Source organism: Etheostoma cragini, chromosome 5 (genome assembly GCF_013103735.1).
Source record: "Etheostoma cragini isolate CJK2018 chromosome 5, CSU_Ecrag_1.0, whole genome shotgun sequence".
Classification (NCBI taxonomy): Eukaryota; Metazoa; Chordata; class Actinopteri; order Perciformes; family Percidae; genus Etheostoma; species Etheostoma cragini.
Window position 1 is genome coordinate 20673727 of NC_048411.1, and position 70390 is coordinate 20744116.

A 70390-nucleotide genomic window follows, 5' to 3' on the forward strand; every position below is an offset into this window, starting at 1 on the left:
GTTCTTTATGATGAAGCTTGTGCAATAAACTCTGTTCCTCGATTTGTGCCAAGTATTTTGTTGTGGGGGAATTTCAGATCTCATTAAAACAAGCATTAGAAAACTTGAAAGCACGCAGACTGGTTGTTTTATTAATCCATACTCTTTCGTTCGTCTGTTCTGCCCTTTTGGTGGTTGGGACAAACCATGGTGGGTCCGGGGTGGGGGGGGGGCAGGTAGGGGAGGAATCGAACAGGGAAACCATTGTTCCAGTTTTGGCTGATGCTCATGTAGAGTAGTACAACTATTCATCTTTCCCTCTTTAGTGTCTTACACACACACACACACACACACACACACACACAGACACATAAAAAATCCCTAGTGTTTGTTGTGAGAAGGAATGCACAGCTCTCTGCAGAAGATGTGAGCAAAGACCGCATGTAGTGGACATTTGGCCTAAATGAGGAAGTGAGGAAAAGTACAGTATAATGAAGTACTCATGTAAAACGTACTGTACTTAATAAAAAGTAGTTATACCACAGCGTAAAAATACTCTCTTAAGTAAAAATTACGTTTTCACAATATAGTCGGAAAAGTAAAAGGTTTTAGCATCAACATCTACAGTACCAAAAGTGAAAACTCATAATGCAGAATGGCCCATTTCAGGGGCTCATACACATGTTTTTTTTTTTATAATTATCAATGTTGGGTGTCACTTTAATGTTTAATGTTGCAGCTGGTAACTGTGCTAAATTGTAATGCATCATTTATTTGTTGATTATTTTTTGTATAAATAATGTGAATCTGCGGAATAACTGGCAACTAAAGACTTAAAGTAAATGTGTTGTAAAAGGTTCAATGTAACAGAGTAGAAATATAAAAGAACATGTTTAATAAAAAGTTAGGTACTGAGTTACTTTCCACCGCTGGTGTGTGTGTGTGTGAAGGTTTAGGACAGTGGACAGCCAGTCGCAGTGTACCATGCAGCACATAATATAGGGGTCTGTAACAAGTTAACACATATCAGTTAAACAGGAGAGTTCCTTGGACGGCGGCATGAAGTGTAAACTCAGTGACAAGAACAAAGTACTTCTCAAAAGGTTCTTCTTAAACAGTAGGTGGAGCTGTTGCCAGGGCCTCAAACCCTAAATAATTAAGGCGTACAGTACCAGCCTCTCTCTCGCTCTCTCTCTCTCCCTCTCTCTCTCTCCCTCTCTCTCTCACACACACACACACACACACACACACACACACACACCAGTGATGAGAGAGGCCTTCTCTCGCATCATAACTGTACAATAGGGCTTTATGAGAAGGGTCAAATAATCACACAATCTGCCAACCTCCCTTCATCCTAAGATCATCACTCCCTCTTCCTCTTATCCCTTTTCTCGGGTGCTGGAGAGAGGATTGGGCCAAAATTGTCTAAACATCACTCATCATCTACACAGACATTAGTAGATCACAGATCAGGCCTTGAGATCTTTGAGCTCCAGAGATGAAAAGTTATCCTCCTTTTTCTGAGAGAAGTTGCTTTATAGTTCCAATTCTTTATTTTGCCCACCACTACAAATACTCAGAGAAAGTCGTAGAAAAACACAATTACTTTTTTCCTTTTTCATACCTGTAATTTGTTTAGGACCCCTTAGATTTAGTTTGGGACCCTATGTGGGGTCCGGACCCCCACTTTGGGAACCACAGCTTTATATTTTATCTCATTATCTCGTGGCTGTTGTATAAAATTCAACCTCCTACAACAAGCTCATATGTTATAAACAGTATGTGCTCAATTTAAAAATAACCTACAAACATCAGAACGGCAATTATGATATAATGCATCAAACGCAACATGGAAGTTTAATAGTAATAATTACTGTACTTATTCAATACAATGTGAATCCGAACATTTACAGAACTTTTTCTTGTTTACTGACGTGGTATTGCTTCTTAAACTTAAGTAAGGGATTTGACTAATTCCCCAAACTCTAACACTAATGACGAATGTTTCGTGTCTTTCTCGTCCCGATGCGCTCTTACAGTTTCCCCTATCGCTCAGTTTCTGCCCGAGAGCGTCCATTCACTCAAAACCAGTGAAGGATAAGTAATGGCATTGTTCTCCAGTCTTTCTCTCTAAAGGGTGGATGCTCTTAGGTCTACGGGATGAGTGGAGGATCATTTTGTTGCTGCAGCTCAAAAAGGACTTCGTCTCTTTCCGCAGCAGTTGACTGAATCTTATTTTAATGTATAAAATTCATATTTATATAAAGTGGGTGCACCGCTGTCCGTGGTGCTGAATGCGATTTTCTGTTTGGAAGTTTAGCTGATTTCGACGGATTTAGGCACTTTTCCCAGTTATCGTTTACCTCGCTTGAAGCAATTTTTTTTTTATTCCTTGTAATGTTTTTGGTTCAAATTTTGGGTGCAACGGTGCAAGTCACCATAAATGGCTCAATTGAGGCTTAATTTGAGTGTTTTTTTTCTCTAAAATTAACGTCTTCTTGATTTGCATCTAACTGTGGGAAGTGGGCCAACACACTTTGGGGAAATAATAAGACATTTTGAAATACCACTTGTTTGTTGAGTAACACATTGCGCAATCAAGTGTGTGTGTGCGTGTGTGTGAGAGAGAGGGAGAGAGAGAGAGCGAGAGAGAGGCTGGTACTGTACGCCTTAATAACCAACGGTAGCTGTAAGGGGCGGTGTCCAATAGAGAATAGAGGAGAGCTGCACAGGCTCCACTTTTATGCATCAGTTGTTCGTGTTAAGGTGTCAATGCCGAACTTACCTTGGATTTGCATTTCATATGAAAAAACACCACCTTTGTCTTTATAGGAACACTCAGTTTTAAGCATCATAGAGAGTGAAGCCTACACCAGCGCAGTGTGTGTAAGTGTGGACCAGTGGACCCAGAAAAGTCTCCGTCATGGGAGCGCATAGATGGAGCTCAGCGCGTCTTGGGTTTGTCGTTTGTGGATATTTCGCGTTTTTTTTCGGGGAAATTGTTCCACGGGCTGAAGCAGGCTGCAGGGAGAGAGAGAGCCCAAACTGCTGCACCGGCCGGAACAACGAATGCTTTGAGTACAGCAAGAGAAAAACAGTGTGCTACTGTGACACATACTGTCAGAAAACCGGAGACTGCTGCGAGGACTACCAGCGTGTGTGTCAAATATCTGGTGAGTAGCTCACTCTATCCTGCTCACTTAATAACAAATATTTAAAAAAAACTGTTAAAGCCTTTGAGGTCTGAAAGCTAAATGTTTGGCAGAAATGAACACCTGCACTGTACAGATCCTGTGTGGATTCAAACTGTGTCCTGTCTAGTAAGCCTGTTGTTTATTGTTCTTTGAGCCAGAGATGACTGGCATTGAGGTGACATGCAGACAGTGAGAGATACTACACATAGCTGTCTGCAGTGCGCCCATTATGGCTGTTTGTTTTAAGTGACAAGCCAGAGGTGTATTGTAGGGGGGTAACCTCCTGTCTTCATGGTGTATATTCCAACAGCAGGTTGTGAGTATACGTTTTTAAGTTTGTAGGGTTGAAACCTGTCCATAAAGTGGTTGGAAACTGGAGTGAATGATGATAACAAAGTCACAGATCAGCATGGCGGTTTTCCCCTCAAGAAAAACAAAAAACTGCACTTTGAATCACTAGTACAAAGATAATTGTTCACAGAAGCCGTAAAATGTGAGTGTGTTATGGTTTCCCTCATCATCCTTGCTGGTGCTACTATATATGGACAAATGAGGGAATGGACACCATGGGAACAGACTGCCAAAGATGGTCAGGATTACAGTAGAGTTGTGTCTGAGATATGACAGAGGAAACACTGTAACAGAGGCAGCTCTTATACCATGTTAAAACAGCTCAAGTTTACGCAGAGTGTGTTACGAGGAGCGTCTGTGTGTAGATACACTCAGAGTGTGACCCTCATCTTATGTGCACACTAACAAGCACCTGCAGGGTCAGGCCTGCAAGTCAAAGAGCACTTAACTGCTGCGTAATCCCTCTATTTAGAAAGGTTTAGTGATACATAGTGGACCTTTGAGTGTTGTATCTGTACTGTGATGTAAACAAGCTGTCTTGTCCAGACTTGGGTCAATTACTTAAAAGTGTGTACAACAGTACAGTGAAGGAAACTGTTTATTATTATTTTGGGTCAATCTTGCACCGACCCAGTACCCATGAGCATAAAAACCACTGAGTCACCAATGTCAAACATTATTTTGTTCCACTTTTACTTATTTATGTTATTTTTATCAAGTTATTTAGCCACGCAAATATGTGGTTATTGTGACCCAGTAACAATGTCATATTTTCATTTCTGTTGGGTCATCAATTAAGCCAAAAAGTGTATGTTTTTATAATCATGTTTAGTGTTCTGTTCAGACAACAACTTTTTTCAAGTTTTACTACAAAACTTAAATATAGTCCATCTACAATTTTCACTGAATTATAATAAATGGTGGACATATTTGGCTGTTATGTAAAACATTAAAACACCAGTACAGCATGAATGCATGATAACACTCTTCATTGTTGCTAACAGCAGAGACGTAGTTAGTAGCGACCACAAATTACTACACATAGGAGGAAATATTGCAGACTCCAATCTCAATTTGTGTTTTGGATCCACCAATTAGTCATAGGCATGTGTAGACAACCTGTATCATCCGGCAGCCAGCTGAGTCTAGTCCAGGCATGACTTGATCCATCCCATGTGTCTGCCAAGCTGAAACTTAACAGAATAAGCAGAGGAAAGCACCTCAGGTCAGCGTTGAGTCATCACTGTACTGTGTAACAGCAGCTGGTCCCTCACAGGTCAGCTAACGGCCGCCATGTGCATCAGTTCACTCACATGTCACTGTGGATCTTGTCTGTGGCTCAGACAGGTCAATCCAGATGTGACACTGTGCGGCAAAAAAAAAAAATCACACAGTGGTGTGATGCAGGTGTTACAAGTTGGAGGACTTTTCCCAAAATAATTTAGTCACTGAACAGTATATCTGTAAATCAAGACATGTGACAAGCCTCACAAACATCTACAACCTGGAGAGATTCATTTTGTAAATAAAAAAATTTGCTTTGTGTTGCTAATGGTTTTACAGTATTTGACTTGTTTGAATCTGAATGTGAAAATGATGTCAACTTGGCCATGGCCTCTAAAGGCTGAATGGATCAGTGAGCATTGATTGATGCAAGCACCTTGACTTCCTCCTTCTGCAACCTGAGCATCTTACCCGTATATACACAACATGCATCATGTGGCTTGGCTCAGTTCCCTCAAAGCGCCCTCACCCACAATACACTCAGACTTTATCTGATCTTACAGCTCTGCAGCCCATCAAGGAGTCTGTGTACTGTCTGTCACAGTCTGTAATTTAGTCGGGTCAGCTGTGACAAGCAAAGAGCTCGGAGTGGGTGACATCTGAGGAGAGACAGAAAAAAACTGGCAGATGGTTTGCACCACTTGGACACAAACACTCAAAGCTCTTTTTGAGTTGGTTCTTTCCAGAGATGTCGTTCAAATTAAGTATTTGGCAGGAATTTGTGTTAGTTGTAAACAGTGTGTAGAATGTTGCTGTGAACGTAGGCGCTGGAAGGTATTATTTTAAAACAAGTGAGTCGTGGAATGTATTAAGGAAAAACAAAATCCTCCCCACAACACGTGGTGTAAAACCACTCAAAGTGATGTGCCATGCATTTCTGGGCCCATTTTGATTTACTCATGTCTGGCAAGTTTAAAGTCTTTCTGCACCAGACTGACAGAAGGAGAAATTACTTAGATGTGAAGTTACAGAGTCCTGCTTAGTTTTAGATCCACAAGTTAGTATAAGAAGTTATTGAGGTTAGGGTAGTTGATACACAGCAAGTTGGTCACAGATTGTGATCTAAATCAGTCAGCATCATTTAGTCATTAGCTTCGAGGTGCAGGTCGTTTCAGTACCATGCTTATAATTATTTTTGGCTGACTTGGCTATGCTTGCTGTTTGTGCACTTTTCTCTCTTTTTGCAAATAAATTGACAAAAGTAAAAATTTAAACATCACATAAGCAATAATCAGCATCCACCAGTGTTGTTATGGGAAAACACAGAGAGAGAGAAATGCATCATGAAAGAGGCAGAGATGCGTATTTCTGCACTGACCGAGGATTCAATACATCATAGTTCAATACAGGTCCAATTGTTGCCTCTTCAGTAAGTCATAATATGACATATTTTCTGGTGTGATAGGCTTTAGCTTTCTTCCTCTTGCTATGTCATTACTACAGGGATGATATTACAGTATATAGCAGCAGAGGCAACTTAAATTGAATTGGATAAAATTGGATTGGAAATCCATGGGGAAATTGTCTCCTGTTGCAGTATTATCTTTAGGTTATTTCACTTGTATGTCAGCCCTACAATTACGGCTCATTCCTCTTCAAAGACTGATGAAACTGGCCCACAGGAGGATGGAAGAGGCAGCTCCTGCCCTCTCTTCTCCTGCTGTGGCGTCTGGTAGTTCTCACTTCAGCCGTAAGACATATTGTTGCCTCTACCTCAGATACACCAGAGGTTTGCTCATCCATCATCTGTCTCTCCTGCAGGCACTTCTGCTTCTCTTCCTTTCCTTTAGGGAACAGTATCCCGTCATGCCATGATGTTTGCTTCTTTCCACCTACTGTACGTTCACTCCCTCTTTTTCTTCCTTACCACCCCCATGTTCTTTCTTTAACCTCTGAGTAGTAAATGTTTTTCCTCCACTTGGCTGAAACGGGCCAGCTGTTGTAGTTGTTGTGGCCAACAGTTTCTCCTGGTACTCACATACTGCACACACTATCAGAGATTCTCCCGGCTGCTAATTTGATGCCTTTCATCTGGCCTCTTCATGACCACAGAACTCCAATATTGTCCACTTCCACTGTACAGTACCCAAAGTTGTTGTTGCTTTCAACAGCTCTGTGCATTACTCCAAAGTAAAGTTAACTTTTTCTTTAAATAATGTTTTTGAAGAAAAGCAGAGGAACCTTCCTCGACAAGAGATTCCTTGTTTTGGTTGTTTTATTGTTGTTAGGAGTCAGTATGCAGAACAGCTTTTTCTTATGTGTTTGTGTATCATGAATTTATTTATTATCATTATGCTATAATATAGTGTTGGGAGGCCATGCGATAATATACTTTTTAGATTGTGCAATTATAACAGAAATCTGTGTCAGCTGTGTTTGTATTTAATCCTTTTAATTAGTTGGCTTGCTTGGCTCCACTTTTCAAGGTGTCTACAGGAAACATTTATGTGCTAACATGTTATTAGGGCTCAGTCCCGTGTCCTTCACCCCTTTTATCAGGCTTCTTTGTTGTGTGGCCGAACATTATAAGGCTTGTCTGATGGGACCAAGGCCCAGCTCTCTACATGGGATGAAGGTTGGCTATGGAGGTTTTGAGGTTGAGTTGTCCTTTAGAGGAGCTGGACATCTGGGTCCCATCAGAGAGGAGATGGATGGAAAAGAGAGGGGGTGGGAGGGAATAGAGGACCAAAAACAAGGAGACAGATGGGGAGAAAGAACAAGGGAGAGTGTGGGACAAAGTGATAAAGGGAGAAGAAGACAAAGCAAATTGGGCGGGCAGGTCTGATAAGTCTTTTGTTATGAACCACTAAAATGGAAGTAGAATTAAGGGAGAGGGAAAGAGAAAGTAAAGGAATGCAAATACGCCATTATCTCACTGTAACCAGTGTGACTGGAGATTGGCTGACAAGTGAGGAGATAAGAGTGCGGATGTTGGATACACATTCAGTGGTTTGAGTCATTTAATGGCATTTATCTGAACTTATCTGAACCAACTGTCGGTAAAATTACTACATGCTACACACCCCGTTTAAATAAACGATCAGATTTAATTGGCCGTGATCTAATTCAAATGTTGCTAAACCCTGATCAATGTACAGTATTCAACAATGCCCTATTCAAACTGAGACCAAAAAGTAAAAACAGCGATAAGAATCTCCTCTAAAAAATATTTTAATTTGGTGGTTAAGTTTAGCAGATTCTGTAGCTAGTATGTTTTTTTTTTTAGTGTTTATAAAAATGACCTTGCTCCAAAATATTAGAGAATACAGATCTAAAGTCAGTGTCACTGTCTTTGATTAATTACAGAAATCTTCTTTGAGGAAAATCTAAGCTTTATAGTACTTGAAAACAGCTGATGGAAAAGACAAAAACTGAACATGCTGACAACGAGTACCATTTGTTTCCTGTATTGGGGTCAGAGGTCAGAGGTGGTGGCGTGCTTTCCAACTGGGGACTTTCTCGTCAACAATGGGGACAGGAGACAACAGTGGCTGTAAGCTTTGTGGGTAAGCAGGTTTACCATGTGGGTGGTGGGACTGTTGCACTGGTGGTACCAGAAACAGAGTGGGGGACCACCACAGTTTGATAATTGCCTTCTGACCTCTGGTGGCTTGGGGCCAATAGGCTGAGACTTTCAGACAGGGCCTTAGACCTGTGAGTGTGTGTGTGGGTGTCGATCATCACAAGGGTAATAGCCCTGTTTCCCCTCGGGTGCGGGAACTCGCTGACCCTATAGGTTTCACTGCACACCCTCTTCAGTAAAGACCTCAACTGCCCTGCTTGCTCGTATTTTTCCCACTAGGAGAAAAAACAACAGCAACATCAGAACTGCCCCTGTGAACGTCAGAGGATGTAGAAGAGGGAAGGAAAGGCAAGGAGTAAGGATAAGAAGAGGTGGAGGAGGAAAGAGTAGGAAGTTGATATGGTTGTGGTGTCTGATTCAATCACGCCCCTCAGTATTCTTTCAAGTTCATGTCACTTTACAAGTCTACATGTGTGTCTGTGTGTTTTAGGGTGATGAAGGTAGAACAAGCCCTAGTGGGTGGGTTCATCTGACAGAAATTGTTTTCGATGTATGTGTGTATGTATGTGTGATGAGCTGGGAAAGATGAGTGTCAGGTGGGCAGCACTAATGTGCAGAGGAATGCAGAGATTCCACAGTGGCTTTGTGGATCGGCTGTGACACTGAGACAGCCGTACCCCCCCTCCAAAACCCTAACAGGACCATGGGAATGAACCGAACAGGCGGCACCTTGAAAGCTCTCTCTCTCTCTCTCTCTCTCTCTCTCTCTCTCTTTCTCTTGTTCACACACACACACACATACACACACACACACTTCACTTCAGCATTGTACTGTGGCGTGAATGTGTATTATAAAGACAGGGTGAGGTAGATTATATGGCGAGATAGGATTATATTCAGTTATGGTATATTTATCCTCTTCAGACCTATAATTTCCCCAATAACATCTAACAGCTTCAAGCTCTGTGCACCTGCTCTCATTGTATTACACTTTTTGTATCTTCAATTTTAAAAGAAACACACACCTGCATCTATCTTTTTGAATAAAAGTGTACTGGTGTATGTTTGCATTTATTTTTTTTGTGTTTGTTTGTGTGCCTCTCTACTTGCTTGTCTATGGGTTTATGGAGTGGGCACTTCCTCCCTAAAACAAGGCTGTTAAATGTCTGCCGCTATTAAATCTCTGTGTTGGACAAAGCTTGATTATGGCTGGAGACTCTTGGCTTTGATCAGAGCAGCCATCTAACTAATACAGCTTCCTCAAAGCTTCATATAATTGGCTAAAACAGGCTACCAAACAAGGAGCCTGATTGCTTCTGCTGCTGTGTTTATGTGGTGTGCTATATTTGTGTATGTTCAAGTGTGTGCTAGGGGGAAACCAGAGAGAACAGGATGCAAAATTAGCCCCTTATTTAACTGGTCCCACATATATGACCTGGGTCCCAGACTTCCTGAGTCTGGGGTTTGGCTGATCTGACATTAGCAGATGGTAATGACCCAGTCATTCGTTTCCCGCCCATCTATCCAGTGTAATATTATGCAACTCTGTATCAGGGTGTGTGCTGCAGCTCACACTTTTAGCCATGCAATGAGGGATGACAGCAAAGATTATGGGAAAGTTTAAAACTACCTTTGGGGTAAAGATACATTTATTTTTCAAAATTAGAACCTTTGTAAAAGCTGAAAAAAGCTTGTCTGGGTCTCAAAAATATATTTTTTTCTTTCTCTTCTGTCCTGCATCCCTTTAAATCTTCCCGAACTGAAACTCATCTCACCTTTACAAAATGTACTTGACCTTATCTGTATGTAGCTCTGAAAAAAAGCAACATTAAACACATGGAGGCTTCAAATTCTCTTCCTTTTGTATTTTTCCTCTCATATTTTATGACTGTTTTCCCATCTTTGGGATTTTTTCTCCTAAAGTTTATTTAAAACCCTCAGCTGATCTCTCTGTCTCCCTGCTTCCCTAGCAGCCATTGACTGTGTGGTGGGATCATGGGGTCCCTGGTCATCATGTACATCTCCCTGTGGAGTTGGCAGCACAGAAAGGAGTCGCCAAGTGTCTGTTCCGCCTAGAAATGGTGGCACGCCCTGTCCTGACCTGAAACAGCGCCGGGGATGCTTTGGAAACAACGCCATATGCAGCGCTGCGAAAGGTGAGAATGTGACCTTTTCTACGTGCCCCCACATGCATGTGTTTATGCACTGCTCTGAACTCAATTACATATTCCTTTGGTGTTTTAGTATTCTCTAGGGTAACACTTATTATCACTTTTACTGTAAGTAGCAAGCCTTTTCTTTAGCACAATTTTAACGCCTCAGTTATGCTCTTCACTGTTGAATCACTTTCCTAGTAATAAAACATGGAACACAGAACACCACTTTGAGTCATTTGATACATTGAGTCATTTTGAGTCATGGGATGAAATGCTACAGATGAAATGTGAAATGTGTTTGTCCTTTGCCTTTTCTATAATTATAATTAAAAAAAGAAGATGCTCTTCAGTGGAAACAAGAGCTTATCTGACGTGAGTGTTGCCATTTACATTTTTACCTTTTCATCCCCACCTGACTTGCAGAGGTGGCAAAGATCCTGCCTGATTCTTTCAAGAGGAACTTCAAGGACCCTTGGAGGCGACCACACATGCTGATGAAGGAGGAGAAGGCCAGGTAAGGCCTCCATTATCAGAATGCAAACGAACACAGAGACTGGTCCCTACTGACCCAACCAGCCCACTTTTTTTTTTTTACCAGTACTGGCTTTCTTGTACAATTGATGTGGAGAGGGGCTCATTTGCACACAACATTTAATTGTGACTATAATTATAACCAACAATATACTTTGCTTATGTGCCAGCAATCATTTCATATAAAAAAATTATTTTGGCATTAACCTCTTTTGTTCCAGTTTTAAGCTTCAAGACTGCGTTTCAACTTCTCTGATATAGCTGGACTTTTACTTTTTTTTTTCTACAGGTTCATATCAGTTTTTCCTTAGTTTTGACTTAGTTTCAAAGGTCACTCTAAGAACTTTGTGCTCCAAGAGATTAGCGATTACAGACCAAGTCCAAGGTTGCCATAGCACGCAGAACCTTGATATTGCTTTGACTGTGCAACATGCACTCTGTTATTGAATATTTGCATCATCAGATGACCTTTACTGAAAAGGCAATCATTGTCCATGTAAAAGGTAAACCCTCTCTGCATAGACGTCATCCCAGAGCTGATTGCAGATGGTCTCAGAGCTGGAAAAATCAGAAACTGGGGAATACAATCACTGCTGGTTTTACTGCTGGACAGCCCACAGCTTTTCTCACTGATTAAAATGGACATTGGATTCCTTTGTTTTGACAAAGCATCAGGGGATGGAAAGCACATTACTCATAAATGTGAGCTAGGGTGATTTCACAGAGCCATCTGGTGCCCTAAAAGGTCCTTGTTGTCATGGTAATTGACCTAGGAAGCATGGGATAAAACAACATGAAATAATGAGGGTAGCTGTCTTTAGATGTCTAGTTATAGCTGGGAAATTAGCTGAATGATCAATATTTAATGATGTTGACGTTAAGAATTGCTGGGGGGGGGACACATACATGTGTCTTTTCTGAATAAAGACATAAAGGTAGAGAGTGTGTGTGTGTGTGTGTGTGTGTGTGTGTGTGTGTGTGTTTAAGGAAAGCATTTTTAGTGGTATAAGGAATTTGCATTATTTAAAGTTATTCTCCAGCATGAACAAATTCAAGTCTAATTAGGGGAGGGGAAAAAATGAATTAATCACCCTTCAGCAGCTGGTGCACATGTACTGAATATGCTAGAACATCATTACACTTGTTATTTCAGCATTTATACAATTTATTTATTTATACAAATCAGAGCTGAATAATGATATTGCATAAGCTTAAAAAATAAGAAGATATTTTCTGATGTTACTGTTGGACAAAGTCGTCACACTGAGAAAAAAGCTGCAGCTTCATGTTTTCTTTGATAAACCACCCCACTGGGGATGATGTTTTGTCACAGCTGACTAAATCAGAGACAGTACAAAAGTGCAGAAGTTTAAAGTGCCTGCCAGAGAACACAGTGTCCAAAAAAACAAGCCTTTATTATTTTTTCAGTGCACAGACTGAGCTTTAGTGATAAAAGGATACAGCAGGTGACCGTGACACTGCTGGATCACCTTCAAATGGAACAAATCTCTTATCGGGAAGTTGGATTTTTCTTTTGTCTGGGCATGGCTGTGATTAAGCTCAGCTTGCTGGGTTGGATCGTCACCTGGCTTCCTTTAATCAAGCCAAGTTAGATTGATTTATTATTTTGAACTATGTGATGGATAGGAAAGAGGAGAGATTATATTTTTTTAAAGTGTTTAAACAGCTTGTGTCTCTGTGTTTTCATCTGAACGTTTTCACGTTTTGTTGAATGATGATTGGAGTAAATGTTAATGTAAATGTAAATGTGCTGTATTTATATAGCACTTTTCTAGTCTTAACAACTACTCAAAGCGCTTTTACATCACACAGGAAACATTCCCCATTCACACACATTCATACACTGTGCCCGAGGCTGCCGTACAAGGTGCCACATGCTCATCAGATGCACACTCACACACATTTACACTCCGATGCGTGAATGATAACAGTTCAATGCTCAGTCCAAAGAACAAAAACATTAGATGTTGCACTCTTGTTGCAGAGCTGTGTGAGCTGCATGCTCTTTTGTTCTTACAGGATTATGTGTTTCACAGCCCAGAAATGTGTGATTTCACTTTTGACCCCAGTGTTTTTGCCAGACATAAAAATAAAATATAAGCAAAATTTGGTCATTTATGTTTGACACGTTTCTTTTCTCTCCCTCTGTCTTCTCTTTACTCTGTGCTTGCAGTTACTGTGTCTATTTGCGGGTGAAACAGGCCGGTGCAGCATGTAAACTTAAACTGTGGAGTGCTCAGCTGGTGAAGGAAAGGCTGGTCTGTGCAGAGTGTCAGAGTGATGCCATGTCAAAGTCAGACCGCTGTGGAGGAGACGGCCTGGAAAGCATCAGGTAAACCTAACAACCAAAACTAAATTTAAGACAAGTTCATCCATTACGCTGCTCACAGTTTCCAGCTTGATCAGATTTTATCCCAGGGTGCCCCCTCTGATAGGATTTTTGCTTTTAGATGTTTTATTAAAGAAAGAGTAGGAAACCCATGACCAAAATAGTCATACATTCTGTTATTGTGCTACTTATGGATGGAATAATAGTGAAAATAAATTATTCAGCTTTTTACTGGGGACCCCTTGGAGACCCCCTCAAGGACCCCTGCGGTTCCATGGACCCCACTTTGAAAACCTCTGAATTAGCCATCTTCAGACTAGCTGAAAAAACTTAAAAAGGGAACAATTTATTTTACGCTTCAGCAACTACTAGGTGAAAAGCCCAGTGCTTCATGTGTTTGTTTGCATTTGAAATGTACAGTGTGTTGAATAATGAGTTTAGTTTAGCACAATTAATGGATCTGGATGGTCTATGGGATCAATTAGCAGTTGCTTCTGAAAGAAACACTTTCCCTAACACAGATAGTGTAATACTTAGTACTCGTTAGCCAAGCATATGCATATTAATTTGCTGCGTAAAATGCAAGTGGAATCTATTTTTTATAAACTCATTTCGTGAGACCAGCCTCTGCAGCCCGGGTCTGGTCCGTCGAGGCCCCGGTCCTTCACCGCCACCCATGTGGCAGCGCATCCGACCCCAGCGGTTTCTCCCACAGATGGTGGGCCCATGGGATGGAGAGAGAGGTGCTAAGTAGCTTTCTTACGGGCTGTGCCCAAGAGGGCTCCGTGGCAAACCCGGCCAACAGGCGCTCGCTGACGAGCCCTCCATCTGGACCTGGCTCCAGACGTGGGCCCCAGGCTTCCTCCGGGCAGGGTCACTCCATCTGTACCTCGTTTTCTCATAGGGTTTAGGCTTAATTTAAAAAATAGTTTTCCCCCAAAATTGAAGAAGCCTTTTAACCCAACCACATCTGTCTGGGTATTAATATAAAAGTAGTTTTGACAACGTTAAAAATCATTATGTGTCGAATTTTGGGCTGAAAGAAACTTTTGCATCAAATTTCACCTAGACTGTAGAATGAAAAATGAAAATGTTAATACTCATAATCTCTTAATTCTTTCCCTGTATTGTAACCAACTGTTTCATGCCTGATACAATCTTTTTCTTCCTAGAACGTTCTGGGCAGCAGCTTCAGTCCCGGGCTGTCATGGTTCCTGGGTGAAAGAGTCGTCCTCTGTGGGCTGTCGCTGTCCTCCCTATTCTGTGCTTTTCGTGTGAGCTGACACGCAAACCCAAGACATCCGCATGCAGGGACAAGATTTCCCTCTGCACCTCCTGCTAACTGGGGAGAGCCCTGCCAGCCAAGCCAGACCCTTCTGATCCAGATTACTGGATGGGTAACTCAAGGACATCAGCAGCATCCTGCCACTTTTTCCTATCACCTCATACTCTGTACTGTATACACTATTACTAAGCACACAGAAATTCTTGCATTAAACTTCAAATCTTACAGACACATTATGTACTTATTCTCCCTCAAAGCCCAGCAACATCTATATGCCTTTTTACCTCTGAATCGTTGCTATCTACCTCCAGGAATGCAAGTTACTTTGTTAATGCATAATGTATAAATATATAAATATATTACTTTGCTTTATACATTTTTTACTTTTGATTGTTTTTTATGTTTTGTATATGTGTCTATATAGCTGCACTTGTGTATTCAACAAATGCCAAACAGCAGTTGCTGCACCCAGTGTAAGCCCTAGTCAGGGTCCCTAAATCGTCTGCAGCTTGGTCACTGCAATTATTTCTTTTCAACAAAACCATTTATACCAGCAAGTCAAAATGAATATCAGGTAATGATTCTCAGGTGCTGAGATTTGCGTCTTTGTCTCAAATCAAGCTTCCTCTTTAATGTCTACCACCTCGGATGATCAGTGACAGATGTTTTTAGGAGTTTAAAGTGACTCATAGCTCATCTGTTTAGACCTTATATTGTTAGAGAGGAAAAAGAGCCATTAAAAAGTATTGTCCTGTGGTTCTCTATGTCCTCTGTGTCCAAGACGGAAAACATTTGCTTTATAACAATGTTTACTCTTACTCCCTGCCCTGCTCAGAAATCCTACTACCGTCACAAGGGAGTTTTTATTAGCAAAGTGTCATCTAATATATCTTTTGCATACAGCCACGCTACTCCCATTTTTATTCATTAACAGAATCTTCTCCCAGCACTCCCCACATATCCTTGTCTACATTTCTGTATCTACATTTCTTTTTTTCTCTGCCCTCTACTGACCTGGTGTGTTCTTAAAAACCAGGAGTCAGTCAACTGGCTCAGTACATCTTTCCGCATCTCTTGTACTTCTGCTTTAAGAAGAGAAGTTTACTCCAAGAACTTTCTCTCTCCTATGTCTGTGTGTTTATTTATTATAAAACAAATGATGTTATTAGTGCAGCACATCATACTCTGTACACTGTCCATTAGTAAAAATAAACAACTATACTGACATTTCTCCCCTCTTGTCATAAATCTATATATTGCATTCAGATGTTACAGACCACCATGAGAATTTCTTTCCTCTCTTCTCTGCAATTACTACTATTAGCCCAGCGATGCTAATTACCTCCCTCAGTTTGACCAGTGTTTAAATGCAGCACTTGGCAGTTGAAAGAAGACGGCAGTTGAACATGTGTAAGTTTAACAGGTACCCGTCAACACATTTTTTTTGCATTCCTGGCATTTTTTTTTTACTGTGGTGTAACCGGGATGACGACAAGCAAGCTAATGTGTATAATCGTGTTTTTGCTCAACATACTTTCCCAATTTGAGGTTTGTTTATGTTATGTAACTGGCAGAGATGATGTGTGGACAGGCTGCACACAAGGTCTTAGACACTGGACAACTTACATCATCCGGAAATACATCTGTTGCTTGCATTTGTTTTCATGTTTTCAGAGCAGCTGTGGACAGAGAATCCCAAGATGCCCAATTTGAAAGCCAGTTTGCCACCTCCTTCAGGCGATATATGGACTACTAAACTGAATATGGAGGAAGAAATGTCCAAACCTTGACTATGACCCTGCAAGTTGTTGATTAAGCAATTCCTCCTTGTCCTTGCTGATTTTGAACATTTGCCAACCACATGTCATGCAAAAACAAAATTAAACCACAATATAAGAGCATGATATTTCTTCCATATTGTCTTGCCCTACAGCCCTTCATCATAAGCAGATAGGTAAGGAAGAAGGCCATTAGATTTAGAGGAGTAAATGTGAGTTAAAACACAATAGATGGATTTGAGTATGTAAATATTACATGTGCCACATATTTAGACTTGAAGTTAAATTATTGTAAAGACTCATTCTTTTTATGGATGAAGATCCTTTTTATCTGGAAAATTAGTATAGAAAGACTTGACCTTTGTGGAAAACAACACTTCCCACATCAGTCCTTTAAGAAAGATTCATACTCCTGGTTACTTTCATGTGAGCCATCTCAGGGACACTTGAACTTTACCTCTTCCATTAATCTCTCCAGCCACACTCCCTCCTCCCTCTGCCCAGATCCCTACCAAACTCCCCACCGTCAGCACAACTCTTTATTTTCTCTTACTACAACAGTGGCAATAGAGTGCTGTCAGCCTGACAGTCCATCCCCTCTGAGGCAGGCTTTACCCCCATGGCTGCCCTGTCTCTGCTGCTAACCCGCTTTCCAAAGGGCAGGAAGGCCCATCTCTGGCCCAGTGCCTGATGGGCTCCGACAGCAGTGTGTTCTGGGATTACACCCGCTGAAAAGGGGGGCATTCCAGCACCGGCAGTCTTTGTCACAGCACGGCCACTGTTTGCTTTTGACAAGACAGCTGTTCAAAGCCCTCCCGGCCCCCACGGATGGCTTTAAGGGAAAGAACCCTGGGGTGACTTCCGTTTATTGGTATGTCGTTGAATGTGCTGTATCACCTCCACCTGAGGTCGCTTCAGTACCAATCCAACTGTAAGCGTTTGTGCATCGGATATAATCCTACTGTTTTTACATGCTTACATTTGAGTGACAAAAGCAATGGGTTTCAGTGATCAAACTTAAGAGTTTTCAATCATTCTACTACAAAAATCCACAACTTATCATTAATTTATTGATCCATTAATGGACGCACATGAAATATGTTTTGGACACTGCTCATAGTGCTAATTGGACCATCCACCCCCGCTAACCAGTAGACTATTTACTAGAGGATTTAGTTAGATGTTCTTCAACATTCATTCTTGCTTCAAATTCAAATAAAGAAATGAAATAATCGACTACAAAAACATTCTAAAGGTGTTTGAGAACTCACAAAAAACGTATCTAGTTCAGTCATGCAGGGGCCTCCTTCAGCTAGTGTCCCTAGGTGGTTGGTACCCCCATATTCCCCTCCGTGTCGCCCCAGTGTTATGTATATATGTGTTTTAGGAAGTGTGTACTGTAATTAGCAAGTCATCCTAATGAGGGCTTGTTGTCACTGTAGGAGCAGCTGGTCCAACACAGAGGAATGATAATGAATAGACGGCTCCACATGGGGACCTGAGCTACACACAGCAACACAGCTGGTATACACACACACACACACACACACTAAAGTACAGAGTTTTGAAATATAAGCTGTTATTTTCTGTATTAAGTGTACTTGGATTATAAAATGGCACGTACAGTATTCAACTTTCATCATAAAATGTAACCCTGTTGCTGTATCACAATGCATCAAACAATTTAAACAGTTTTAAACAAATACTGTGCCAACATATACCATCAAATTAATGATGAACAGTGGTATTTTTCTGCGGAAGCTAATTCAAATTTCGCTCTGGAAATGTGGCGTCACCTTGTGGCGCTTTTGACTTCCTGCTGGACTCTAACAAACAATTTATAGAAACACCTGAGACTCCCCTCATAAGGGTTTTATTGGGTATGTGGTTTTGATTACATTACATGATATACATGGGGAAAAATGAAACAGAAAAAAATTGATAACCATGAATCCTCATTTGTTTGCTTACTTTTGATTGTTTTAATTAGCACAGGGATCACTGCGTCGTGGAGTGAACCTCTATATATCCGGGCACCCACATTGTGTTTACATTTCTAAAAGATCAACTTTAAAGTGGTTCATCTACTCACAAATGTGTCCTAGAGAAGATATTTTCTAATAATAAATGGCCGGGTGTTCCTTCAGTTTTGAGTATATATTTAGAGCTAGTTTGTTCACATTATTTACGCTGTACAGTAATTCGTTCAATCACATGGTGCAAAATTCAATACAATATCTATCAAAATAAACAATGTATATAAAGCTAGGGAAAGCACTGGAGAACATGAATGTACTTAAAAAAATAAAATCATGGTAAGATGTACCAGTCAGTGGAGAAAAAAACATGGCGCAGAACCAAAAGCCTACTGTACAAATAATGGGTAAGGCAAAAGTGACTTGAAAGTGTTTTAGTACAAATGTGGCGGCAGGTCCAAAAGGTTAGCGCTGACATATGAACCATACACACCATACATTCCAGTTTTAGACAGAATTTACCTGGATAGTTACACACATCTGATACACACCTTGAATAGAATATTTCTTGCACAAGCCCACAAGTTAACAAATCAGTTATTTTCAGTTGGAAGAAATCCTATCAACATGTAACGGAGTAGCAGTAGGTATTTATGAACAGATACGAAATAGAAATGAATGGGAAATTTCCTTTCAGCCATACAAGAAGAAAATAATATAGATAAAAATGTCTAAAACCAACAATAAAAGAATAGTTTATACAACTTAAGACAGGATGGAGAGCAAAGTGAGAGGATGCCCTGTTGCAGTCTTTTATATCTGTAAGGTGAGTCCAAAGGTTTGTTTTACTTGAGGTTTTTAATCTGTTGGTTTGTGTTGTGGATCTGAAGATCCATCTTGTCTACTTTATTCATCAGAGAATCAATGGAGTCGTCCTGGTCTTCAATTTCAGACTGGAGACCAAGGCCTAGGTTCTTCAGTCTACTCAAGCCACTGCACATCTCATCTGGATAATTCCAAAGGGACAGAAAATACTTAAAAAGGAATTGATGATGTTGTAAACCAAATTGTGGGAACTTAAATGCATTTCCAATTTCATAATACCTAGCAAAATTAAAAGAATTATAATTCAAACATAAAAAAAAGCTGGTTGTGTCTTTCTTGTGACTTCATAATATAAGATTGTCAAGTAAATTTGTCAATTGATCTTATCAAGTAAAAATACAAGAGAATTAAAGAGGTTTTTTTTACCTAAATTGTTGTCGAGGGTCTGGTGAGCCTCCCTAAGGTGTCTGTTCACAGTGTATCCATTCTGTCCAGATGAGCTGTCACCTATTGATGCAGAAGCTCCAAATCCTGGAACATAGAAATCTGGAATGGTGGCAGCCAGTTTGTTGTATGGTTATACTATGCTAAGGTTATTGTGCAAACTCTTACCTTCTGTATCCAACTTTCTTAGATTGGGGTGGCTGGCTTGGTACTTATCTTCATGTTCTCTGCTGCTGGACATGGCATTCTGTAATCTGAGAAAGTCAGATAAGCATTGTTGAGCCATTTAGTGAGGGACAGTCAATGACGAGAAGCTGGAAATGGCAAGAGCACAAATGTTACAGTAGCATTAGTCAAACGTTCTGAGTCACTTAAGATAGGCTGTGTTGTAAAATGTGGTCTCCAACTTGGCTACAGAAAACTCAAATACATAGAAGTGATCTGTATGTGTTGGGTAGACATTTACCTACTGATGAGGTAATGGATCACATATTAAACATATCATTGTCACAATATATACCAATATCATGGGTATACTAGCAATAAAGACTATAAAGTATCTACCTAATACATGACCGACTGGTAAACAAGGTTTGGGTTGCAACATCCTGCTTCTTCTTCTAAAGTCCTCTAAACTCAGATGGGTGAAGAACTAGTCTACATCTGAGCTTCAAGCCCTTCTGTTGATTCAACATACTGGCTCGTTTCACAATGCAATAGTTATTGCTCAATTAAGATTTATTGCTCAGATCTGGTTTTTCTTGTTCGGCTGTTCACATTATCTTAAATGTGGCCATATCAGATTCCAGTGTGACCGGTCACAGTCTTAAACTGACCCTCACGAGCAAAAGAACAGTAACAAAGACGTAGCAGCCCACCGACGTAATGAAGTAAACACGGAGGCCAATGAACTTAAATTGCTGCTTAGTATACCTTTACCATTTGTCCAACTTGAATTGGTACCATATTGTTCAAAAAATAAAATAAAAAAAGATTTCTGAGAATATAGGACTGCATCTTACGGATTGTTGGCCTGGCGGGGCTTTGGCTCCTCAGGAGGTGGTTTTATCTCTGGCTTGGCCTTGAAGTAATTGACAAGGCCGCCCCACACACTCTTGATACTGTTAATGTGCTTCTGACTGGTCTTCAGGTCCTGATCCATGTTGTCCATCATCTTGTCAGCCCTCTTCAAAACCTCACCCTGTCGTATCAGCTCCTATAGAGACATAGATTGATAAGATTAGATACACACTACAACAATCTTTTGTTGATTGTCACCCTCTCAGAGATAATACAATTCTTTGCCTCTGCCAGGGGGAATCTGATTAGTTTGACACACCTCTGCAGTTTCCACACCCATCTTCTCTGATTCATAGATGAGGCCGAGGGAACGGTGACTGCTGTCCACAGCAGACTTAGCTGTACGCATCACTTCCTGCTGAAGGTACCTCTGTTTCCTCTCTGCTTCACTCATTCCAATGTCACTGGGGTCATCATCAAACCCCCGACTTTTAGGCCTAAAATCTGTCTCATCGTCATCATCTGCAAACGGGTTGTGGGATTTAGGGTAGGCCATCTGTGGAAAAGACAAAAAATAATCTTAACTCAAGGTCTACTTGCATTTTCTAGAGCTTCTAACCAGTTATCATCAACTTTGTCGGGAGGTCAAGAATAAACTTTCACACTCAGAGTTTTGTTACTGTGAAGAGCTGGAACAAAATTAAAGTTTTTATTGGCCAACAGAAGATTAAGTAATAGATTTCAGCTTGATAAATCAATTAACTTTACAAATATGTTGATTAAAACATTCCACATACAACCTTGCAAACGTCAAGAGTTGCTTATCATTATTTCCTATAATAAAAAAAGAAAAAAGAAAAAATGAAATTCGGGTCGCAGATTCATCAGGTAAGAAATTATCCCAATTACTATGTTTTAGGGCTCTGGTAGCTTGCATTTATAAACTTTTGAAATTTCACAAAGTCTGGTTAGCTACTCAATTGATAGATTAAGAATACATGTATCAAATCTGAAATAATGCTTAGCTTAGTTGTATTCCTAATTTTCATAACGTGAGATTCCGTCGACATGTTGATTTGACAAATGCAATCCAAACTTTAAGAGAAATAAATTACCGCTAACGATATCTTTAGCTAGATTAATTTCAACTAGCCACAACTTCAACACAATAAAACAAGTTTTGAGCAATGGAGAGAGAATCTGTCAAACTGTTTAACATTAACAATTTGCTAAAACACGTAATGGGTCATATTAACGAGAAGTAATTCACACTATTGATACATTAACAGTGTCAAGTGTTTAAGCTAACGTTAGCTAAGGGTTGGTTGGCTAACGTTAGTCAACTGGTAACGTTAGCTGAAGTTAATTAACGAGGATTGCAAGCTAACTAAACATACGGGACGGCACGGTGTCAACATGTTGACGTTTTCTTCTCGTAGAAAAGATAGCTAGAATAAAACTGTAAATATCATAGGAATAGTCAACCTAACAGACACACCTTTGACCGATGTTGATGCTTTATCAGCTGACTGCTGCTACAAAACCCTTCCTGTCACGTTTGGTGACGCTCCTGCGTGCTCTCCCAACAGTTAATGCTGCGCAATATAAACGCAACGAAAGTCCTTGAATCCCAAATCTTAACATTTTTCTGGTTGAATTCAATTTGTACATCGATACATTAACCCTGATGACACACTAGAAATGAAATGCACTTTGTTATATTTAAACATTTTTTTTAATTTGTAAAGATACCTTGTTTTATATTTAATTTACTTTTTCATATATCATTTTATTGATGTGTATTTTTTTTACACACTGAATCTTTATTGTAGGACAAGAATGTCCATGACCTGCTGAACGTCTGCATGTTTACAATGTTTAAACTATCTACTAAAGGAAGAAGAAAAACGTAGACACCCAAAATAAAAATCATTAAATATGAAACTAGGCAAAATAGTGTGTTGTTTACCTGTCAGTCTCATTTTAACGTTGTTTGTATGGTCAAATCATAGACTGTATATTATTAACATATTATAATAATTAATAGTATACGGTCAACGGGTCAAATGCAATTCCCCTTATATACCTGCTGCAAGCCCCTCGTCAAGATTGTCCGTGCTGAGTTGCCGTACTGCGGCTCTGGCAGAGCCAGTTGCCACTGCTCGTCTGTTTCCTCTCCTCGCTCAATTTCGCTCGTTGTATGTAGCGTTGGTGGTAAACATGTCTGTAATGGGAGGCGGTACGAGAGGATTTTACTTCAACACAGTCCTGTCGCTGGCCCGCTCTTTAGCTGCCCACAGTCCAGCACCGGTCGAAAAGGTGAGAAATGAGAAAACCGAGTGAGCTCCTCAAAACACATTTGTATTAATAAGCCAACGTTAGGACCTTTGAACAACTGAATTGTTCAGGATGGAGCTCCGCTTCCGCACAGTCGGTGGCTTGTTTTTTATCACTGACGTGACAGCCAAGCTAACATTTGGTGCGTGCGTCTGTATATCACTGCAGCTGGGTCTTTCCAATGTAATAGAAGAAGAGAGCAATGCAGAAGAAAGTGGCGTCGCTGCTTGTGTGGTGCCTAATACTGCATCAGACAGGCAGAGCATCAGGCTTGATCAGCACTGCAGTCAAACAGGTTGATAGAGAACTGCTCACACCGTGCGATCTGTTTAGCATGATAGACCCCACATACCTGTTGCAGGGAGGGTCAGGTCAAAATCAAAACGGGCTCTCAGAGTATTGTGAAAAAGAGCTGTGTTGGGTAAAGTCATATTTAAAGTAGGTGCGATCGAACAAAACATAGGCACTCATGAATACACCGAGTTTGGCTGTTTTATGGAGCATGTGGGTTATCTCATGTTCTATGGGTTAATCTAATTCACTTTTAAGGCATAGTGAGGTTACTGTCTTGAGCATCCTAAATACCTGTATCATAATAATATAGTTACAGTGGGCAGAAACATAGAAGATTATGGTTTCCCTCTTGTTAGCATCAGTAAACGTTATTGAGCCACAGAAAAAAAAAATACAGAGTTAGAAAGATATTTAAATTATGTGAATCCAAGACCAGTGTGGATAAATGTAATCTATGCACAACACTAATTTCTAATTAGTTTTCTGTTATTCCTGGTATAGCTCTAAAAAAATAAAATAAACGCAACACTCGAGCATGCAATCACTCTCACACAGGTCTTTCAATGCATAGCTCTCTATCATAAATTTATTTCAAGATCATACATTTATGGTCTCTTTGTGCTCTTCCAGGTCCAGAAGCTACAATGTATGTGTCCAGTGGAAGTCCGTGGGGTGTTCACTCTAGATGTGCGTCGCAGAGATGCTGTTATTGCGTTGGCTGTGTTTTTGGTGGAATCTGGCTTACAGGTGAGTGGGCGTCAGTAAGAAATCGAGCTGTTGAGCCTTTTTAACACAGGGTGCATTAGGTCATCACTTTAAACATTAGATATTTAGGTTGTCCCGGCAGTTAATGGATAAAATGATCCAAACATTGCTCAAATTACAGTTTATTACAAAGGGATGCAGTAGCATGACATATTCATAAATTATTGGTTTTATTGTATCAGTACTATTAGTCTGCTTTTGCTACCAGCCTCTCAGCAGGACTCAAATATATTACATAGATCACCACGATAAGCTTACTCCCATAATCTGATTAAACTGGCGATTAGACATGCAGCTGGCCATGTAAGCCTCTAATCTCATCACACTGACCCACAGGGTGGAAAGCTTACCTGCTATCTGATTATGTAGAGATGGTAGCTTCACTTTTCAAGTAATGTTTGACATATTTTCTTTGACCCAGATTTAATTGACTGTCAGAATAAATAATTAGTACTTAATATCTTTGATTTCTCAGTTTCTTAGGCAAACAAATGTGTTGCTCTGGGCCAACAAGTGCAGTTGTTTGTGGTATGTAATGTTTTTTTTCACTCTGGCAGCACAAAGACATACTTGTTACTTACTTGCTGAGCCTGTTGAGAGGGCTACCACGGGTTCAATGGATCGAAGAAAGCTCGGGAAAGAAAGGAAAGGGTGAGAACAATCCTCTTACAGTGGACCCCTTTGTTTTACAATGGCCTCTATTTACTTGCTGTAACTGTGCACTTAGTAATATTCTTACTCATTTTCAATACTGTCTTAAGACATATTGAGATAGTGTTAATATCCGTCCATAAATTGCCACATTGTTTGTCATTTTCGGTTTCTCAGAATATCTCCCAGTTGCAGAAAACTTCAGCTACTGTCTAGTGACTATTTTAGCCGATGTGGCTCAGAGGGACCCAGACTCCCGACAAGAGGTCAGTTTAGAAAGTTTAGAAAAAACATATAATTTCTAGGTTAGGCTGCATTGCAGTGAAGTGCTAAGTTATTGTTTCCCCCCCAGATCTTGAACACTATAATGGAGGTCATGCAGTCATTGCAGGAAATGTGCCAAACACCTGATAATCATGACAAAGGTATACACACACACACACACACACACACACACACACACACACACACACACACACACACACACACACGCAAAGGCAAAAAGGTGCATAACATCAGTACTCTCTTTCCTCCAGTTTACTTGTGCAGGTATTCTGTCCCCAGCCTGCTTGGCATGACTCGAGCATTTGGCCGCTACAGCTACACAGACGAAGCCCTGTTGTCCAAGCTCTTCCCCAAAGATTCGCCCCCGGCCCGCTGCGTCACAGAGGAAACTGAGGGAGTGCGGCGCCGATCCTTCAATGACTTTCGTTCTATCATGCCATCGTCGCTGCTTACAGTGTGCCAGAGTGAAACTCTGCGCAGATCCACCGGGACCAACCTGGATGCCTCTGCGCAGGTGTGTATATGTTGGGATGGAGCTGATTGGATTTAGATGTTTTGTGTGTTCAAGACAATAAGTGGAGACTATTTTCAATGACTTTATGTTTAGTTAGTTGATAAATAAATGTTTTTAATGTGGTGTCTCCTAGATCTGTACAGATTCGGGAGGCCACTCTCCCTGCTCTCCTACAGCGCCTGGCCCGCATTACTTTGAAGGTAAAATTCGAGAAACTCAAGCAGCTTTGATTAGGTTTATGTTTGCCGATGTAAACCTGGATTCTGTCAACTCATGCTAGTTCATCATTGTGAGTCATTAGCATTATGTAAAGACTAGTTACTTGCATGTTGCTAATCTGCACTTGTATATCCTAAATGAATGATATTTATTGGGTACACTGCAGACATATCTCACATGCCTACAGTAAAAGTTTTTTTATTTTGGATGAATCCTTTGTTGCTCGAAACCACCTACTATGGATCCGTAGTTTTTTATGTCCTTTGGGCTCTTTTATTTTAGGTGCCTACCTCCCAGACAGCAGCACAGTAGATCCTGCCTACTATTTCTCTACAGTCAGCTCGAGTTTCTCAGTGTCTCCTCTCTTCATGGGGGATGAAAACGAGGTGGAGGTGCCTGTTGAGCTGCTCCGACAGCTCTTGGGCATGGTACAGTAGCCCATTTCCTGTCTACCAAGATACTAGGGCTGCACAGTTAATCACAATTTTATTGAAACCGCAATATGAACTAGTGTATATATAAAAGGTTTGCAGGTGGGCGCAATATTTGTAAGGAAAAATATGAGTAAAACCATTCTAAATTAAAGTAATGTGGTGCTGCAGAGATATCCCGGCCTACAAATTGTATCCTAAGGACCAAAGAAAAAAATCTTTGTTTGGTACAGATCCTCGCAAAAAAAAAAATCAATCATCTTTTTTTTTTTTTTCAATAAAAATGAGAATAATGATTAAAAAAAAAATCACTTCCTCCAATATCGTGAATCTAATTGCAATCGCAATATCGGTCAGAATAATCGTAATTTGATATTTTCCTAATATCGTGCAGCCCTACAAGATACTCTATCTGTTGTTTCCCATCCCGTTTACGTAAATTGCATCTTTACCAGTGGTTGTGCATATTGGCAATTTACAGGTGAAGAAGTTTGTTTCCGACTCCTTTTTGAAATCTCTGGATGCCACTATGATGGAAGTTACAGAGGTAACTATGTAACCACTGACCAATGGTAAATTCAAAGTTAAATTTATGGCATTATCAGTGAAATAATCTTCTCTTTCATTGTCTCTTCTGTTTGTTGTTAAGTCTAATCCTGGAATCAACTTCTATTACAAAACCTTCAGTGACACTCTCTATGTGTGTGTGTTCAAAATGCTGCGGGACACACTATACTACATGAAAGGTAAGGCATCATAGATAGCTTATTTGTAACGCATTAAATCCCCACAGTCCTGCGATTATTGCTGTATATTGTCTTCTAACAAATAGAATATTTTGTCAAATTTTCATACTTTCTTCATCTTTCTCAGCCTTGCAGCCAGCATTTGTACGGCAAGTGCATGACTTTGTACTTGAACAGTTTAGCAGTAGTCAGTCAGAGATGCAGCGGGTACTTTATGACACGGGAGGGTTGCCAGTGGAACAGAGCCCTCTCAAGCTTCGTTGCCAAGCCAACGCTGCCTGCGTGGACCTCATGGTGTGGGCTGTCAAAGATGAACAAGGTAGTCGATTGTAGAAGAGCGTGAGCAGATATTTGTGTTCAGTAGTCATTCACTGGATGTGTTTTATTTTTTCATGGTTTGCATAAAATTTCTTTTCTGTTGTCTTTTTTTTTTCAGGAGCTGAGAATTTGTGCACTAAACTGTCAGAGAAGCTGCAGTCGAAAACCTCCAGTAAAGTCATCATTGCTCATATGCCCCTGCTCATCTGTTGCCTACAGGTATTTGACTGCAAGGTAGCCAGGGTACTAAGTTATGCTCAAATAGAAGAGAAATGTGACAGAAAATGACTTAACTAAAAATAAGTCAGCATCCTGGTAATCCTGGTTTTGAACTTGACCCAAAACTGTGTTGCAGATCATACATTTCTATTATTTATTGCTCAGTTTCTCTTATTGTCTCCCCCTCTGTTTCAGGGCCTTGGTCGTCTATGTGAGAGGTTTCCAGTAGTTGCTCACTCTGCTACTACCTCTCTTAGGGATTTCCTGGTAGTTCCTTCCCCTGTTCTTGTAAAACTCTATAAGTATCACAGCCAGTGCAACACAGGTAATATTCATTCAACCATTTATTTATTAATATTTTATTCAATTAATTATTTAATTAAATTCATAACTAAAGTTAAAAAAAATGGGACAAAAATACTTTAGCTGATGATACAGTGACACATATATATCTATGTTACATTCAGCTCTAATCCACTATTGATCTGAACAGAGTTTTAATTGATTAGCTGCTGCAAATTTAGATTACTGTTTCTTCACAGTGTGCTATTTTTTCATATATTATCTGCCAGTTTGTTAGATTCTAAAAGATAACATGGGCTTTAGATTTAAGACCACAATCAGCCTTTTTTTTCTTTTTATGTGCAAGGCGCAATGTTTTAAATTGTAATAGATTTAAAATTGCTTGTTTTTAATGCTCTTGATGTGTTTGTCTTTGAACTGTGTACTCTTTATTTAAGGCACAGGAGAAATTAGGATAAATGTGACCAATGAGCATTCCCAGTCCACCTTCAACCTCCTGTCCAATAGGAAAGACCAGCCATCTATGTACGAGCAGCTCAGAGACATTTCCATTGACAATATATGCAGGTCAGACACAAACACCTGGCGCAGCCACAGACTTGAAAATAAGATTTTAATTTTAATTTTATTTTTTTTAACTTTAATTGTTCATCTTTTTGTGCATTTCTAATCTCTCAGATGTCTGAAAGCTGGTCTGACCATGGACAATGTGATAGTGGAGGCCTTTCTGGCTAGTCTGTCCAACCGTTTATACATTTCACAGGAGAATGACAAGTATGCAACATTTCCGGTTGAAGAAAAGCAACATTGTGCCTTGTATTCATTTTCAAATCCTTGATGAACAGCTACTCTAAAAATAAAATGTGTCTTTCTTCCAGGGATGCCCATCTGATACCAGATCACACCATTCGAGCACTGGGCCATATTGCAGTGGCTCTGAGAGACACTCCTAAAGTCATGGAGCACATCCTACAAATCCTTCAACAAAAGTTCTGCCAGCCTCCATCACAGCTGGATGTCCTCATCATCGACCAGCTTGGCTGCATGGTCATTACAGGAAATGTGAGTTCAAAGATACAATGAGAACACATTTTTAGGGCATCTTTCTTCCATTATTTTGATACATTTATGGTTGCACCAGGGAATCTTTCAAATGTGTAACCCATTGGTGAGGTGAATGCAGATTTGTTTCATAGTATCTATGTTATATTAGACTGAACCTTTTATTACTGTTGCTTAAATAGACGCAATGTAACCCTTTTTTTCTTAACCCAGAGGGACTGACACGCTGTAATTACTGCAAACCTGCTGGCTGCTGTTTATTTGCTCAGTACAATGCATTAAGAATAGGTTCCAATATTCTAGTTGACAACCCTTTGGAATGTAACCAAGGTGCCAAGTGTGCAATAGACTACAATAAACAATGGACTGGAAAATAATCTGAAATTATACAGCAGATACACATCACTTGTTGTCAACCACTGATGCTGACCACTGTAATAATGGGATTTTTGATTTTGAGAAACGTGTAAATATTATAAGTAGTAAGAGAAGATTACTGGTCCATTGACAGTCTTACTCCTGTCTGCCTCTCTGTCTTGTAGCAATACATGTATCAGGAGGGGTGGAACCTGTTCCAGCAGATCAGTGTGAAGGCCAGCTCAGTGGTCTACTCAGCCACCAAAGACTACAGAGATCATGGCTACAGGTCAGCATCTGCTCTTACCCTGACCAGAAAATTACTAGCTCCACCAGGGGACTGTTTTCATGTAGAAGCAGGAAATGTAGTTGGGAGAACATTCATATTTGTTGTTGTCTTGTTGATCTTATTTACATTGATGTCTCTTTGGAACTGTGTTTAAATGTTCCCTCCATCTTTCCTCCACTAGGCACTGTTCTCTGGCAGTGATAAATGCTCTGGCCAACATTGCAGCCAACCTGCAGGGGGAGCAACTGGTGGATGAGCTGATGGTAAACCTTTTAGAGCTGTTTGTCCAACTTGGCCTGGAAGGAAAGAGAGCCAGTGAGAGGGCCTCAGACAAGGGACCAGCGCTGAAGGTACGTGCTTAAATGCATTAACATTTGAACACAACAGGAAATTGTTACATTGTTGGTAAATTAGTAATGGCTCTTTATCTCCCGTAGGCATCAAGTAGTGCTGGAAATCTTGGAGTCCTCATTCCGGTGATTGCTGTGGTGAGTATGTGATGTCTGTACAAACTGTTGCCCTTTTTTGGGAACAATCAACAAATATTTACCCTGTTAGCTGCAGTACAAACATCTGTCACCGGTTCACTGCTGAATTACGTTACACTGCAATACCTTGTTTTTCTTTCAAATATATATATATATTAGATGTGTTTAATTATGAGATAAGAAAATAAATTATATGTTGATAACATGTTTTCCTTAAAGCTCTCTCTTCATAATTTTCAAAGAAATTCTTGGCTAACAGTTTTATTTATTATTTTATTATCCCCTTTCTTGTGTTATTCATGTATTCACGTATTCTTTCTGGTGTTATTACAGTACAACATTAGGTTAATGACAGGTATATAATGTATTTTTGAGCATATTTCTTCACTGGGCTCATTGCACAAGATAAAACATTAACAGACAGATAATCATTGAGTCACTTTGACAGACTCTCATTAGAAGAATTATGTTAGTTTAAATGTGAGGTAAGACACTGCACTAACATTCACTACACTCACACTCTATGCTTACATATACATATTGCACTAATAGCAGTATTTTATTATTGTTAAACAATGACCCAGCTATTAAAGTCAGTAATGTCTTAGTTGGACATTCTAACCAAACATGGAATTTGTAAGGGTATATTTTAGCTGTTTAGTTTAGTTCTGTGAAGGATTGACCACCCGGCCCATGAACACAAGGCAGTCTGTGCGGTGCTCATAGATCAGGAAGAGGAAGGGATGGTCCACAGTGAAGCGGATCTGAGAGGAGAGGGGCATGAAGCCGACCTGGGTCAGAGCAGCAGCCTCAGTGCCCTCTTCATTTACCGTGATGGTCCCCTGGTGCTTAAGCTGGGGAAGGAGATCAGGCTTCCATTATTTTGAAATAGTTTATTGATTGCAGTTGAAAATGTGTCCAGGTGAATGAATGACCAAAACACTTTTAATTTGTTTTGATGTTTGCCTCATGACTGATTCAGTCTTACTCACCCAGTTCATGGAAACTTTTTCAGAGGTCATTCCAGTGAAATCTGCACTCTCCTGGAACAAGTCAGTGAGGCCCATCTCTTTTAAATTTGCAATCAAGTCATAGTTCTGCTCCAGTTTAAACCGAGGTAACACCACCTCTCGAGTCCTGAAGGGAGCCATAGACATTTCACGTCCACCATTACCATTCTCATGGTATAGCTTTTAAATCACCACTATGTCTAAACATTTTAGCATGTTCACCCAAGCCTTTAATTATTAAGGTGCTCCCAAACGTTTATTGCACACTGCATCAGCTATTCATTAGTTTGTTGGGAAAAGGCTGCTCACCTGTTTGTCATGTTTTTGAGCCACTTATTGACAACAGTGGGAGAGATCTCCTGCTCCAGGGTCCTCATGCCAGTGATCTTTCTAGGCAAGGCAATAAGCATGCTAATTTTTCCTGTGTAAGGGAGCTGAAAATAGAAAATGTACATCATTATTAATAAATATCCCATGTCGACTTGTTTATAGAACAGTATGCATGTTTGTCAGGAAATTGCCACCCTCCAGATGCCAAGTTAAAATGTTAAACTATTGTGAGGCCACCGACCTGTAGGATGTCACACTCTAGTTCGTGGTCGGCAGCAGCCAGATAGTTCCCCTTGTTGGTCATCATTGGCACGCGGACATTTGTCTTTTCGTTAACTCGAAAGTTGCGATAATGAGTCTGTTCTTTGGGGAATTTTTGTTCCCATGTACCTGTTTATACAAACAAATAAGATTCATATGTTTAATTCAGCAGAAAGACGTAGTGTAATTTTACTTTCCTCACAGTTCTGCTACATACGCATCATTTGAAAGTAGGTGGAGGACAGAGTGTGTCCCGATTTTTACTCACCTTTGAAGTACAGGTAGTTGAGCAGCATCAGCACCATATTTGGGTCCACACTCTTGAGCGGTTCCTTAATCAGTCCTTTGGTCTGCTTTAGGATGCGACGGTTGGCCTTGTCCAGAAAGGCAGGGTCCCTGAAGTCCACTGATTGCGGCTCTGCAAAGTAATAAGCCTTTGTCTCTGCACGGAAAATATCTTTCACTGCGACATCCTTTTTTATGTAGACATCGTTTACAGAGCGTAGTGTGTAACCAAAGTTCCTCCTGAAGAGCCTGTGCGTCAGCTTCCTGAAGAGCTTATGCACTGTTGTGTTGTCGTAATGATGGCTAGCATTAACAAACTCTGCGAATCCCAGAGCTTTATATATCTGATCATGGGTACCAGGTCCTGCCCCTAAAGCCAACATCCCCATAGCGACAGAGATTCCAGCAGGTGCTAGCAGGATGTTGTCACTCCGGTTGACGTCGTTACGAAGACTTCGATAGAGGTTGAAACCGAAATGGGCATTAACAATGTTGAGGCGTTGGAGGCGAGACCGACTGTGGAACAGCCGTAGGAGTCTGGCACGGCGGATCTTTGGGTCAGAAGGTTCGGCAAAGATGTCAATGTCTGGGGCTGGTGTGGCAATCTCATCTATCTCATCCCCTTCACTGAAACATATCGTAAACTCAGCATCCAGCCATTCAGAAGTAGAATTTGTTTGTCTAAATTTGTTTAGGCATTTTGTTCAGAAAGTCTAAAAGCACTTATGCAGTAGCTGCTTTATAAATAACATTGCCTACCATATATAATTTCTGTTTTAAATTATTTGACATCTCAACTTCTTTTCTTAACATTTTAGTTTTGATATAATGCACCAGAAGTAACAACAGTTAATACTCACGTGTAGTCGTCGCTGCCCAAAGCCAGGATTTTATCAAAATCAATATAATCTTCATCCTCAAAGCCATCCAAAACTAGGTCGTTAGTAACAGTGTTTTCTTTGTGGAACTCTAAGGGGATGGCCTCTATATCCACTGCCCCCCCTGGTTCAAAGCCCCTGGGTTCTGGTTCAGGGTCAGTGAAGTGAGAGCTAAGGTCTTTAATCCCAGCCAGGGATGGACTGACCAGCAGACAGGCCACAGACATGACGGTGATGACCCACATGCTGAAGGCTGAGGAAGGGAGAATAGACATTTAGTATTGCCTAAAAATCATCTGATCAACATTTAGAAGATTTCGATGAACTTACGTTTTAATAAATCTATAAGAATAAATTCATGTCTTTACTTGCTAAAAATACAAAAGATGTTACATAAAAACTCTCTTAATAGCAGTCTCAAACTGTAAAATGTCTTACCTTTACTGTGCTGGCGGGAAGTGCTGTGTTGCTCCTGTTTGTAGGACTAAGAGCAAAGGATTGAATACAAAACTGAACTTTGATGTGGGCTCCTCCTGAACAAATAGACCAGATCAAACAGACCCAAAAGTGCTGTGACTGACTAAAATCTTTAACTCTTCACAATTGAGCGAATCTGTTAAGAGGATTTAATACTAATTGCCTACTGAAGGACTTGTAGTCTGGTAAGAGATATTTTGCAGTTGTTTATTTATTTTAGTTGTGTATCTGTATTCATTGTGCAGCATATCAAAAAAGATTTAATCTATTTGTAGGAATTACCATTTTACTACTCCTAAAGATTCACTTTAAACAGAATGTGATACATTTAAATAAATATTTTTTTCTAACTCCAGTTGACCAGGCGGCTTCCACCAATAAAAGAGGCCAAGCCCCGTCTCCAGAAGCTGTTCAGGGACTTCTGGTTGTACTCTGTGGTCATGGGTTTTGCTGTGGAAGGATCAGGTGAGCAACTGATTTCCGAATGCTACATATTTAGTCAAAAGTTTTGCATTTCTGCACCATATCACTTGAAATGAGTCGGAGAGATCTGATTTTGGTTAAGTGGGCAGTAGCTTCTTCAAATCACAAAATCGTTTCCCTGTTCAGTGATGAAGTTTTGAAACTGAGCTAGGAACTGTGGGGAGTTTTAAAACATCAAGGTTTCCATTGCCTTCATCTGATGGTTATAGATCTGTTTTCTTATACGGGTCACCCAGGTTATGGCAAGAGGAGTTACAAGAAGCTGTTGTGATAATGAAGTGAATGTAACTTTAAAGATCCCATGGCATGACAATTTCACTTTATAAGTTTTTTTAAACATGAATATGCATTCCCCTAGCCGGCCTATGGTCCCACAGTGGCTAGAAATCGTGACAGGTGGAAACCGAGCCCTGGGTATCCTGCTTTGCCTTTGAGAAAATGAAAGCTCAGATGGGCCTATCTGGAATCTTATGAAGTCATAAGGAGCAAGGTTACCTCCCCTTTGTCTGCTTTGCCCGCCCAGTTAATTTTGTCCGCCCATGAGAAAGAGTGAGACATAATGACTTTCAAACAAGCAAAGTGGAAGTTGGTCAAGGCCACTCCTCAATAGCTACAGACAAAGAAATGGCACATCCCAAGGAAAGGTCATTGTGGGACTGGTTCAAGTGGCTGTCATTCTGCAACAAGGCTACATTTTGGGAAAGAGACTTCAGATACGGCATTAGGGGACCACTAAGTCCTATATAAAAGCATCCAAAGAGCACCATGTCATGGGACCTTTAAGTAATTATGGAGATTTATTTCACACCAGATTGTGAAATAGAAATATGTTATGGTTGTTATAAAAGATTTAATTAAACAAGATAAAGACAGATGTTTTGCTTTTTCTATCATCAGTATCAACTCAAATATAACCAAAACCATACTGCAGAGTGTTTTTTTCACAGCTCTAAATATCTTAATCAAATCTGAAATATTAGTATACAACATCAGCGTCATTGAAGTCTAGGGTCTTCCTGTATTTTTTGGGATGAATATATTTTGTCTTTTCAGGGCTTTGGCCAGAGGAGTGGTATGAAGGTGTGTGTGAGATTGCCACCACGTCTCCTCTTCTCACCTTTCCCAGTGGAGAACCTCTTCGCTCCGAACTGCAATATAACTCTGCCCTGAAAAATGATACAGTCACGCCGGTACAGCCCGTAAACAGACTTTTATTCCCCCCTAGTATCTTTGAAAACAGAAACACCAGAACTTATCTTTTAATTCTCCATTTCTGTCCACCAGGCTGAGTTGAGCGATTTGCGAGCAACGATCAGCAATCTTCTCGACCCACCTCCAGAAGGTTCTGCCCTCATAAACAAGCTTGACTTTGCCATGTCCACGTACCTGCTCTCAGTCTACAGACTGGAATACATGCGGTCAGCTCCTTATACACTTCTGTATCCAGTTCACATTATTCATTTTTTGTTCATCGTGAGGTCATATTATGAAACTTTTTTATTACCACTCTTTTCTTTTGCACTCTTTTAGGATGCTACGATCCAATGATCCTGACAGGTTTCAGGTCATGTTTCGGTATTTTGAAGACAGAGCCATCCAGAAAGACAAATCTGGTGAGGGATTTACACCCGTTCTTCTCTGGTCTTTCTTATCCTCACGATTTGGTATTAATTTTCTCCAATTCCCCTTTTTTCTTTCTTTGCAGGCATGATGCAGTGCATTATTTGTGTTAGCGATAAGGTGTTCGATGTCTTTCTCCAGATGATGGCTGAGAAGGTAGGTAGTATGGTTTCTCTTCAAATTTGGGGTGACGGCAAACAATTTTGAAAGGCTTGGACGTCTTTTTGACTGTATGTTTATTTATATCAGTATCACTGACTAAAAATGAAATCATGTTTCTCATGTTTTTAGCCCAAGACCAAAGAGCATGAGGAGGAATTGGAGCGACATGCCCAATTCTTATTGATCAACTTTAACCACACCCACAAGAGGATTCGCAGAGTGGCAGACAAATACCTTTCTGGATTGGCTGAGACGTGAGTGTCCGGGATCCTTTTTTGCCTACATTTTTTTCATCATGTTTTATATAATATGAATCCTACTTCTCTTGTGTTGTACCTATTCTAGATTCCCCCATCTGCTTTGGAGCGGTCGTGTGTTGAAGACCATGTTGGACATCTTGCAGACCCTCTCTCTATCACTAAGTGCTGTAAGTATGATTGTATGAGTATCTCCTCTGGTGAAGCTTTAATCAACATTATTAGTCAAAGAATAAAAGTGTCCTTTGGTGGAATAAAAGCGGAGCTTAAATTTGTTTTGCTTAAAGAGCATGGTGTTTAGATAGGTGCACCTATACACTTCAGTTGCAACAAATTTCTTCTCTGTTTATTTAGGACATCCACAAGGATCAGCCATACTATGACATCCCAGACACCCCATACAGGATCACTGTTCCTGACACATATGAGGCCAGAGAGGTGAGTTTGGACTCACATTACATTTATAACCACTAGAGGACAGCACATCATTGGTTTTAGAGACAGTTGTGGCCTTGTTCTTGCTCAGTCTTTGTTCTTTTTGGATCTTTGATGGATTTTAATGTGATGTTTTTTCATGACGTGACATAAGCTTCTTACATTCATATACCAACAGAAAGCTCTAAGGAAGAGTCTACCTTATCTCAACATGTTTAGGGATACATTTAATTGAAATTGATGATCTAATAGCCCTTTTGTATTTCTTAAATGATCACATTCTGGTTTCATTATCTCCCTTTAGAGCATAGTGAAAGACTTTGCTGCTCGCTGTGGTGAGATCCTGAAAGAGGCAATGAAATGGGCCCCTTCAGTCACAAAGTCCCACTTACAGGTGAATTCCTTTACCTTTTATGTTTCATAAAGTGTGAAGATCTGAGTGGAGATCTCTTCTTTGACATCAGAAAAATCAACAGAGCTGGGGAGTTTAAGGGAGGGTCAGCACACACTCGACTAGAGGGATTATAATAATTGTAACTACTGATTCCTTCTGATTATGCAAAACTAACAAAAGAAGCAAATACTATATTAGATATATTACTGGAAGTAAGTCTAAGAAATGTTGTTGATGGTCTTTTTAAAGTCAATACTAAAAGTCTGAACTTCACAGCTGACTTTACTTGTCTGTATAGTATAGTATAGTAGTAACTAGTAACCTAATAATCCAAGTTACTTAAAGCAACAATCAGGGTGCTGGTCCAGCACTGGCAGCCCATTCACTCTGACATCTCTCGTGTGTGTGTGTGTGTCTGTTTGTTTGTGTGTGCGTGTGTGTTTTTCAGGCCTATGTGTAGTGATTTCTAACAAAACAGAGTGTAAATTGTGATGTCCCCAATGGGGATCAATAAACAGTTATTATAAATTAAATTATTATTATTATTATTATTATTATAAATAACTTGTCCCGCTTTGGTCCCAGGTTGGAAGCGGAATTATCCCATTATTTCCCATTCAAACAACAGATCTGCTACCCAATCTGGCAAACTTGTAGAGTGCGGTTATTGCCAATAGAGAGCTGCAAAGTGAATGCAGAAGTGACATTCACCCTGTTACGAGTTGATGAACCACTGAAACGATTTTGAAAGCATTATTTTAAGTTACAAAAAAATCTCTAGTGTTGCTTTACATCAGTTTAGTTTTTTAAGGGAAGTCATTGTTTATTTTGACTGTAGAGAATATTCGTCAGTGTTGTTCTATTACTCCTTCTCTTTTCCCCCCTTTTCTCTCTTATGGTCCATTCTTGTATCTTACCTGTATTTTGTGTGTTGTGCAGGAGTACTTGAACAAGCATCAGAACTGGGTGTCGGGACTGTCCCAGCACACTGGCCTGGCCATGGCCACAGAGAGCATACTTCACTTTGCAGGCTACAACAGACAGAGTACTACACTAGGCGTGAGTTTCACACACACATGCAGGGAACACGGGCCCTTTCCTCAGATCAAGGGCGGTCTTATATTTAGAAAACATCACACAGCTCAAATTAATGGTAAGGTTGGTGAGGTAAATCTGAGCTACCTATCACATTTAATTATATTAAAAGACTGCCAAAAAAATGTCAGTATGTCACATAAAAAATACTGAAAACATTGTTTAGACACACATTATTGAACATTACAACAACAAAAGCACAGCATCTGTTTTGACAATCCTACCAAAGACTTTTGTAAGGGCAGTTAAACATTTTTAGTAAGAAATGCCTTGTCATTTTGTCCCAGTACTTTTTTAACATCTTTGGAACAGACTGTTTTGACCTTACAGGCTTGTTAATTGGATGCTTATTAACATTTGTCCAAAATAATTGGCTTTTTTGGTTAACAAATGTGCCATTAAGTTGCTTTGTCAAAGCCTTTGCAGTTTTTGTAACACTGACCAGTCCAGTGTCTTATATCCTTTTTGCATATATATGTCTTTTATTATGTCTATGGTTCTGGAAACACTGGGAGTCCAGTCTTTTTTACAGCATTGTATGTTCGTGTGTGCATGCTTACTAGTCATTGTGACATGTTTTTGCTTGCTATGCATTGCGTTTATGTTCATGGGCTTGCATTTTGCTATATCTGTCTTTTCATTTGCTTCATTTGTTGTATTTTGTCTTTGTTAAACTGCACCGAACTACCTACCTGGTTGCTTGGCTGGTTTGCGGATTTGCTGGTTACCTGGTTACTTACCTGCAATGGACGGGTGGGTTGGTTGGCTGGTTGCCCATTTGGCTAACTGGTTATGCTGGTGCTGTCCTCCACCATGTGGCCAACTGTAGGCTGCTTTCCCTCAGGTTGGTCATATCTCTAAATACAGAGAGTCAGAGCTCCAGCATGATAGCATGAAGCATATAGCTTCGGTATAGCCAGAAGTGTTAAAGTACAGCTATAAATCTACTTTCCTAGCTTGTGACTGTGTTGCCCTAAGTGGACCCTGAACTGTGTTTTTTTTTTTTTTTTTTTTTTCATTAGACCACCCAGCTGACAGAGAGACCTGCATGCGTGAAGAAGGACTACTCCAACTTCATGGCATCCCTCAACCTGCGCAACCGCTACACAGGAGAGGTGAAGTCTCAATATTGTAAATATTAAGAATATGTGACTTTTCTATGCTTCCTGCATACAGTAATATTCGTACCTGTCTGTTTATGTGCTGTGTAGGTGGCTGGTATGATCCAGTTCTCACAGGCAACTCACAGCCAGTCAGATCTCACCAAGCTGATGATCTATCAGATGACCAGTGCTCTTGACAGAAAAGACCCAGAGGCCTTCACCCAGGCCATGTTCAAGATGGCCGCTTTGCTTATAACTACCAAAAGTGAGCAGCTCTGCGTCATTTGGTTTTGTATTGAATATCAAGCAATAGTGCTGGTTGTTTCTCGTTAGAATTCAATAATGGACATTTTCTATGTTTTGTTTTTCAGACTGCAATCCTCAACTCCTGCACCATCTGTGTTGGTCTCCTCTGAAGATGTTTACAGAACATGGCATGGAAACTGCTATCGCATGCTGGGAATGGCTCCTGGCTGCACACAACGGGGTGGAAGTGCCAGTGAGTATATTTATCCCTTTTCATAAAGGAAAATCATAGGAATAATTTGTTACATGAATGTGTATCTTGATTTGAGATATGTAAATTCATTCTTATTCCCCCCCAATCTGCCTAGTTTATGCGGGAGATGGCAGGAGCTTGGCAGATGACATTAGAGCTGAAGATGGGCTTGTTTTCGGAGGCTAAGGTAGAAGCCGGCCCTCTGGCTGTCTCAGAGGAGAGTCAACCTGCACCCTGTGAACCTGACGTCATCCCTCACTTCCTCTGGATAGAGGTCAGTGACAGGCAGGCATAAACTACTTCTTTGTATTTCATTTTCATTTGCATTGGTGCATTTGTCACAAAATGTAGTTAAGCTTATTATTTTAAGGATAAAAGGGTTGGAAACTGTCACATCTTTATACATTCTTTCTTTTCTCCCTCCAGTTTCTGGTGCAGAGGTTTGAGATAGCCAAGTACAGCAGTGCTGACCAGGTGGAGATTTTCACCTCCATTTTGCAGAGATCTCTTTCTCTGAGTGTCGGAGGGCCCAAAAGCAGCCTGAACCGACATGTTGCTGCCATTGGTCCAAGATTCAGGTACTGTGTCTCATTGTCACAATAGCAAATTGGTTTTATCCTTAATGCTGTAATAATCAACTGCCAGAAATCCTAAATACTAAACTTGATATTGTGTCATCACTTTGCTTTATTTCAGACTGCTGACTCTGGGTCTGACCCTTCTGCATTCTGATGTTGTGACAAATGCCACCATCAGAAATGTCCTGCGAGAGAAGATCTATTCATCAGCTTTTGACTACTTCAGGTAGGAAAAAATATGGTTTAAATTTGTTTTGTAGGCAAAAAGGAAAACTGTTAAAGTTCTCTGTCCACTTACTTCTTTGCCATCTCTGTCTTTGTGTAGTGCCACTCCCAAATTTCCCACTCAGACCGATAAGAAGCTGAGAGAAGACATCAGTATCATGATCAAGTTCTATGCCAGCCTGCAGTCTGACAAAAAGTATCTGGCTGCCAACCAGCTGGTTCCCCCAGGTACAACACAGTACAACAGTTGTCCTATTTTATCAGTAATATTAACTGAATTAGAATCTAAAACATTAGCAAGAGAATTTTGCAACTTATATGTGGATTTGATTTTACTTTGTGTAGATCCCCAAGACATGTCTGTGAACAGCCTGTCTGTGGTGGCAGGGGCAGATAGCAGGAACAGTCTTGATGCCGCTATGGGCCAGAGGCAGCAGGTGACTCAGGGATGGATCAACACCTACCCTCTGTCGTCCGGGATGTCCACCATATCCAAGAAATCAGGTAAAACACACACACAGCATAAACTTACAACAGCTGTGCTGGAGCACACCATATGCTGCAAAGATGGTCACATTGAAACTCACATCTGCTTCTCATTTATAGATGAAATAGGTCAAGAATATAATATTTCTGATGTCACAATGTATAACTGATTTATTGTTCCTGTCCTGTTTCAGGACTGTCTAAAAAAAGCAACAGAGGCACACAGCTGCACAAGTACTACATGAAACGCCGGACTCTTTTACTGGCTTTACTGGTACTACACTACATTTTCTCATCCACTATCTATATTCACACATACTGTATGTGGTAACAGAGAGAATAACATCAACCATTTCTACATGTACTGTAGTTCCATACTTGACATCCTATTGGTGAATTATTATGAATCCCATCCCCTCTATGTCTCTCTTTAGGCCAGCGAGATTGAGCGGCTGACAATATGGTACAACCCGTTATCCACTCAGGAGCTTGCTATTGCTACTGAACAGTCGGTGGAAACCAGCATTGCTAACTGGAGGTCCAAATACATCAGTCTGACAGAGAAACAGTGGAAGGATAACATCAACTTGGCCTGGAGCATAGCACCTTACCTTGCACTGCAACTGCCTGCCAGGTACACCGAGAAACAAGATGCATTATACCCCCAAGTTTCGACCAATGTCAAACCGAGAGTGTAATAGATTTTGTCTCACAAAAAAACTTTTAACAAAAGCATCCAAAGTGAACTGTTTTTTAAGTTGAAATCCCTAACCATCTGCACTGTATTCCCTGCAGCAAAAGGTATTTGAATGATCAACTACAACACAAAGGTGGCAAGACAATTCAGAATGAAATCCTCTTACATCATTAAACTTGCAAACAGCTACAATTTGTAGCTGAATGAAAATATCTTCAACAGATTATGCAAATATTACACTTTAATTTATTGTGTCTAATATATTCACCAACAAATAGCTGTTACACACACTATGGCTTTGTTGCAGGACTGTAACTTAAGTGATCCAAATCAAATCACCAACTTTATTCATACACAATGTGCTTTATATACACATACATGCACGTTTATATCATAGCAAGTGCAAAACAGAAAAGATAAAGTCCTTTATTGGACATGCACCTATTAAATTTTGTATTGTTTTTCAGATTTAAAAACACTGAGGCGATTGTCTCAGAGGTGACTCGCCTAGTGCGAATGGATCCGGCTGCTGTGTGTGATGTTCCAGAAGCAGTCAAGGTGAGGTTCCCCGCCTGAAACTACAGACAAAAAGATGGCTTTGTTTTGTTTTATTTGTTTTATTTGCTGTAGCTATACCATGACTAATTCCTAATCCTAATGTTTTCTGCACTTACCTTCTCTTATTTTGAGTGTGTAAGCTAAATATCTTTTCTGAGTAAAACCCTTTCTGGACCTCATTTTGCATTGGATTAAACACTACTTTGAGCCATTGCAATCATCTATAGCCATAGGTATAGATTCAGTCATCCATTATCATCCTAATAGGTTTGGAAGTTTGGCCATGCCATTGACTTTTAGGATTTGAAATGTTCGGACCTGACTTTTTAAGTTTTTCCACCCGTGCATTTCTGTTAAATTACAACAAAACATAAATGGAAAAAAAGTTTGTGTTTTTGTTACTCAGCGTTCTGCTTTCAAGTGGCCATAATCATGCCCCTTAAGAAATGTTAGTGTTGTTTAAGTCTCTTTTCCTAGCTTCTGCTAGTCTTCTTCATTTATGTCTCTCTGACTGAACACTTAATGAGCCTCCTACTTGTCTGAAGAAGAAGCAAGGGAGGCAGAGCACGGTCTTCCCCAAAGGCCACCATAATTTATGGGCTGATCCTCCTTGACATCTCATAGTTGTTTATTCCAGTCACTTTAGTAACTAATAAACACAGTTTCCTCTGGAGGCTAGTTAGCCCACCGCCAGGCGTGGGGTCGGAACCTTGCGTCAGATTGATGTCAGATTGATGTCAGATTGATGCAGAAATATGGATCTTGTGATGCATGCTGCACATAATAATAGAACCTATGAAAGTATTAATTTAAAATGTTGGCTTGAGCCTGAATTTTTTTTTTTTTTATGTAACTTCATTTTAAATTTTTTGTTGGTAAACAACATGTATCTGACAGACATACAAATAGCACAACACATAACAGAACAACAATAATATTGTTTATGGCAATTGTATTTATTTGATGGAAAAGTAAACTGTAATTTTACTGTAAAGAACATGATATGGCAAGGAGAATCAATAACGTAATGATACTAGTAAGACTCGGTAGATGATACACATCAAGCAAGAGTAGCAAAAAAAAAAGATTGAACTTGAAACATTTTGATATTTTTCTCAATTTACTTTCACTCTCTTTTGTTTTTCTTCAGTTCCTTGTGACGTGGCACACAATTGATGCTGACTCTCCAGAGCTAAGTCATGTCCTGTGCTGGGCCCCGGCAGATCCCCCAACTGGACTGTCCTACTTCTCCTCTATGTACCCTCCTCACCCTCTCACAGCCCAGTATGGGGTCAAAGTACTCCGCTCCTTTCCTCCTGTACGTTCATAAATACATAACCCATACACAATTGGTTGTCATTTCCTCAGGTAGCATACAGTATTAAACACCACCAGCACTGACTTTGCTAAAGAGTGAGAAAGAGGTGATGGTAGTAGGACATTTGATGCTAATACTTTTGGACTTTCATTTAAGTAAAGTTGTGAATCCAGAACTTTTACTTGTAAGAGTATTTCTACTCTGTGGTATAACTGCTTTTACTTAATTAACCAATATGAGTACTTCTTCCATCACTTCATAATGGTGTTCAGACAGCACTGATACAATTTGATAAAACTGTGACTGATAAGCCAAAGGAGTGTCCCATATTTTAGGGTACTCTGTGTTCCATAAGTATGCAGTGACACATTTATGGCATTTATAGTTTTTTCTTGCTTGAAAAATAATTTCTCTACTGTTTCTAGGATGCCATATTGTTTTACATTCCTCAAATTGTCCAAGCGCTTCGTTACGACAAGGTAAATATCAGGTTTTTTGAGTCTACAAATTAATCAAAGCCTTCAAATCTTCAGATTGACATTTTCAGAACTCTCCATGTCTTGCTTTCGTTTTACAATCTGATTTAGATGGGTTATGTGAGAGAGTACATCCTCTGGGCTGCTCAGAAGTCTCAGCTGCTGGCTCACCAGTTCATCTGGAACATGAAGACCAACATATACCTTGACGAGGAAGGGAACCAGAAAGACCGTGAGATGTTCCCCCTCACTATGTCTTTACTGACTCAACACATCTACGCCACAACAAGTGAACATATGAGAACCTACAACCTTCTCTCTCCCTGCAGCTGACATAGGTGAGCTGCTGGAGCAGATGGTGGAGGAGATCACCGGCTCTCTGTCTGGCCCGGCCAAAGACTTCTACCAGAGAGAGTTTGACTTCTTCAACAAGATCACCAATGTGTCAGCCATTATCAAGTATAAACTTTTTTCTCATTTAATAATTAATCATTTCTACAACTTATACTCTTTATTAATCCCCAATGGGGAAATTACAAATTACACTCTGTTGTTACACTACACAAAGGCCTGAATTCACACACGCGCACACACACAAGCTCTGGTCCAATACATGCACTGATGGAGAGATGTCAGAGTGAGGTCCATTAAGTTACAGTAGCATATTTTTTGCATTACTGCTGCACTTTTTCCAAATTTAACACAATGTTTTAGATTGATCTTCTTCCGTAAAAGTGTCAGTTTTTCAGTCACCTGTATTTGGTTGAGGTGCCATTACAGTAACATTTACTCAAGTGTGTGTTTTTGACACTTTTAGTAGTGCAGGTGAGAGTCGGGACTGTTTGGGGGCACTGGGACTTCTTTTAAAACCATTTTACAAATTAGGGCTGAATCTACTGCCCTAAAGGAAATGCTGCTTTTGTTTTTTTGGGCCTCAACAAAGCCTGCATAGGCCTGCAATCCATTTACTATAACCTATAACCGTGAGTTATTTGTCTTCTCCTATCAGCTTTGCTTAATTATATATCCCATTGTCCTATTGTCATCATCTCATTTTAATCACTTTTTCATCCCGTGTTTTGGTTCCATCATTATATACTATCTTCCTCAGTTAAATGCCATCTCAAGTAATGATGCAATATAATACACTCATAATCTGACTGGGACATTGAAAGAAACTAGTATTTAGGAAGGCCTCAAAGTAATACTACAGTTTAACTTTACTGTAAAACAAAACCCTCATAGGAACCTTCAAGGGGTTAATGAAGTGATAACAAGTGTTCCACTGAGCCAAGATGTTTTGTTCATTTCTTTGCCTTGTTCCACCTGTGGTCTCCTCTCTAAATCCCATTGTTGTTCATTTATTTATCAAGTGTTTGCTGTACTGTCTCTCTGATTATGCACCGGTCTGGAAGTTTTGTTACAGGCCCCATTATTGCTGGCTCTAACAGAGAGTGCTTTGATAGCCCCCTAGCGGCAGACAAAATCCCCCACAGCCCTCATTACAGCACTAATTGCAACTATCTGGAGAAAACACGTGGACTGTCCCCTGGCTCCCACTCTCTGTCACTCTCTTCCCAAGTGACTCCCCTCTGTGAATAACAGCAGAGCCTGACTGTCACTTATGGTCTGAAGTCATTCAGTGAGATACCCATGCATGCTATTCTCAGTAAAGTGTGTCATAGAAGTGTGGAAACTTGTGTTCAAGTTGTTTTTGTTTGTCTTCATCAGGCCTTTTCCCAAAGGGGAGGAGAGGAAGAGGGCCTGCCTGGAAGCCATGTCACAGATCAAAGTCCAACCCGGATGTTATCTTCCTAGTAACCCAGAAGCCATAGTTTTGGACATAGACTACAAGTCTGGAACACCCATGCAGAGGTGGGCCTCAAAACCATTTTCTATAGTGCTCATAACCATTATTACCAAAAATCACAAGAAATATGATGGCTTCCCTGAACTTACAAAAGCCCTTTTTTGTCCCCCCCTATTCAGTGCCGCCAAAGCTCCATACCTGGCCAAGTTTAAAGTTAGGAGGTGTGGCGTCAGTGAACTGGAAAAAGAAGGTACTGCTAATGTTAAATGAACTTATTGTAGATATTTTATTTCTGAAATGTTGTGCACGGACAAACAGAGTGTCATGTCATCTTCCCCTCAGGTCTGAAGTGTTGCTTAGATTCTGGAGATGAGGTGAAGAGCGAAGAGGAGGCCAAGAGAATCTGCTGGCAGGCGGCCATCTTTAAAGTTGGAGACGACTGCAGACAGGTCTCCGTTGCACACTCTTCTCGCTTCACTTACTGCATTGCTATCTTCCTTTTGAAGTGATTTGAATTTTTTGCTTGACTTTCCTTTTCTTACCAATTACATCCTTTGTGTTCACAGGACATGCTGGCTCTTCAGATCATCAGTCTGTTTAAGAACATCTTCCAGCTGGTTGGCCTGGATCTCTATGTGTTTCCTTACCGGGTCGTGGCCACAGCCCCTGGAGTAAGTTCATATAAAACTTTTCCTATTGTACTCTAAATTACTTCCTGACAGGAGCAACTGAATGTCCTAAACAATTGTTTTTTTTCTATCTCTCCCCTGAAATCTATGTACTTCTCATTCTTATTTGCTGATGTTCCACCACAGTGTGGAGTGATCGAGTGCATCCCAGACTGCAAGTCTCGTGATCAGCTGGGCCGACAGACTGACTTCGGCATGTACGACTATTTCAGGAACCAGTATGGAGATGAATCCACATTAGCGTTCCAGAAGGTAAATGCAGGCTCTTTCATTCATCAGTCATTAACTCTACCACATGTATCAGTGCTCGCACATTGTATTTAACAGTTTAACTGAAATTCTTTCCAACACTTCTCTTTTCAGGCACGGTACAACTTCATCCGCAGTATGGCAGCTTACAGCTTGCTGCTCTTCCTGCTGCAGATAAAAGACAGACACAATGGCAACATCATGCTGGATAGCCAGGGCCACCTTATCCACATCGGTGCGTATTTTGTCATGGATTACCAAGCTTAAAAAGGTTTTAGGTTGACTTGTAGACTTAACTATCTTATATACTTATAGATATAAACAGCTACATGGAAGGGAGAAAGATGCACTCAAAAATTTGAAAATGAAAGAATTCTCCTACAGTCGAGAACTGGATCAAAGTGGTTCAAGACATTTATATGATGGAGAAGCTAACATTCATTTTCAGGCTTTTAACTCCACTCATCTGGTTCAGTTTTTCTTTCTTTGTTTCAGCAAAAAGAGTTATTTATGTACTTTATAAAGCAAACTATCTGACTTAATCTTTAATTATTACCTTTTGTGTTGGACATTTTGCAAATGCAGTTATTATCACCCCACTATAGGATATTATTTGCAGGAAAAGTTATGAATGAGGAAAGGGACATATGGAGCAGACACATGTATTAATTTTACAGCTGTTACTGTCCATTTTACGTACTGCTGCTGTATACTTACCTATTTTATTTATTCTATTTTCATTTTTGTACTTATCACTCCCAGTTCTTATTTTTGGTGATTTATAAGTTCCCTACCAGTCCAGAACTGGTATAGAAGTACTGTGATGGGAGAGTGTATGTGCTTTTGAAATGATGTGATTTTTTTTCTTTCTTGATCACTGGCATGTATACAGATTTAAGAGCAACATGTTTAACTTATTTTTCTTTAAATAAAAAAGTTTATTAACAAAAAAATGTGAAAATAGTTGGTAGCACAGGTCTTAAGATTCTCAAAGTGCATCCAAACGTTTAACTATTTTTGAAAATGTCATTCCATTGTTATATACAATAATGGAATTATAACCCTCTTTAACCTAAGCTTTTATTTTGCATCATTCTGTTTGCAGTCTTTATCGAATGTTTTGAGTGATTGTATTTGTTTTGATCGTGCCTTACATTATCTTCATGTTACATGATCCATCAGCACTAAAAAAAAAATTTTTTTTTGTATTTCTAGACTTCGGGTTCATTTTTGAAAGCTCTCCTGGTGGGAACCTCGGCTGGGAGCCAGATATCAAGCTGACCGATGAGATGGTGATGATCATGGGTGGGAAGATGGAGGCAACACCCTTCAAATGGTTCATGGAGATGTGTGTGAGGGGATACTTGGCTGTCAGGTGAGTATGCAGAAGTGCTAAAGGAAGTGTTCCTTGTGCTATAAAGATGGCTGAGGTTAAATAACATTAAAACAAGTTCCTTTGGTAAACCAGGCCCTACATGGATGGAGTGGTCTCCTTGGTTACACTCATGCTGGACACTGGCCTTCCCTGCTTTAGAGGACAGACCATCAAATTACTCAAGTGAGTCAGGCATGTTGATGTGTCTGCATGTGTATCAATGTGAATGAGAATAAACAGTTTAAATGTAATTTGCTGTTGTTGCTCATACTCTCTTCCCCAACATACAGGCAGCGGTTCAACCCTGGTTTGAGTGAGAAAGATGCAGCTTCCTTCATCATCAAAGTCATCCAGAACTGCTTCCTCAGCAACAGGTCAGTAGAAAACCAAAATGGTTCACATACTCTTCATCTATTCCTGTTAATATTGGTTTCCAGAAAGCATTATTCACATTTGTCCAAATATTTTTTTTGTCTCACAGGAGTAGAACCTACGACATGATCCAGTATTATCAAAACCAGATCCCATACTAAATGCCTGTGCCTACGCATGTGCATACATTGGCTGGTACATAGTGTGCGTGTGTGCGTTTGTGTATGTGCCTTTTGTTAATGTTCAACATTGAAAATTGTGGCTCATTGTTTCTGCTGATTGTTGGATGTCATCCTTTGTATTTGCTTTAGCTTCTTGTTTCCTCTTAAACTACATTTTCTTTATATGACTTGTCTATTCCCTTATTTATTACGTTATGTTAAAATCAATGTTGTTGTTATTAATTCTTTTTATATTATTATGCTAGCTTCTTGACTTCTTTGCACTTAGAGAAAAAAAACTCTTGGTAATCTGCACATTCAGTAAATACTTAACCAGAGTTTGTGCCAATTTTAAAATGTTTGTGAATGTGGATTCTTAGATCTGTTGATTTTAGATGGGGTTTTAAATGTAATTGGATACTTGAAGTAGACCAGTTTCAGTTCTGACCGATGTGGCCTATTATGTCATCTCGTACTTGACTGTACTACTGTGCTTCTCTTTTTAATGGACTAGTCTGAGTTCTTTGATCTGTAGCATGGTACTTGTCTTATATTTAACAGTGATGACTGACTGTATATACACGAGTTACACCATCTGTATTTTTGGGTTTTCGTATTTGCAGTTACCAAGGGGAGGAACAAAGAACACATGTTCAGAGAAACACTGGGGCTGAGTTTTGTATATTTAGCATTGTCAAAGGGGGAGGGAAGATAATGCATATAAATCTAACTTTTCTATTGTTTGTGGATGAAGGTAAGACACAGCTTGAATGTTGGGCTGTTGCATGAAGTTTCATGGTTAACCACCATGTAGCCTGTGTCCGATGTGGCTTCTGGTAAAATTACCTTTAGTAATCCAAAGTGCTGTGACCCATGTCCATATGGATAGTTTAAGCCTTTATGTAATGTTACTGATTGTAAAGATTTTGCCTCTTTGTATATTTATATCCATGGCCCATTTTCTGTCTCCTTTTCTATCTTCATGCCTTTTGAATGAGAATGCATAAGATAAGAAATCAAATAAAGATCTAATAACTTTAAAAAAACTGTCTTGCTGATGGTGTTTCATTAATAATGAAAAAGAGTTGGTTAAAGATGTGAAGTAGCGTGTTCAAACTCAGATTTCTCTGAGTTAGAACATTGGTGGAAACATAGGATATGTTGAAGTTGAGGGCAGTATCATCAGTTAAAAGATCTCTGGTGGCGACTTTTTAAATATCAATTACTTGGGCTTTCTTTTTACTTAACAAAACAGAAAGACAGAAAAAAAAAATATGAAACTTCAGACAATGTGTAATCATGTTTCCCTTCAAAAAACTACAGGCTGTTTTTTTAACTTACACCCACCAGAGGGCAGCGCATAATGACATATTTAATGTGTTTCCAAGTTCTTGCTGTTGCCACTTGTGATCGAAGGATCTCAGTCATAACTAGTGGGACACCAAATCAGGTACCTCAGTATTGTTTTGAGGATGTCTGTCACTGTTCATAAGACAATACTTAAGTAATTCCAAAAAACGCTCAGGCATTGCAGCTGTCAAACCTCTTAGATAATGAGATTGGCCTTAAGTGGGCCTTGGAGCATTTACAGATGCCATGAGCAACTACTTTGGAAGAAGATCCTGCCCTTTGACTGCAGCATGGATTCCTCTGGAGGCAAACATGCTTACCCGTCTCTGCTGCTGTCAAACACAAACTTGTTTTGTGTGAAATTCTATACTAGTATATTCTCGCAAAACAGGATGTATAACACATTGATGCAGAAAAAAATTGAATTAAACATCCCAACCTAAAAAAGGTATTTACAAATTAGAAGATTTCACCTCCATAGGCAGAAACACTCAGGAGTGGCATGTGTTACATTCTGCTAATACTCTTGCAGGAGTATGTGAAGAAATGAAATCCGTGAATTATTAGAGATGTTCATTTTATCTCTAGAACGTTTTTTAATAACTGCTCAGTGGATTCAAAGGGAAAGTTTGGAAAAACAGTTTAGGGAATCAAAAGGTAAACGAGACGGCTGTGGCTTATTTTGCTCTTTTACCATCATAAATAAGTTATTTAGTCAGTAACCTAAAGAGAGGTATGGCATTCAAATAGGTTTGTCTATGTGTTTGGGGTATGTATGGCTGGGCTGCTGGCTGTGTCAGCTCAGGTCAACAAGCTGGAGGCCAAACAACGCGTAGGAGATCGAGAGAGTGAAAGAAAGACAGAAGAAAAGGGTGGGGATCCCATGACAGCACACTGTGCTGCTCTTGCTTTTAGTTTTCACAGCTGACATACCTGCAGTTTTAATGAAAAGAGTACAGATTTAATTAAAGAAAAATGTGCTGATGGTTGTTTATATGGGTGGATACTCTATTTGGTTCATATTTAATTGCATACAGATGTCCAGAGGGGAAACACCTTGATGTATTTTTGATGAGATCAGATCACTGAATGGCATGGCTATCCCCTGTGGTCTTGCAGGTATACTGATCCAGTCCCTGTAGTTGTGTGTGTGTGTGTGTGTGTGTGTGTGTGTGCATCAGAATGGACATTTGCAGTGCTTTGATGTCTGAACAAGAACTGGAACTGAAGAGAGACACATGTAACACACTTTAAAGCCTAGTTTGGCTCACAAATCATGAGTGAACGCTTCGGCACAGTTTTGTTGGCATCTATCTTTTACTTTTCATTGAAATTCTTGTGTAATATTGTCAGAGTTAGGTATCAATAGGACTTTTGTCATTTAATAATGTGTTATGTGTAATGTGTTCCTTGTATTGTGTCATTAATTCAAGGAATCTTTTGCATGTTTCAGGTTTTTTTCATTTTGACAATTATAACAAGTAACAGTAATAAATGACAACAATATCAACACAACCCCGCAACTGAAGGACAGAAAACATCCAAGAAAGACAATTGACGTCTTAGATCTCAAACAACAGTCCACACACAATGACAGAAATAAAAATCAGCTTGATGTTGGTTGAGAATAGCCTGAGGGATGCGTTTTCCTAATGCCTCGCTGAGTTGCACCTCACTCCGATATTTCATAGTCAATCAAATCAAACCATGAGGGATTGATGCTAAAAACTTTAAAGAAAAGTAATTTGTTAACTGGATTTCACACGTTATACACAGACATACTGATGCGTACTGTGAGGGACAGTGTGTGTCAATGTGGGATGTGTGTGTGTCTTGTCTTTGGGTGGTAAACGCTAGTATATGTGCAGTGGTGTTGAAGGCATTGATATTTGAATAGTCAGCACATGTGAGTGATTATCCACCATGTAGATACTGAAGTGTTTTTATTTGTGTTAACTCATGCATAAATCCTTTAATTGAGTAAAACCACCCAACATATTAACTAAAATGTTCTCCTTCCCTTTAGTTTTGTCTTTCTCTCTCTATAGACACATATGCTGTAGCTCCTTACATCCTTGTTCATCACATGCATTATACCGCTGGGCGTCTTGTGACACATTCATGCTTCTTGAACTGGTGCAGCCATGGTGCTGTATGCCAGCCATGTGCTATGCAATAATGAACTCTTCTCTGAGCTGCTCCAGCCATTAAAGCTGTAAGGAGTAAGGTTGAGTAGAAAGGGCTATTTGTCCAACAGCCCTGGCAGACAGTCAGGCCTATTGAAGAGATGCTGGAGCTAATCAGGAATAGTGGCTGCTGTGCCCTGAATAGCAGCGTTGATGTGTTTTTGTTGAGGTAGAAGAGAAACCAGTGCCACACAAACGTCAGACTGTCCCCCTCGTCTACGCTGCCATCGTTTTTTATTTTTACATCATTGGGGCATCAAATAAAACTGGGACCTGACTGTAATGTCTAATCTTTGGCGGGGGCAGACAAAACAGGGGGTCCTTCACCAAAACCTTTTTTCGATTTGAATCCCATCTCCTGCATTTCAACATACATTTATAGTGACTGTGTTGATACGAATACCAGGAAACAATTTAGTTGATCATGATAATAAATTCTTCAAGAAAGAATAGTATTAAACCATGTTTATGAAATTGATGTCTTACTTTCTTTATTGTTTAAAATAAGGATGTATAAATAAATAGGGGGGGAACAAATGGGAATTTGAAAAGTGGGGGGGACATGTCCCCCTGTCCACAGTGGGAATTATGCCCTAGTATTCAACCTTATGGTTAACATGGCCAAGCCCAAATCATGGATGTTTGTGAGATTAAGTAACAGCTTGTTTTAAAAGTCACTTCAAGACTTATCCAAAGATGGATTGCTGGTCTAATGAAAGCACATATTGTAATTTGCATATTTATTAAGTCACTAATTTCACCGTTGACAAAGAACAAGCTCATACCAAACCTCAAATTAATTTTCTAATCACATACACACAATCACAGTACACAAGATGGATAAATATGCATGTTTTTGAAAAATGGCTGCATCTCTAGTGTGACTTAGACATTTTTATGGACTCTCCTCATTGATATAAATGGGGTGGACAAAATTTTAGAAATACTTTTCAGTATAACACAATATAATGTAACAGCACCTAAACTACAACATCAACACCTCTCTAAAACAGTTTAAACAAAAACGGACCTATGTAACCTTCAGGAAAGTAGGATTTATTGCATTGGCTGTTATGTTAGACTGCATAAGTATCAAGTGGGTGTACATAATAAACGGGCAACTGACTATAAATTAGGTTGACTCTAAACTAGTAAGAAATAGAAACCATTAAATACCACCCAAACCAAACCCTTTCACTTGGGCCATTTTGTGTGGTGGTTGTTTACTGTCATTTGTAAAAGGCTGGAGGGGACAACCTCTACTCTGCCCTGTTTTCTCTGTTGATCACTTGTGTTATCTGATGGTGTGAGGACTTAAGGGAGGGGTCGGAGCCACATGCTTAACCAACATGTTTACCTGTGAACTAAAGGCCATTTGGCAACTGTATATTTAAACACGCAAAAGGGTATCAACGCTGTGTACTGTGCATCACAACAGTAAGACTAATTCCATCACAATGATGTATTTCATTGTATTCAATACAATTTGACGTATTAGCATAACAAATCTATGTTTTATAACGCCCCTCTATGAAAACACTTTCCCAGAACTCTCAAAGAACTTGTCAAGACACAAAATGGGGCCAAAATTCTTTCTTTTCCATTCTTTCTGTCTTTTTTTCCCTCTGTTTTTCTGTGCCCACGAGTTATACGCTTTTGGTCTGGGCTGCTGAATGGGCCCCAGTGTTTGCCCTCTCCTTATCATGTGACCTTTGATCTGTTTGGACAGCGTGACCAACAGAGGCTGAAGGCAGAAGGAGAAGAGACACCCGAGTCAGAGCAGAAGAAACCTGGCACAATTCAATTGTAGTGTCACTAAATGAAATGCAAAGCTGAAACAAGCATCTATGGCATGTTTCAGCATCATGTCTACATTTGTGTGGATAAAATTAAAACACTATATGACATAGACTGTACCATATGTTCACTGTGTCACTGCTGAACTCTGTATTGACCTCAAAACATTAGTCCATGACTCATAAATCACAGGATGGTTTTGTACTTTGTAACATAAGAGATATTCCACACACGCACTACCCATCCCACACAGTGAGATCTCAGAATGCAAACTTACTCCTGACGCCCACGCCAAGAAAAGAAAATAATCTACTAAAGCTCCCTTTCTGTGGAACATTACGGCACCGCTTGTTTGCATTTAGAGAAAGTCAGTACCTTTGTCCTCCAAACTCATTGTTCCCCCCTCCCTGCTGTCCTCTTGCCACCCTTTTACTACTGCTGTCTCCTCTGCATGTCACCCTGGCCTGGTTCCGCTTCTCTCTATTGAGTTACTGTTACAGCCCATACTTTCTGTCACTGCATTTACTTTACAGTTGAACGTCCACATTCATGGCAGCCATGCTATATTTGAAAAAAAGGAATTGCATGAACAGTGATTTCTGCATTTGAAATGGACACCACTTCCCTGCTATTTACCATCTGCTAATTGTTGTCATCTGGTTGCTTATTCATTTGTTTGTTGCTTTGGTAAGCCTTTTATTAATCACTTTATTATAGTTGTGTACACATTTATGTTTTTTTGATAATACATTATCTATCTTTTCTCCAAATTGCTGGAACCTTTCAGTATCAAGGCACATTTAATATTTTCATCAGATCTGTTAACAAGAAAATGTGAAGTGGGAGCAGAAGAATTAATCAGAATCACACAACATTTCTGCAAACATTAAGACAAGTCTTTGAAGTTTTCCTACAGTTTATTGGCTGGTACCAGACTGATGATGTGAAACCATGCAGTTGTGTGTTTTCCCAGCAGAGGGCTGAAGCTGCAGGAACATCAGCACAGAAAGTCCCAAACAGGATAGAAGAGTTCTGTACGAAATATGCAATACTTCTTGCATGCTAAGAGTCCTACCTTGTCAGTCGATCCTTCCAAAAGCTATGATCTAAACTAATTTCCCGCTAAATTACAACTAAAAATTTGTTCTTGCATTATGGCCACATTGAACTGAAAAAAATATGTTTTTCTTCCTAAATCATACTTACGCATTCCCCGTGGTGCTGAATCAGATTAATTGGGCACTGTCCATGGCAACAAGGCAACAACAAAAAGCCTCTGCCACTCTCTCAACCGCCATGGCCACTGTTGCCACGGAGACTCATTCAGATGCCCGGTGGTGACCTCTGACCTGAGGGGAGGCTGGTGAATGTAGCTGAAAGGGGCGGCTGGGCCGGGGCATCTGGGGTATCATCTGGCGCCTAACAAAGCCCCTCGCCAGCTGGGGAGGAGGGCAGGGGAAAGAGAGAGAGAGAGGGAGCTGGAGGAAGGGGCACAGAGGAGAGGGAAGGGGAGAGAAAGAAAGAGAGAGCACCCTTTTCTTCTTGCCCTCTTCAGAGAGAGTGGCCATTGACACTGTGCATCTCATTAAAATCTGTGCACCCCCCTGTCCCCTCCTCTCCTGCGCTGAAGCACAGGGCCCAGGCAGCTGCCTGTCCTGCTCTGGCCATTCAAGCTCAAGTGCAGTCCACTAGGGGGGGGGGGGGCTTGGACATATGCCACCACCACTGGGACTGGAGAGGCTGCATGAAGAAAGACATCACTCTTCTGCTATATGTTAAAATTATTTAAAACTTGTATGAAGTTATCAACAAAACAAAAATTGTGAAAATTAGAAAGGCAACGTGCACAGATAAAATCTCCTTTAACCTTTTGAAACACTGCATGCCAACTATTTGCTTTCATTGCCCTCCTTTATTTAAAAAAAGGCACAGCATGCAATATGTGCTGGATTATTTTTTTTTTGGGGGGGGGGGGCATTATCTCAGAAGATGTAAGTTAGCTCAAGAGTGATGTGATGTCACCGAGGCGCCAGATACGGCCCCATCCATGTTTAGCTGGACAGCAGGATAAAACATGCAAACAGCTGCTGGGTGGCAACACGCGTAATCACAGACTGCAAACAATGACACACACCCGTCAACCTCCCAGAGCCCCTCTGGTGTCCTTATGCCCCCAAAGGACTTTGTGGATATGCACAGGGCTCTCTGAGGGTCATGGTCATGCAACTTGTGTGTGTGTGAGTGAAGCCAAGAGAGCACAGCAGGACTGCTGTCAAAACAAAAAATCTGCCACGGGGGGTGCAAAAGGTGGGGGATCTGTAATAAGGGAGAGGGGAAATATGACGGGCGGGGCTTAGACTGGTGGGTGCTTTCCTTATGAGACGACAACAATGCAGGTAGTGGAGAGGGAAGCGTACACAAAACAGTAATCACTCAGAGGAATATAATGTGTTTAAATCTGTGTGTAAACATTTTCATTTACAAACACGTTGGGCATGGGATTGTTTAAGGAAGGAGTGCAGAGCTGTTCGACTGAAAACAACATGCACCACATGTCTGGAGGATTCAGCCTCAACTCTCCCTCCTTTTTTTCCTTTTTTTCACTCTTCACAAACTAGTTTGGATTCCTATATCCAGGGGTACAGCAACAGAGCCCCTAGTACCCCCCCCCCCCCTTCTCTCTCTCTGTCATCTCCGCTGATGAATGGGGCTTTGCGTGTGAATTTTAATTACTGCTGTGTCGAGGTGGGAATTGGCCATGCATTAAATTGGAATGAGACACATTTTTCCCCTCAGCAGGGGCGAGACAAGAATGGAGGGTAAAGGGAGAAACTGGTTACTGTATATTAATTGAACCATCCAGTGGCACAAAGTTCTAACATAACTGCAAGGCTAACAAACTACATTTTCTTACATGCAGGAAAACTACATATGAGTTTCAGAAGTTTACTGAGCAGTTCTGTTGGATTGCTTTCATGTTTAAAAAAACAACTTGGACAGTTTATTCCTAAGAGAGTGATATTTCTTCCGCCAAAATCATGCTACTACTACTACTACTACTGTAAGTTGAGGAAGTCATAGCCTAGAGGCAGAGCAGGGCTCTGGCATAGTTGGCAAGGGCTTCTGCAGTGAAGGTCTGTCTGTGTCAATTACCTCTGATTAAAAAGGGCATTGGAAGGTCAAATTCTGTGTTGCATTCTGCCAGTGCAGCATCTCTCTCTCTCTCTCACACACACACAACACAAACACATACACACATACACACAGACACACACACACACACACACACACACACACAAGAATAACTGATTTTTAAAAAAATCTCAAACACCACATAAAGCACCTGAGTTCTGGGGGGAAATCTCAAAGTTTATGACTAGGACATGAACTATCTGATCAAATGCAAGCACCTTTGGAAACCTATAGAGAAACCTAAACCTGTACATGTTACCAGATTTACTGTACCAGAACACACGAGGGATGAGGGGCAAATTGTGTGTAGGACAAACATTTGCAAATAAGTTATATTTTCCTACCAAGCCATGTGATACCCAATGTGTTTAGGCTGCCAACAAAAGCCAAAGATTGATTTTTCATTATTTCATGTGACACTAATACCATTGATTAGTGACCATTGGAGCTGTTTGACTTTCTCATTTTTAATTTACCAATTTAATTAGTTGATGGGGATTGCCTTTGCCTGGATGCTCCATTAAACAACTGACTGGTATTCTGACCATTTTAGCTGCTCTTTCAGGATGCTATTTCAGAATAACAATTTAATTGTGGCAATCCAGGTAGGGGATGTGTCATGCTCTAAAACATGATAGCTTGTAATTAACAGTCAAGTGCAGAAAAACAACTAAATGGACAAGGAGTCTCATTACTTGCTTTAGAGAAAGGTGGTTCATTCTGGTATGTAGGAGATATCTGTGAGCCATCTGCGTCTCATATTTTCAAGCATATTTGGTAGTCCATGTTGATAGACATTTCCCAGTTTTATTCCACTCTTTATCCAGGGGAAGCGACTCAGTGGTACACCATGGATTATGGGACACTGACGGCTGCAAATGATTTACTGGTTGTGTCCTCCAAATCCATTTATAAGAAAGCTACATTTTCTCTGCCGTATTTACAGGAGCTATTGAAATGTTAGATAAGTCCGTCAAGGAATATTGACTCTGGCTCCAGACACAGAAGTGCACTGTTGTGTCTTGTGTTTTCTAATCATGTTGTTATTGGCGATTTCCAGTGTTCCAGTGTTCCTCTCTACTACAAATCAAATATATTTCCCTCCAGCAAGTAATTCACTCCAATCCCCCTGCAGACTTTGTCATGTATTGTGTTTGCTGTATCAGTAGTAGCTGGCTTGCAATCACTCAGACATACATCACCTCACGTGAGATTAGCTCAAATGTGATGTTGGAGGAAAGGACTACACTATTTCAATATTGTTCATTTCCATACTAATTTGTCATTTTGAATTGTATTTAACACAATTCTGATGCAATATGAATCATAAAAAAAATTAAAGCAACTCCCCCAGTTCTGCAGGGCTGCTAGGAAATTGATTCATAGGCATCAAAAGAAACTGAAGACAACACATTTGTTTTTGACAAATGTTGGTACTCAGTGACTTTATACCACAACACAACAAAACAATTGGTTTTTCCTGATGTTCAAAATGTAACTTGTCACCTTTCACCTGTGGGAAGAGATAATCTTTAGAAGTATTCTTTCTTAGCAATGGTCGTAGCTATCACAAAGAACACAGAGGTCATGTCTTCTATTTTTTTTACTGGGAATTTGAGGGGTTTAGCGTCCTGTAGACGACATTATACAAAAAAAACACACAGTGGGTGTTTGTTGATTCAAGAATTTTAAGACTGCATACTTAAGCTACTTTTAGGTCAACAACAATGACATGTACAACAGGCAATCTATTCAATTCAATCCCATATTTACATATTATATACATTATTGCAATTCCTGTTCAAATTTGTTCCTGCATTTGAAGGGTTGATAATTGAATTGTAAGATTATTTAATTGCTGTTGCATGATTTATCATTTCAGTAATAAATAACAATTCAGTAATGTTTTCGTTACAGTTTGTTTTACAAAGTCAGGAAAGCAATGTTAAGTGAAGCCGGATGTTGCCTCTCACAAAAGGTGCAGCCCTAGTAAAATCTAACAGGAAGTGAAGCTGATGTAGATGTTTAGATCTTACTGCATCTGAACTGTATTACACTTTTGATGGACACCAAAAATGGATGGAGATGGACCTTTCCATAAATATCGACATTGTTCAGGTCACATCGATGGAAGATGACTTAGGACCAAACGTGACTCATGTCAATTGGAAATTGGGGGTGTGAAACTTAATGTGGATCACAGTGTAAGGCAAGACTTTGTAGTGCATATCTCATGGCATGGTTTGTCTTTGCAAGTAGCCGGCTCTGAAGTAGCCAAAAAATGATGGAGAGTGTAAAACCCAATTTTGCTTACATTTTCTTAAAATTAGTTACTGTGATTGATAAGACTGTGACCTGAAGTGTCTCCTATCAGAGGTGTGCTCTGACGTGAGCACATCTGTTTTGTATAAAGTTAACTTGTGTTGGAAGATGAGCGTGTCCAGCTGACTGTGGTTCTGCAGCAAATGCAGCCATCACATGATTTGATCAGAGGTTGCAGAGGTCAACACATGGTCATCTGGAGTTAGCTGACAGGCCAGGCCGCTTTCTGATAACAGGCCAGACGGGCAAAGAACAAAGCATGACATGACAAACAACACATGACCCTGACAAATATATATTTTTTCTATTTTGTCCCTTTAATTTTCTACACACTCAAGCCCTGGGTGTCCTGCTCTGCCTTTAAAAAAATTGAAGCTCAGATGAGCCGATCTGGAATGTTGCTCCTTATGACGGGCAAGGTTACCTCTCCTTTTTCTGCTTTGCCTGCCCAGATAATTTGGCCCGCCCATGAGAGAGAGAGAGCCATCATCGCTTTCAAACAAGCAAAGTGGCAGTTGGTCTCAAAGAGACTTTTGATACAGTATTATGGGATCACTAAGGCCTATACAAAAGCATCCAAAAAGTGTTTGGGACTTTTAAGACAGTAATGCTGACAATTTTTCCAAGCTATTGGAATTGTTGGTTCAGTTTTAGTTTACATGGCTTTTAAAATCCGTTAACGTGTTATTGAATTAACAATTTCCTCCTTTACAGTGTTTAAACTACAGATTTCATTCAACAGTTACACTTATGTTGACTGAATCAACATCTAAACATTTTCTCTCTCTGTCTCTGGCATTCTTTTAAATAAATGTATGCTGTATTTTTAAATAACTGTGATAGAGAAATCAAGTTTTTAAACTTCCTTTAATCTTATTAAAGTAATTTACTCCATCAACCTTCTTACCTATCAGCCCAGCTCTAATCCTCAGGTCATGAAAGGAATACACAGGCAAAGAGTAGTTTATTCTATCCTTAATTTCCCCATACAATCAACTTTTTCCACTTCCCTTCCCTCCCCTCTGCTACTGATTTCCCCTCCTTTTTCCTTTTCTCTTCACCATTTCTTTTTCCCATTCCCTCCCTCCCTCCTGCTCTCCTTCTCCTCCTCCACTTGTTAATGGAGGGTTGGCAGCGAGCCAGGGGAAGCCTTGCTCTGTAGGTCTTCCCTCCTTGGCAGAGCTCCCAATATGTGTGTATGTGTGTGTGTGTGTGTGTGTGTGTGTGTGTCTATTTGTGTGTGTCTTTGTGTGCATGTGGTGCAGGGCTCGCTCATAATCACTGCCATTCAGCACCTCACCGGAGTGTGTCCGTGTTTACACGAGAGGGGTCAGGGTGCAGGCAACAACTCTCTCTCTTTCTTTTACTTCAATCACACACATGCACACACTGACAAAAACAAATTCCCACACAAGGTCGTGCACAAACAAAGGTCAAAAAGGAAACAAAGTGCATACTCCAAGTATTACTTATACCTACACCTCTGTACACTCTTATCTTGGTGGGCAACAGAAGGCGGTTGTAAAGTTCTTGGTTTTATTACCAAAGATGAATATATTAAGAAAATTCATCTGTCAAAGAGACTGTATATTGCATACCCTGTTCGGGAAAACTGTTTTCTGGTTGATCTGGTAAGTTTCCTTTTAAATCGTACAATGGGGCACTTAAATCCTGGTACATCAAAATACTTTAAAGTGCTCATGTTATGCCTTTTAGGCTTTTTCCCTTCCCTTTATTGTGTTATATATCTATTTTTGTGCATGTTTATGAAGTGAAAAAGCCCAATGTCCACCCCAAAGGGACTTACCATCTCTGAAAGAGAACACTGTTCACCAATTGCTCCAAACAGCTCTATGTAGTCCAGCCTTTATTTCCGTGACAAAGATGCGTTACTTTGTAACACACATTATAATGCTCACTTAGCTGCCAGTGGCACGCCCTCATACTCTGCTTCTGACTGACTAGTAGTCCTCACCTAGCTACTGTGCATGTGCAACTCCCAACAAAGATGGAACAGAGGTGAGATACCTCATTCTGTAGCTAAATCAGAGAGCTCAACACACAGGGTGAAAAGCTAAAAAATTAAACCATGTAAAGCTATTCTGATGCAACCTCTAAATACAATTGTGAACCTGAAAATGTGCATAGCATGAGCACTTTAAAGGATTGTTCTGATTTATTATTTATTACTATTTTTATAATTATTACAAGATGGCGCCGTGTGGGTGGCAGCTTGTTACAGCAGCTCTGTGTGCTCTATGTGCAAGTGTGCAGCTATGGATGTGTATATTCTTACATTCATAGTTTGCCTGTTGCTGTTTTTGGCTGTTGTTTGTTTGCTTGTTTTTTGGTTTGCTTTTTACTGTGGAATCACTGCTGCTGTCAATTTCCCCATTGTGGGATGAATAAAAGTATTATCTAATCTAATCTAATCTAATCCAATTATTGTATTGTGTTTTTTTGTTATTATGCATATTTACACCATCACAAATCGTTGTAATGATATAGCCAACTTGACAATGACATTTTTGACTGGTCTGTGGAGTCACCAGTTTTCAGTTTGCCCTTAGATTAGATGAAAGTTAGCAAAGAAAAATCTTTAACCTAAATCCCCAGGGCTAACTCAGAACTAACTAACTAACTTTCAAAACCTGCTGTACTTGTTGTGTGAGTAACAATAAGGGAAAGAGTTTTTGGAGACTGCAGTAACCTGTCATATAGATAAATATAGATCAGATTGTTCAAGAAAACTATCTTGAGCCTAACTGAATAGTACTGAGCCATGCCATATTAAGCCATAGCATGTCAATTCTGCTAGGTGTGTTACGATTTTATGCTACTGGATGGAGGTCTTTTGTATTGTTTCACTCTTTCCTGAATTTTCCCAGTAAAATGTGAAAGCTGAACACTTTCTGGAGCTGAGTGGTTTAAGTTTTTAAAGCTCAAGCCATTGCCAAATGCGTTGCTACAAAGCTAATTAAGAGCTCCACACAACTCAACAAAAAAACCAACTCAAAAAATAAGACAAAAGTTGAAAAAAGTGACTCAACGTCAATAGACAACACTGTGTTAGAAAAAAGTCAAAAACTTTGAAAACAAAAAACCTCCCGAAAGGTGAGAAAAGCATCATTGCCCCCCAAAAAAATAAAAAAACAAAAACCTTGCTGTGTAACATCACTTGCTTGCATGTCACTCATGATTGCATTTAGCAGGTTAGTATTTGTGTACACTGACATCTCAATTGGAGTTGGCACACATTGAAGTCATGATTTGTCAGCACCGCGCTGCTCAGGGCCACATATATAAATTATGGGCTGTTACATTGCGATAGTTTATAAAAGGATGAAGTTGATCTCATTTGTTGATGATTTTTGCTGTCTGTGTGAGTTCTGATGACGATGGAATCAATTGATAGATGGACTAACAGCTTCAAAACTGTGTGCATGATCACATTACTTTATAGCTTTTAGCTCAACAAACCGTGTCCATGCAAATAATCTTTGACTGCACTCTCAAATTGCTCTGGAAGATTTTAGTTCTAGTTTTAGTTTAGTAAAAGCATGTTAGTGGCAGTTCTCAGCAGGCCAACCTGTACCACAGGTTGAAATGTACAGCTTCACTTTGCACACGTTGACAGATGAGGTGAGAAAGTGTTACGGAAGAATGTGGCTTGTTCTCTCTCTTGTTCTGTCTGTTGTCTCTCTGTAATCTGCTATACATTTTCATGCTCACTAATAGTTACCCTCTACATCTTCCCCTGAGAGCTTGTGGGCTATTACCTTCATATTTGCATGCTATGAGTGGGTGTGTAAGCAGTTCAACTGTCTGTTTGAATCGCAAATAGCCCAGGGACACACAACTCAACACTGCACGGCAATTCTCATTCTTGGGAGAAATGATGAACGCCTTCAACTGTGACACTGACTAGCTTTGGGACTGTCCAAACACAATAACCATTTTACAGTGTTAGAGTTTATATTCATGATCCTGGTAGGTAACTGACTTTGGTGTGTGTTTTTATTAACTGCTGCAGGATCCGTGGTACCTCTTTTAGTGGTTCTTGCCAGTATGTGTGTAAAGCATGTTTATGGGTATTAGTGTGTGTTAGCATCTGAACAAACATGACAAAATGAGATGTATATTAATAACATCAGTCATGTGATTGAAATGCATGGACAAACACATAGGATAGAAGCAATCCCAGATGTTTTACTTTACCTTAACTGAAGACTTTTGTTGCCTAAACTCAACCAGTTCTGTTTCACAACGGTAACTATGTCTTAAGGTCACATGTTTACAATGGCCACTGTGCAGCCTCTTTTGCTCTCGCAATAATTACTACAGCTGTGAGAAATTGCCGCCTAACAACTAACATGTTTTTTGGTTTTATGAGCTACTTGCAATATATTCATGTAGACACAACATATATGTCACGTGCCGTCTCCATGTCAAGTTTTTGTCATAGTTTGTTTTGTGTTTTGTGTTTAGTTTTTGATAACTCTGTGTGTTGTTTCTAAAATGCTGGTATCACCAAGTACTTTTGCACCAATCCAATACTGGGTAATTTAGACCCAAATAAAAATCAACTTAGTTTTATATGTTCTTTTTCAGTCATGACTGACTGTCAAACTTGATAATAAAATAAAGTTCTATGGCATTCATTGTTTGTGTTTGTGATTGTTTGTTTTTTAGATGTGAGGACATGGAGGTAAATTTCCACATATAAAACAAGAAACACAATTGTTGTCAAATGAGAACATTATATACAATAGACTGATGTAAATGTAATTTAATATGATTTATTCATAATCACCTTTAGTTTGATTTAGTGATGAACACACAATGGGGCTGCTCCTGCTGTGACACAAGGGGCTCACAGGCTGAGTACATGTGACCCATAAATTATTCTACATTAAAAAAACGTTAGCGTTGAGGCTAAGCACAAATTAGGTTTATTCAAATATGTATTGCTTTTTTAATGGTTGTCTATGTTAAGATAAATTACTATTCATTATAGAAAACATTTGCTTTACTTAGTAATTTATAATATATGTATTTTTACAGAGAGATGTCCATCAACATCTTCAGATTTAATGTTTTGTGAGACCAACAGTCCAACATCTGAAGATTTCAGTTAACTATTTTGAAAAACAGAGAAAAACCTAATAGGAGAAAGAGCCACATTGGACAAGTTAGAACTAGTGATTGTTTTTGCCAAAACGAATAAGCAATGAATTACTGATTAAATAGTTTTAGATTCATTTCAGTCAGCTGTACATGTCTGTAAAACCAAAAAGTAAATAAATTAAGAACAGCTATAAACAGTGATGTTCATACAGTATGAGCATCATCTGGGCTACACAATGTTTACAGCTGGTAAGATTTAAAGTTAAAAACAAAGTGGATGGGTGGAAATGTTTGTCCTCCAAAATGCCGTAGCAGTCAATGGGAGAGGGAAAAGCCAAACACCTCACACCTGTGAGAGCCTGATAGTCTTGTTGAAGCATGAAGTTGAGTCCAACTTCAATAATCAGAACAGCATTATAAGGAGCGTCTCTGTCAACCATGAGCAAAGCCATCCTAAGTGATGGACTATGAACTCAAGGCCTCTGATGAGACAGCAGTGGGAAACACAGAGCCAACACAAGAAGTTGATTTGTCGTCAAGCACAAGCTGTTTTTAGGTTTGTAGCATAAAGCATGTGGCATGTTGGACAAATTGCTGAACAGAGGAACATGTTGTGAGTGCTGGCCTTCACCATCATTGTATGACCTACCCTCTGCCTCCAAATGATTCTGACTTTTACCTTGTCTCTCCTTCACTCAGGTGACATTTAGCTCTCAGAGTGGTAACTAATCAGCAATCTGCTCATACCAACTAGGTCACTTACACCTAATGAGATCAAGGAAGGGTGATCCCAATCTTTGAGCATGAGATCCAACCACCAGCAGGTTTTCTTCATTCACACAGCACAAACCCATGGTCTTGTAGTACTTATTATTATTTAATGGTTTATCTGTTTCAGATGTGATACAATGGGATCAAAGTGCCAAATTAGCTTGAACATTTTTTGTTTTCTTCACAAATAACGGTGACAAAAAAGTGTGGCCCTTAACCAGAAAGTTTTAGATAAGGTCCAAAACACCCATGCCCCCTTTTCCTTTGCTGTTTTCCATGAAACAGCAACATTGAGCTTAGAGCTTTAGTAGTTCTCCAAGCAGATTAGAATGCCTACTGCATGCTTGCAGGGGATTGGGCACACAAGCATAGAGTCCAACAATACAGCAAGACGGATTACCTATCCACAGTGGCACACGGCGGACCACAGCTACAGGAAAGACTTATTACAGCTGATTTATTCTTCTCACATTCTTACATTCAAAACCACACAGGCCTTCATAGACACACATAGTGCAACTCTTTCCAGATAATGCAGCACATTTATGCTGTACACACACAAAACCATACATGCTAGCAGACATACCAACATAACCACACCAGTTCCCAAGCACTTGAGCCAGATCATCTGGTGCTGATCTTTTCTGTTTGTACAGAGGTCATTTTACATTATTAACAACACACAGTATTATCTACAAAAACAATTATGTGAGCATTCACATTGCTTGTTTTCACCTCAGAGATAATTTCCTCTGGTGTGTAGTGTGGATTTAAAGGGAAATGCCAACCTTGGTCTTCTACACTCTATTCAACAAGTAGTTTTATTTTTGGGTAAATCATTTTTTTCAAAGTCCTGCTTCACTTTCTTCTGTGTCTGTTTCCCCCCCAAAAATTTCAATAATCAACCCTCACAGTATGGTTATTCAGCTGTGGGTTATGTATGTAGAAAGCAGGTAAAAGCAGTAGCAAAATATTAAGAGAATGATACACTGTTGGGCGAACCATAGCAGATATTAAAATCGATACATCATGTGGCTACACTGCTTTGCCTGCACTCACTGGAGAAATTAACATGTATGATTTCTCCCTTTATGACTGTTGAATATGTGCAAAGTCTACAAAATGACCACAGATTCAGAAACATAAAATCATTAAGCAATTGTGTTTAAAGTGTTAGAATATTTTAGATTTTCAGTGTATGCATGTGTGCTCCTCTAATACTAAAACATGCATCTAATTACTGGTTTAGGAGTAAAATGTATTCACTTTCTACATCAGTGGGGCCCACTTGCAAAATAAATATAGTCCTCAATAACTGCAGTTATAACAAGAACTCCTTTAGTTTGTAACTTTATAGCACTGATCCTTTATTTTCCTACAGTTGTGGTTGCTCTTCTCACATACACAGGCAAAAAGAAACTTCAGGACAAGGATACTTTAACAATTGCTGTAACACCTGTAATAAATGCGCACAAGCAAAGGCAACAGCAGATATGCACGTGATGTCTTTTTTTCGGGAGTTGTGGAAAGATCAGATCAAACTGAAACAGAAAGGTCTAAATGCAGAATGCCTTCTTTACATTGTAGGATTTGGCATTGAGAAAAGACTCAATAATTTATTTATTTAGTTATTATTGGCAGTAAAGTAGTAATCATTAAATATTTTGAGTCAAAACAAATACTGAAATTATCATATACACCAAAGTGTTTTAAATGTAAAATATAAACTCCCACTGGATTGCCAGAAATTCCCACAACAAATACACAACCTCAGGGTCCTCAATGGTAGCAACAGCCCTGTCTATACATGAGCACAAGTATTACATAAACAACTACAAGGAATACTGACAGAAAAGGTCCCCCCTCTGCTCTGCTGAATGAAAGGTAAACACAGAGCTGTTGGCTGTGTTTCCCTCTATTACGTCTCTATTACCAAGAATGTTGTTTCCTACCAGAGTTACAACACTACAGTTTCCTATGAAAAAAAAACAAATCAAATTGGAGCCTGCGGTTGAATAACACAACATATAATTGCCCATTTACTGACTGCAAAATGTTCATGCACACACAGCACAAAGGGAGTTGGTGCTGGACTAGTGAAGGCTCAATCAGCATGTCCACACAGAGCGGGTCTGACCCAGTCTAAAGGCTCAGAGTCCCAGAGGGACAGTCTCAGGGCCCCTGTAGTTGAGAATAGGTAGGTGATCTATATTCATTGGCTAGCTTTGGAGAGGCCTGCTGTCAGGCCTCCCCACCCCCACCCTAGCCAATCAGACAAGGGACCTGTGTGTGTGTGTGTGTGTGTGTGTGTGTGTGTGTGTGTGTGTGTGTGTATGTGTGTGTGTGTGTGTGTGTGTGTGTGTGTGTGTGTGTGTGTGTGCGTGCACCTCATGGCACTAATGAAGTCTGACAGAGATGAATGGAGCTGGACCACACGGTTTTCAGCAACGAGCGGTCCAGAGAGCAGAGATGAGGGAGTTATCTGCATAAAAAAGCCAAAGAGAGAAGAGATGGAGAACATGTAGGCGAGGAGAGGAAAAAAAGGGAGAGAGGAGAGAATGGATGGGTGAGGAGAAAGAGGCACTGAGGGAACATGAGGGACTGGAGGGGGAGACTGCAGACATCGGACTGGGCCAAGAGAGAAAAGGCAAGGGAGGAGGGGAGGTACGAGCAACACGTGGCACCCCATTAGCGTTGGAAGGTGAGGATGGAGGAGATCATTAAGGTAAGAGGATGGTAAAGACATTCTGAAAGAAGACAAAATACAGTGAGGTGAGAAATAGGGGAAGCAAGATGCACCTGGACCATAGAGGACGACGGGTTAGTGATGAGCAGGAAAGTGAACAAGAAGGAGGAAAAACAGGGGAGAAGGAGAACATTAAGAGCGCTTTCAGAAATGCGGGCTGGTCCCATTAATGGTAATCAAACAGCATTGACAGGTCCTAATGAAGGTTTCATGAGAAGGATTATTCATGACTTCTCCTCATTCTCTCAGTGTCACATTTTCACAGCAGAGCTGTACTGACAAGAGCCAAAGTGTTCATCTTTGGTTTTATCCATTACTTAATGAGATTCATTTTTTCTCAATTCTGTAATTTTTCCTACACAAAGGATGGTATTTTGAAGTGAATACAACAATTTAAAAGATGAAGATAATATGATCAAATATGTCTGTAGTGTTTGCTGGGCTGCTGATAGCATAAGGCCTGTTTCGGAATACAGCTGAAATCAGCTTGTATGTTTGTCGGCCACACACAACATGACACAAGTATAAGTATGTGAGCATACATCATTTTTTCATTGGGAAATCCTAAAGATACTTACATAGTTTAGAATGATGGAGTTTCAGGCTTCTAGGATCTGTGAAATATTTAACTTTTAAATTGATAGGACCACCATGGTTAGCTTCACCATTTGTTTGATTACCAAGAAGGATACAATGCACATAGCTAACAATGACATGAGGAACAGTTACTGAATAAAACCCAGCACCTTTAAGGGAAGACCTACTGTACAGTATGAGCAGGGTGTGTCTAAAAGTGTGTGCATGGCAGTGTTTATTATTGTTTTAATTGCAGATATCTGGTGGCTCTCAGTGCCCCCATGCCTGTTACGGTCATGAAAATGACTGCCTAGCAGAGGATGTGTACACATGCAGTCCTCCGTTCTTTTTCTGCAGGGCATCTAAGGTAGCAGCATTGATGTGTTTCTATACCCAATGCTCCATGCTGGTTCCCATTACGGACCTTCTCCCTCGCCTCCATCCTCTGCTCGCCCCAATTAATAGCACTTTCCTGTCCGACTAATGAACATGCCAGAAAGCAGAGAAAGAGAAGAGTGGGAGGAAGAAGAGAGAGGGGGAGGTTATGAAAGAGGCAGAATGAGAGAGAGATTGCAAGATATGAGGAAGGATATTAGGAAGAGAAGGAAGTGAGAGGCGACAGCGAAAAAAGAGAGGAGGCTACAGGAAAAAGGGTGATCAGAGAGGATGTAATTTCACATAGTCAGGTCGGGTTTTATTATGACAGCAGGGAGAACAAAGCCTCACACTGGACGGAGATGGCCTGACCTGTATATTAGGCGCAAAAAAGAAAATAATGTACACAAATAGTGGTCCACTATGGGAGTGGACAAGCTGTGACAGTCTAGTGAATAGAATTTAACATTATTATAAATTCCAGTGCAATGCTTTAAACTGTAATAAGTTCATTAAAAAAATTTAAATAAAAATTAAGTTATCTTGTCTCAAATCTACATTAAGTTGATCATATAAGAGAGCAACTTCCAAGCATCATGAGATGGTTTGTCAGTAATCTATTTTGCTGTGTGTTAGAATGAGAGCTTGGAGATTGTAAGGTGAGTCATTCTGCCTATATCTGATGTTATTGTTACTGTTTGTTGCGTATTGGAGGACCACAGTGAAAATACTGTACAAGGCTATGATTTAAATGACGTTTAGGCAACACTTTCTGTAGGTTTAATGGATCATCTGCAGATGACTCACAGCAACACATTTTTGTTAAGTGCATGTATTTATTTATTGTGTTTCTATCCTTAGTGAACCTACTGCAGAGCGGAGATTTATAGTGGACCTTTAAAGTCTCAGATCAAACTGAACAAGCAACGATGAGCTACTTTGTCACTTCCTGCGCACACCTGCTGTTAAGACCTGCAGATGACCAAATGCCACTGACACCTATTTTCCTTTAGCACATGGATTGTTTACTATTTTGTGTGCACAACTATTCATACTCATATGGCTATGTTAAAGAGCTGCAGAAATTTCATACTTTTCTTGTAACTGTAGGATGGGAGTTGGACCATTCCAGCTTTTAAACAGCCTTGAACCACAGAAACTGTACAGTTCAGCTTTCAACACTGCTGCAGTCAGCCTTGAGTGAAACAATGATGACAAGATTATTAAATCTGATAGCCACAGATGTTGTGCTCCTGTACTTTGTGTTAAATGAAAGAGAACCAAGGTAAGATGATAATGATGACCCCTGCAAATGCCCAACCAGTAAATGCCTATTTATACAGCAAATTAATGCATGTACAATGTCACATTTGAGCACTTTGAGAATTAATGCCCATGAATAATGATCAGAAATAATTCCATCAGTTTGTTAATGAATCATTTACTGCCACTCCCCTGTATCTGGGCTAGATTAGTGGAGGAAATTCATAAAATGTGGGGGGGGGGGGGGGCAACCGAGGTTGCTGTGGCAACTCTAATGACACCCACCCCCTCTGTCTATGTCTATGTGTGATGATCCTTTTCTCAAGATACTATGTAATTGCAATGAAAAAAAATTGCCAAGACTGTGATATATTTGATTTAATCACTATTGAACAAAACTGTTACATCAACAGAAGCACCAAAGG

The 70390-nt window shown here is 40.0% G+C and overlaps 5 protein-coding genes across 11 annotated transcripts in view; 3 read left to right on the forward strand and 2 right to left on the reverse strand.

Annotated features, from left to right (window-relative positions):
- The window catches only part of si:dkey-178e17.1 (tricarboxylate transport protein B, mitochondrial), an 18892-nt gene extending 18846 nt beyond the window's left edge, over positions 1-46 (forward strand). For both annotated transcript variants that reach the window (XM_034873025.1, XM_034873026.1), the window contains one exon: positions 1-46. This exon is cut by the window's left edge and continues 2509 nt beyond it. The gene's annotated coding sequence lies outside the window, so the exon portion shown is untranslated.
- Positions 47-2665: 2619 nt separating this feature from the next.
- si:dkey-178e17.3 (somatomedin-B and thrombospondin type-1 domain-containing protein) lies at positions 2666-15163 on the forward strand. 2 transcript variants are annotated; one of them, XM_034873037.1, is made up of 5 exons: positions 2666-3155; positions 10305-10490; positions 10914-11004; positions 13216-13374; positions 14544-15163. In XM_034873037.1, the coding sequence occupies exons 1-5, from the start codon at positions 2906-2908 to the stop codon at positions 14647-14649; spliced, it is 792 nt and encodes a 263-aa protein (XP_034728928.1). In that variant the 5' UTR covers positions 2666-2905; the 3' UTR covers positions 14650-15163. The 2 variants fall into 2 exon arrangements, with proteins under 2 accessions (XP_034728928.1, XP_034728929.1); XM_034873038.1 differs by having other exon boundaries at positions 10308-10490.
- Positions 15164-18586: 3423 nt separating this feature from the next.
- Positions 18587-22215, reverse strand: snap29 (synaptosome associated protein 29). Of its 2 annotated transcripts, none has more exons than XM_034873030.1 (6): positions 22097-22215; positions 21019-21255; positions 20702-20895; positions 19848-19933; positions 19662-19766; positions 18587-19416 (listed from the first exon to the last, which is right to left on the reverse strand). In XM_034873030.1, the coding sequence occupies exons 1-6, from the start codon at positions 22115-22117 to the stop codon at positions 19256-19258; spliced, it is 804 nt and encodes a 267-aa protein (XP_034728921.1). In that variant the 5' UTR covers positions 22118-22215; the 3' UTR covers positions 18587-19255. The 2 variants fall into 2 exon arrangements, with proteins under 2 accessions (XP_034728921.1, XP_034728920.1); XM_034873029.1 differs by having other exon boundaries at positions 19848-19936; positions 20705-20895; positions 22088-22176.
- A 593-nt stretch (positions 22216-22808) lies between these two features.
- pi4kab (phosphatidylinositol 4-kinase, catalytic, alpha b) lies at positions 22809-49301 on the forward strand. 4 transcript variants are annotated; one of them, XM_034872961.1, is made up of 55 exons: positions 22810-23018; positions 23961-24077; positions 24653-24746; positions 24924-25012; positions 25099-25171; positions 25283-25545; positions 25679-25745; positions 26047-26192; positions 26677-26742; positions 26845-26941; positions 27069-27260; positions 27378-27478; positions 27674-27803; positions 28219-28348; positions 28460-28555; positions 28660-28843; positions 29386-29489; positions 29671-29839; positions 29927-29977; positions 33575-33683; positions 34755-34891; positions 34986-35119; positions 35232-35314; positions 35407-35477; positions 35613-35737; positions 35829-35910; positions 36095-36178; positions 36480-36569; positions 37509-37628; positions 38494-38508; positions 38687-38779; positions 38876-39032; positions 39139-39266; positions 39382-39540; positions 39693-39844; positions 39963-40070; positions 40170-40297; positions 40415-40573; positions 40750-40829; positions 40990-41189; positions 41720-41810; positions 42961-43128; positions 43554-43607; positions 43716-43836; positions 43934-44063; positions 45336-45479; positions 45594-45664; positions 45757-45863; positions 45981-46085; positions 46230-46355; positions 46467-46587; positions 47568-47727; positions 47821-47910; positions 48018-48101; positions 48209-49301. In XM_034872961.1, exons 1-55 carry the CDS (start codon positions 22920-22922, stop codon positions 48258-48260), a joined length of 6306 nt encoding a protein of 2101 aa, XP_034728852.1. In that variant the 5' UTR covers positions 22810-22919; the 3' UTR covers positions 48261-49301. The 4 variants fall into 4 exon arrangements, with proteins under 4 accessions (XP_034728851.1, XP_034728852.1, XP_034728850.1 ...); XM_034872959.1 differs by having other exon boundaries at positions 22828-23018; positions 40457-40573; XM_034872958.1 differs by lacking the exon at positions 38494-38508 and having other exon boundaries at positions 22828-23018.
- On the reverse strand, positions 30235-33306 carry serpind1 (serpin peptidase inhibitor, clade D (heparin cofactor), member 1). The gene is made up of 7 exons (XM_034872995.1): positions 33180-33306; positions 32724-32994; positions 31847-32490; positions 31559-31707; positions 31297-31421; positions 30970-31114; positions 30235-30831 (listed from the first exon to the last, which is right to left on the reverse strand). Exons 2-7 carry the CDS (start codon positions 32984-32986, stop codon positions 30640-30642), a joined length of 1518 nt encoding a protein of 505 aa, XP_034728886.1. The 5' UTR covers positions 32987-32994; positions 33180-33306; the 3' UTR covers positions 30235-30639.
- Positions 49302-70390: the final 21089 nt, after the last annotated feature.

What these genes read in the sequence shown, in the direction of transcription:
- si:dkey-178e17.3 (XM_034873037.1), top strand. Translation starts at nt 2,906, where the DNA reads ATGGGAGCGCATAGATGGAGCTCAGCGCGTCTTGGGTTTGTCGTTTGT. An exon ending in CATATGCAGCGCTGCGAAAG is followed by an intron (nt 10,491 to 10,913) that starts GTGAGAATGTGA and finishes CCTGACTTGCAG; the next exon opens with AGGTGGCAAAGATCCTGCCT. An exon ending in GACGGCCTGGAAAGCATCAG is followed by an intron (nt 13,375 to 14,543) that starts GTAAACCTAACA and finishes TTTTCTTCCTAG; the next exon opens with AACGTTCTGGGCAGCAGCTT.
- snap29 (XM_034873029.1), bottom strand. Translation starts at nt 22,117, where the DNA reads ATGTTGACACCGTGCCGTCCCGTATGTTTA. An exon ending in TGGGTGTGGAAACTGCAGAG is followed by an intron (nt 20,896 to 21,018) that starts GTGTGTCAAACT and finishes ATGTCTCTATAG; the next exon opens with GAGCTGATACGACAGGGTGA. An exon ending in AAGCCCCGCCAGGCCAACAA is followed by an intron (nt 19,937 to 20,704) that starts TCCGTAAGATGC and finishes ATCTGACTTTCT; the next exon opens with CAGATTACAGAATGCCATGT.
- pi4kab (XM_034872960.1), top strand. Translation starts at nt 22,920, where the DNA reads ATGTCTGTAATGGGAGGCGGTACGAGAGGATTTTACTTCAACACAGTC. An exon ending in TCAGCTTTTGACTACTTCAG is followed by an intron (nt 40,071 to 40,169) that starts GTAGGAAAAAAT and finishes GTCTTTGTGTAG; the next exon opens with TGCCACTCCCAAATTTCCCA. An exon ending in TCTGGAACACCCATGCAGAG is followed by an intron (nt 45,480 to 45,593) that starts GTGGGCCTCAAA and finishes CCCCCTATTCAG; the next exon opens with TGCCGCCAAAGCTCCATACC.
- serpind1 (XM_034872995.1), bottom strand. Translation starts at nt 32,986, where the DNA reads ATGTGGGTCATCACCGTCATGTCTGTGGCCTGTCTGCTGGTCAGTCCA. An exon ending in CAACTACCTGTACTTCAAAG is followed by an intron (nt 31,708 to 31,846) that starts GTGAGTAAAAAT and finishes TTGTATAAACAG; the next exon opens with GTACATGGGAACAAAAATTC. An exon ending in TAGAGTGTGACATCCTACAG is followed by an intron (nt 31,422 to 31,558) that starts GTCGGTGGCCTC and finishes TTCTATTTTCAG; the next exon opens with CTCCCTTACACAGGAAAAAT.